The following is a 60305-nucleotide window of genomic DNA, read 5'->3' as shown; positions in this document are numbered from 1 at the left end:
TACATGTTGTCTTATAGAAACGACGAGATTGAATTTGTTTGGATTTTGTGCGGTTCCTATTATAACACGTGCTCTACTAAATACATTCAATTAATCGTTTCCACGAAATCGTCTTTACGATTTCGGTAATTGTAAAATAAAAAATCTGGAGTCGTTTTGCCCGGCGGTGGTAGGTTTAGCGTTGATATTCGGTACGCTTTAAAAATAAGTACAATTAATACAAGCACAGTAAATGGGGGTCCCTTAGCCCACCCATTTCCCAACAAAATCGTCGCCTTAACATTGAACCCCCTGGTCCCCGGGGAGAGGGGTGTCCCTCGGGCTCGCCGGCTGGCAAGGGTGGCCATTAGCATAAATGTATGCAAAAAACATTCAGGTGAAACCGCTGGTAAAGTCCTGCGGAATGGGTTTCGCTGCGCATGTGTGTCTCTATGACGACAATTGACTCTTGCCACGACCTCTAGTTCGCTTCTATCACTCCGTTACAACGTTATCACGCCGCGGCGAGGAAACTGTCCGCGAAACTCGCGATCCGGGACCAGCGTGCCTTCTGCGACGTTACCGAAATTCCTCTACGCTCTCTACTGAAACGAGAGCACCTCAAGGATTACTCTCCTCCTTCCTCAAGGATTCACCGAGTAAGTTCGCGTACTCGCGATCATCAGTGCGCGACAACGTTCGCGAAATCGCGTTTCAACTGGTTCTCCACAAAAAGAGAAAAAATAAACCGAGGAAACTGCGAACGATTCTTCCTTCTCGAGCAAATTGTTCAAACAATTCGCATCGAAATGATTTGCCCACCGAGTCCCGTCAGCCGTTACCGGAAGATCGCTCGATCGATTTCGCGACCGCGTACGACGCGTTTCCGCGATCTCTCGTGTTCCATGAATGAATTCGGATCTACGAGGAGGGTTTCTGCGAGTATTTCACGCTGACCGGATCGTTCCCCGGCGAGTCACGCGGTGAAAATCAATTAGGCGCATCAAGTATTCATGCCGCTCGGGGGCTGATTTTGTTGTCGTTGTTGTCAACGGTGCTGCGTCGCAATCCGCGAAATTGCGTTGACTCGCCGCGCCGGGCGACAAGAACGGGGTAAAGGCTCTGTTGGTTTTTTAATGAACACTGTTGCTGCCGAGCGACTGTTTCCCGAGGCGCTAGAGCCGAGCGGCGGAAATCAATCGAGCGAGCACGGTGTTTACGCCATCGGAACACCCGAGACCGTTTCAACGGTTCCGATCAAAACGAAACCGGACTCTCTGTTTCCTTGCGAACACTCAAACGACTTGGATCGTGCTCCGACGATGCAGACGAAGCTCGCGTTGGATATCGAAACGGACCCCGGGACCGGAAACCGTCGCGAGGACCCGGAGAAAATGATTTCCAACCACTAAGCTTTCCATCTGACACGAGGAAACCGACAGAGTCCGATTTCCTTTCGATCGCGACAAAAATTGCCACCGGGTCGCGGAAATTGCTCGAGGTGTATTGCTACGGGAGAGAATTTTCGAACCGAATCGTTCGACTCGCAGATTTCTCGTTGTTTATCGTCGAAAGTGTTAAAGGTGAACGTGCTACGCCTCGTGGTCTGCTGTACCGTATATGAATCATCGACTGTGTCGCCCCGATTTCGAAGATTTTCACTGAAAAATAAAACAGAAGAAATTGCGAACGGTATCGCTGGAGAGAAACACTGTCGCTCGGTCGAGGAATACAGTTGAATCGATTGAAATCGGTCTATAAAATAAATTGCTGCGTGGTGAAGATAATTCACGAAGTTAAAATCGTGACGGGACTTTGGAAATTTTGTTGGAGAGGGGTGTCGACCGTTATCGTGGCTCAAAGGGTTTCTAATGTGAGAAAGAAGTTGCTGGTTCGAACTTCGATGAGACTTTGAGGAACGTGTGAACAGAAAATGCATCGTCTGGTTGGAAGCATGTGAGTAAATGGCCGTGACGGGTTCCCGCCATCCTCTCAACGACCTACTATGGGCACCTGCCTGGACACTGGTAAGTACCTGTTGAAAATTATTATTTTCCGCCGGAAAAATGTTCAATTGGGAACTGCTTAAATTAGGTACTTGAAATATACCACTGCGGATAATAATATCTCGATATACGGGAAAATCTATAGCGAGTAACGACGAAACTATACTAATTCAGTGATATAACTCTCTCGTTTCTAATAATACCTCTACGAAACTTCCGCTAACGTATTCCTGACGTTTTTCTGATTAAAATGAGTCCAAACACGGCACGGTTGGAATCGTTTTTACTCGTTTAATCCGCGATATAGTAAAACCTCTATTATCCGAACGGGTCAGTGATATAAATGAGTCACGAAGATTTTAAACGGAATTGAACAGGTTAGATTGAGTTTTGAGAGTTATGTTGTGGGTACTGTACGATACAAGTATTCAGATCGTGTATGTAAAATTTAACATGAATTGAATAATATAAACTTTTACCAACACGTTTGTAACATTTCTCTGACGAACACGACACAGTTTGGATTGTACTTATTTGTTCGATGCACGGTATAGTAAAACTTCGATATAGGAATAAAATTGTACGTATTGACAGTCGCTCGAGCCTATCCCCACGGGTCACGAATGACCCCGACGAAGCGAACATGATCGAAACTGTATCGTGTGTGGACTCATTTTAACCGCAAACATGTGACCAACACTTAGGTCGGTACAAGTTCCACGAAGAAACAATTGCAAAACAATAAAGTTTATTATTGGAAAAACCGTGATCGAGTCCACCTAAATGATTTATACTGCTTATGGTCAAGGAACTGTGACTGATCACTTATTCGCACGACATGGCGCCATCTGATTACAATTTGTTTACTCTTGTTATTACTTTTAGTAAAATTTTTAGTCAACCGAACGTACGGAGAAGAATTTAAATAATTCTCTTGTCCCACGAATTTAAAATAACATGGTTTAGGAAGTGAAAAATAATTGTACTTTTACGAACTTTATTTTTGGTTAACACGGCATAAGTGACGCTTACTTTTAAAATTTTATTTTAATTATTTGATGCAAATTTAATTATTTGCATACAAAATTTGATGATTAAATACAAACTTTTATTATTCTGCTTGAATATTATTTTATATTAATAAAAATATCTTTATTTCTCTTTTGGGTAATGGCTAGTATAGTTATTGATCCGATAATGTGTGTAATGTCAAGTACAAGGTGTATGTGGGTCACACGTGTGTTTCGACCACATTGTTGCTGAATAGAGAAATAAAATGAAGCGTGTTTCGGCGCCATTAATAAAATTAATGTCGCTTAACCACTTAGCAAATTGTTACTGTTATTTAGGTTTGAAAATTACTGGTATTTAGGTTTCAAACTTACTGTTATTTACATTTGAAAATTACTGCTATTTAAGTTTGAAAATGACTTTCTAGGAATTACTGCTATTTAAGTTGGAAAATTTATTTCATTCTTTGAAAATTACTACTATTACATTTTTACATTTATTTTACTCTTTGGAAATTACTTGTTACAAATCATTATTAATTAATTTTGGAAATCGATTTTATTCTTTTGAATTTTGAAAAATTCTCATTGGAATATTGGAATATTACTTTAAGGAAATTGCAATTAATTTTTATGCAACTTCACGTTTTATCAATTAGGTGTTAAGTGTACAGATAAATTCTGGTTCGGGTTTACAGATGAAAATTTTATTAAAATGTGAAATTGATTCAAATATTAAAAACTAATAACATCTCAATTATCGGAGTATTCACCATTACTATGAAAGAGTGTACTGTCATCTTTCTAGCAAATTGTTTCTATCATCACGATAAAAACCTGATGGCTTTATACTAATAAATTTGATGAGGCATATTTAGATACCATCAATTAATTTCGAGCATGTGTCTATTAGCTGATAATGTAGCGACCTAAACGAATGGTAATCTGATGAAGCGTGTCAGGCGAATAAGTTATCAGTCACAGTTCCTTGACCATAAGCAGCATAAAAAATAATCATTAAAGTGGTTGCTGGTCACGGTTTTTCCAAAAATAAATACCAAATAACTTTACTCACTCATGTTCCTTCATTTTCATTTCGATCGCCTATTAATTCTAAATTATGAACAGTTGCGTTATTCTCAGCATTATTATTTCAGTATAAAAGTGTGCTTGATAAAATATCAATTTTTTTCATTAAAAAGTAGATTTTATTGTTCAAGAATATTTGAAATAACAGTGTAGTAATATAATAATATTATTAGGAAATAATTTGCTATCTTTTTGTATTTTCTACTAGGGTAAGGGACCCAATTACATTGAGCGTAGCAATTACTGTGCCTATATTAATTATACTTATTTTTAAAGCATAATAAATGTTAAAAAAGAGATATTAAATTTTCTCATTAAAATCATTTAATGTATATATGCTATATGTTTCTTTTTTAATATTCGTTATGCTTTAAAAATAAGTATAATTATCACACAGGCACAGTAATTGGTACCTCCACAGTAATTTGGTAATTCTTTACAAATTTCAACTAATTTTTCTGAGAAATGCACAAAATCCACGCTCTATAGACAATAATTAAATAAATTTAATCGATCACTATCTCCCAACCGCGAGTTTGCGCGCATAATTACAATAAACGAATAACACCGCGTTACCTGTAAATGTTTACAAGCATAAACATGTGTCAAAATAATCAATAGGAGTCAAACACGCGAGCAGCAATGTCGCTCAAGTGCAACACGTACGCAAAGAATTGTCATCAACATCGATTTAATCGAAAGCGAAACTGCTTACGCAAAAATTCCATTCTAGAAGTAGGATTTTTAACATAATCTCCCGCACATTGTTACGCGCGTGTTCATAATCTTTATTAAAATCTCGCAGGATTGACGTATTTTTCTATGAATTTTCTCCGCAACTGATAACAATCTTGAAATAGAGCTTTGTCTTGTGTACTCAGGTTTTTTTTAGATCATAAAGAACCTCGTATATTTAGATTTGTTTTTATAATGTTTATTTTATTTTATCTATGCTTCGCAATCACGTTTATCCCTGTAACAACACCCTGGGTGTTAACGAATATATTTATAATGATCGCAACAGTTGCAGATAATAAAATCAACTTTGGTTTGTTTATACAGAAATTAACAACAGAAATTTCAATCGACAATTAATAAATAAAAAATACTGACTTAATTTTAGTTGATTCTCAACAATTGAGCCTTAACTAGTGTTTTAAATAATAATTGAGGTGTATTGTCGAGTTAATCAACACAGTATCATAAGCTTTTATTCATTGTAGAGTAATATTTGTTATTTTGTACTCTGTTAGTTTATTTAGCTTAGTTTAATATCGTAGCCTTTCGGTTTATAGTGTGTAGCAGCTACTGAGCTGAAATAATTTTTTAAAACATTATGTTTTCATTCATGTTTTTCAATTTTAAAGTGCCTGGTGTTTTTTAGAGACATGTTTCTATCACCCCGGGGATCCCTCTTCGAAAAAATATTTTTCATTTCGAAACCAATAATTTCCTTCCAGAAACAAAAATCGTACACATTACTCCTATAGTTCCAGAAGATGGCCAGATAATTTCAAAAGAATACCTTGCGCAGTTTTTGAAAAAAAAATTCCCAAAGACTGCTCAATTTTTCTCGTTTTGCCCGAGGCTCACTTTTCGAATAAATATTCTTCATTCGCAAAATAACAATTTTTTTGTAAAAATAAAAATCGTTTACATTACTCTGATGGTACCACATGATGCTTAAAAAATTTCAGAAAAATACCTCGCACAGTTTCTGAAAAAAAAAAATGTCTAAAATTGTTCTAATGCTGACTGAAGTGCACATGCTATAGCGCACAAAGCACATGTATTGTGTCAACAACTAATCAATCTCCTTCATTGCATCAACAATTACGTTGTGCACTTTGGCTGAACGTCGAAGTTCTGTTTTACTACATCGCAGCTAACTGCTGGCCTACAGCTAATTAAATGATATTCGATTTCATTAATGATTCACGTTGGTACTATACTATTTACGTTAGAACACGTGATCGGGTCGTCCTTCTCCGAGGCTGTTATTAAACTCCGAGGAAATGAAAAGTTTATGTTGAAGAAGAAATAGTCAGTGACTCCGAGTTGACAACGAGAGAACTTTTTTAATGGCCACGAAGAATGTTACTGCCGGTATGAGTCACGTTACGAATAAATCAATATTGCATGTAACTTGACGATGCTTCTCGTCGGTGTGGCAATAATTTTTCTTCTGAGAAACTATTTCGCAATTGTTACACCTTCTTACGAAATTTCGCTGCATTAAGATGCTTATCATTCGCCGATTTATAATTAATCGCCTCTCTTCACTTTTTATTGACTAAGTCCGAAAGAAACTTAACCATTTCCTTGTACATAATGATAAAACATCCTCGTAAATTATACTACTTAAGGCAATTTTTTGGTTCACGAATGAAATTGAACGATTCATCAAGAAATCCACAATTTTTTATTTTATATATCTTAAAAAATACTAATTGTATGTAACGATTGTAAGCGAGGTAACTAATTGTTAATTTTGGAAAAAGGTGAAGTCTTTAGCTCGAAAAATTTTGTACGATTTTATAGTGAAAGTAGTGGAAATATTTCGTGTATAAAATTGCGTAATTTTCTTGCATGGAATTCACAATTTGAATAATAGATTATTTGAAGTTAACAATACAACAGACTCTGATGCGCGGATAGTTTAATCGATGTCGTAATGTTTCTATGCGATATGTTGTACTACATAATGTATAGTTCTGTCGTTATTATGTCAATCTGCCTAACGATTATACAAGTTTAAACAGTTTCAACACATGATTGAATTTCTGAAAATATTCTCGCTACATTTTAGGTTAGGAATGAACAAGTTTCCGATGTTTCAATTTTTGTCAAAAGCTGGGAATAACTCCGCCATTTTTAAAAATATTTCGTTCTCAAAAAATTGAGAATTTTCACTTACTAATTGTCCTTGAAAACATTGTCAATTAGTCAATGCGGTCCCTTAACGAAAAATGGAATTAATGTCACTCGCATTACGACTGCTCTAAGTGGCTCAATTTTCATGATTGAACTTTACTTGCAGATCAACAAGATGGATCCCAAGTGTTCGACGAGGCCGATGCTCGAAATACAGGAAAATGGCGGGGGGAGGCAGGCCTTTTGGCGACCCCTCCGAATGGCTACTTTCCGCAACAGAATGTTGGTCCGATCAAATTCGAAGTACCAAAAGTGCCGGTCATATTCGTGCTTGGTCCGTATAATTTTTAACGCTTTAAACCTTGAAAATCAATTTTCCATATACCAGGTGCATTGTTGGTAACGATTTATACCGATTTCGTGGCGTGCCTCAGGTGGTCCCGGAAGCGGAAAGGTGACACATTGTGACAACCTAATGCAAGAAAAGAAGGGCATCACGCACATTAATATGATGGACCTTCTTCATCAGTACGCTTTAGGAAATGGTACGTGTATGATGTGTTATGTGATACGTATACAGAGTGTACCAAAAATGTTGTACTTGTTATACGCGTAATTTGTACTATAACGAGAGGACAAAGTGGATAAAGTTTGTACGCAATGTTGAGGACACCATACTTATTCAAGAAATGAACAACTTCTGCAGATTATTAGTCATTAGAACTGAATTATAAAAGAAGTTCAAACGTATTTTGTAACCGCACTGTTTCTTTGAAAAGACTAATTGCTCGACGACGTAGCTTGTGACGAACAAAGCAAACCTGCTGAATGCAATTTTTTTATGCTCAATAGAAACAGAGTTGTAGGTCAGTTAAGTGATTAGATCTCGCTTTTTGGAAAAGGAAAGCAATTCTCCTGTGGGACTCGGCGGTAACGTGTATAGGAAAAAATTGCTCAGAGTGACGACCTTGGTAACATATTTCAAGGTCATTAAAATCGCATTGTTAGGTCGTGTTGTAGGTTAGAAAACGAACTCTCTGCAGCAGCGACAGTTTTTTGTAGAGGAAAAAGTTGTTCAGAATTATGCCCCCAACGACATATTTCTATAATAAATAATTACCAAGGAAAGCAACTTCCTTGTGGACTGAACGCTTTTTAGGTGTCTCATTTAACCCTTTCTACAGCTTAATGTCAAGTGTTTTTTAATCATCTTACAGATATGCAAGATTTCGGGCAGCTTAGTAGTAAAACAGTCGCGGAGGTCCTCATGCTCGAAATCAAGATGTCGCCAGGGGCCAAAGTTTTTCTTGTCAGCGGATATCCGCGAAACATGCGAGACGTAGTCGAGTATGCTGAAAAAGTGAGTCAATCTTTCGCAGAAAACTGTAAAAATAAACACGCAACTCGAATCAATGACAACTTTCCTCGCAGAAAGTGTTCGAACGCTTTTTTTTATTATTTTCTCCTTATTTTCAGATAAAAATTGTAAACGGTGTGATCCTCGTTTCGTGGCGGCAAGAAATCCTCGAAAGGCAGATCGACTTCGGCGCGCAACTCGGACAAGTGGTGATCGAGCTCGCCAGAATGGAGCTTTATAATTTTTATAGAAACGTTATGCCGGTTGCCGAGTACTTTGATCAAAGCGAAATGTTGCTAGAGGTAATTGCAATTGAAAAGAACGAAAATAATCAGTCGCATCACATTTTTAATGTGCTCGCCAGATAATAAATGGTTGCGTTGCTCCAGAACAAAGAAATTGTTGATACACGTTGAATTATACTAGATCATTCGTTAAAGTTCAAAGAAATTATGATTGTTTGCGATCAGCAGCCAGGGAGATACAATCTAAAATAATTAACACTAGGTTTACGGAGCACTAGAAGTGGCTATTTTACATTAGTTTATAAAAATAACACGAATATTCCTATTTCCTATTTTAATTCCTCGTGGATGTATTCGTACAATTTCGATATTAAAAAGAAAATAAAAAATATTAAAACCCGTAATTTTAGCGGGTCTCGTAAACCTAGTGTTAAATAGGTATATTACATTATGACTATTACAATCGTTATGTGTTAGGTCAACGGAGAAAGGAATCCATCCGACGTGTACGTCGATTTTCGCGAGGCAGTTTTCAAAATTCTCGGCCTATCGACTGACGCAGAAAAGGACAAAAATGCTCCTCCATCTTTAAAGGCGGAGGTACGTTCTTCAAAATAATAAATCGATCGTTTATAATATGTCATCGTTCATATTTTATAATTTATCACAAGTTGTTCCACATTTTATTTCACCTGTGAAATTCACTTAATTTTTGCTTCACATTAAACAATTTATTAAATGTACCAATAAGTTATCGATTTAATAATTCCACTGTACAAGGAAAGAAAATATTAACTTTTTTTTTTTATTTACGTTCGGTTTTATTTTATTGTGTTGGGCTTGCTAGATGCGCACTTTTTGCAAAAAGGCTTTGATAAAGTACCAGCAGAGCTTAAATGAAAAATATTTTGTTAAAATATTTTTGTTTGCATGGCGTTGGAATAATAAATATGGTTTGAGTGTCACAGATTTTGGATGAGCATCGAATTGAACTGTGTAAAATTTGCGTGTGCGCTTTATGGTATTCTAGAGGACCGCTTACCTATTGGTACAGTTAATGCACGTATAATAATTCGCAAACTATATGGGTACAATTCCAGGTAGAAGTAGAAAGGAGAAAAAAATCTATTTCGAAATCGCCGCCACCGAAAAAAGAAGAACCGGTGGCGGAAGCACCACTGCCGGCCGTGATAAACGAAGAAGAACCTGCGAAAACAACGAGTAAACCTCGAAAAGGATTGCCTTCGTTTATCTGGGTTATAGGTAAACACACAAAAAAACACCCTTCATTTCTAACAATCTTATTCAATTTACCCCTTCAAATTTATTTTATGCTAAAGGAAATCGAATCACAGTAAAGTCTTGATCCAAGCCGAACGGAGCTACACGATCTTAGTCAGTTAATCGTAGCTTGATTAATGGTTTCGTTTTTATTGAATTAGGTGGTCCAGGAAGCAACAAAGACAATTTATGCACCCAAGCAGTCCGCAATATGCCAGGTTGGGTGCACGTTAGCGTAGGATCTCTGCTGAGGACAATGACGTCCTCGAACACTATAGTTGAGGACGCGATCGTGTCCGGCGAGCTGGTCCCGCAAGACATAGTGATGCAAGTCCTCGAGCAACAAATTATTTTAAATCGCGACACGGACGGCGTGATTATAGATGGTTATCCGAGAGACTTGTCTCAGGTCGAAGAATTCCAGAACAAGGTAACAAATAATAGGAAACGCTTATTACTACATAATCGTCTTACTGTACGTACATACAGAACTATAATCTAATAACAGCTTTATTGTTTTTGATTATTCAAATTATTTGATTATTACTTTCTAGAGCTTAATTGTAAATATGATTGTATTTCTATTTTAGTTTGGCCAACAACCACCCCTGGTGCTTCTTGACTGCTCCAAATTGCAACTTGGCAGAGGGCGGCTTGACGACAGCGTTTCAGCGTTTAAGAAAAGGCTGGACCTCTTCCGGGAAATGTCGTTGCCCATGCTGAAGACGTTGGACAACGAGAATCGTCTGACAATTGTAAGTCCAAACTCAATTTTGACCTAGAGCATCAGAATCGTCATTCACACACTCAATTTTTATAGATTAATCTATATTAGATTAATCTTAATTATATAGATTAAAGGTGTAAACAAATAATTGAATTGTTGCAGCAACAAACGACTTTTATATACCTGTATATTTGATTACAGTATATACATTTTTGATTAAACTTTGTATATGAATTTTCATCGTTGAATATGCGACATTGTACGCTTATAAGACGCCATTGTATGTCCTAAAAGTATCGATAAAAGCAGCATAGCCACTTTTAGTCATTTACAGCGTTTACCGTCTTCTTTTTATATCTCTAGCTGTAATTATAGACGTCACAGTTGTCCCAATGTACAATCCGTTACAGTGCAACGAAAGTTCAAGGTCATCGTACATTATAGCAGATCGGAGTTGCTTTCGCCACAATCATGGCTTGACGAATATTATCCGACTAAATGTTTCGCTATTACTGTTGTACCCTAAATCTCGAACGTAAAATCCGCCTAAAACAAAAATCTGCGGTCTAAACAATGAGATGTAATGATTGATAAAATTATTATGGATTTGTTTCGATTGAAATCGACGTTTTGCAATGTAGATCGATGGCGACACAGACGTGCCAAGCGTGCAACAAGAATTTGCGGCCGCGCTCTACCAAATGATGACGCAGTCGCGACGCAAAGGGGAAGAAAACACTCGTGCTCCTTGGTCGCCGAGTGGGGACGGTAACGAGGGGAACACGGACCCGGTGATTTCCAACAACACGAACCAAACGATCATCCCCAACGGTGTCCTCAAAGAAGCGGTCAACGGAATTCCTGCAATCGAGAACGTGATCAACGCTAAGAAGAGTATTAACGGTATCTCGCTAGGGGGTAAGTAATTTCCTAATTGCAAAGAGACTCTTACGATCGTTCTTTTCAGAGTAAAATTTTCGAGTTCCATTATAACATTAAACACACAGTCGGCCAGATCGTGTTGAATAAACAAAAGAAACAATTCTGTTAAATATTCTTTTTTACCACTAAACATACTGATACTAGATTCTGCAATGTTATAAAATTGCGAAGCAATGCAGAGAGAATTGTAGCATCCACTGCGATTTGTTTCTTGTAATAAATTATTACTAATACATAACAATCCCTCTGGTTTTTCTTAGATATTATTGTACAGCGTGAGATGACGGATCGAACGAGTACAATGACCATATCCTTTCGATCATTCGATCTCGAGATATTTGTGTCTGAAAGCATCAAACATGCCACCTTTCAGACACGAATGTCTCGAGATTGAATGCTCGAAACGGTATGGTTATTATACTCAATCGATTCGCCGTTTCATGCTCTATCGAAATATCAAAGAAAAAAATATAAGATTTCATTTTTTGAAATTACTTTGCCCGATTCAGGAGCAATGCAGATTGCCAACGGGTTGAAGAAGAACCTGCGCGAGGTTCAGAAAAACGGGGTTGCGCGCGCGCAAAACGGAATTGCAAATGGCGCCGCACACATGCTGCAAAACGGGGTGGCGCATTTGGCGAACGGTATTGTGCCAGGCAACAACAAAGTCGCTCCAGCTGTTCAGAACTATTTACCGAACGAGACGAAGGACGCCGTGAGGAAAATGTACAACGAGGTCGAGGGCTACCAGCAGAATTTGCACATGTAAACCTTTTCGAGGCCCGTAGATAAGCGAAGAGACTTAACTATACATTACTATAACAGCATAGACGAGCCACAGAATAGACCTGACAGTCGACGGGAGGACAGAGTTTAGAAACTTTTCCGGTCATCTTTCTGTTGTAATACGTACGATTCGTAAGTGTAAACAGTGGCGGATTTAGAGTAGGTTATAGCGGCTATAGCCCAGAGCAGTAAAATCCAGGGGCGGAAAATTTTGGGAAAATACTAGGGTACTAGGATACTAGGGTAGTCTCTAGGCGGCAAAAGTATAAATCCGCAACGAAATTTTATGAACACATTATCGGCAAGATGCTTTAAAAAATACTAAAATGTGGCCTTCTTTCTTGAAAATGGTATTTTAAGATAGTTCTGTCCCTTACGTCGTCTATGCTAAAATAGAGGGAGTAGAATTTATTTTTAATATCGTCCTATCTTTTTATAATGTTAATCACTCGAATAGCTGCAGGTACAAACAACCGTTTAAGGTTCCCTAATTATTATAGTACCGTAACGTGTATACGTTCTTACCGTGCCTTAAGACATCTACGACTTAAATAGGATTAATGCAGGATTCAAGGAAAGCCAAACACGATGATATAGTTTTGCAGACGTAGGATAAGTATCGTGCAGAATTGGGCACTGTTTCGAACATTCTAAATGACCTATTTTTATTGCAAATAATTTTAAAGGACTCAATTGAATTTTTCCAAATAATTTTAAAGGACTCGATTTAATTTCCAAATCATTTTAATCGACTTGGTTTTATCATCTTAACGAACTCAGTTTCACTCGAAATCAAAAATATTAGATTGAAGAAGAAACATTAGAACAATCGTTAAATGGAAATTTACCATGAAAACAAATTATGCCTCGAGACTAATTATAAGCAAGACATATGTACAAAAAAAAACAAGATATATTGTATATATCTAAAAAAAAAAACACATGACCGCTTATTTCCGAAACTACCTCTGAGAAGTATACTAACAATAAGTTTTATAATGATTGAGAATTGTTAATAGCATAGTGTCTTATACCGACGTAACTCTAAAAGAGAAAAACAAATGTTATTTATGAACTAATGTAAGATACATATCGTTAGGTAACTTTCATAAACACATACGTATAAACGACAGAGTAACTGGTAATGTACAATCAGTCGCAAAAATATTTGAACAAGTTACAGAAGTAAAAATAATGAATTTACCATTAAGATACGCAACTACTTGTAAATAAAATTTCATAATTACGTTAAGTAAATTTCATCACGCTGTGTATAAAATAGAATAATTACAAAATCATCCTTATTTATTCACTGGTCTTGTTCGACAATTTTTGCAAGAGACTGTACGTTTAATTTACACTTAAAAGATTAGTATAATATATTTTTAAGGAACTGTAGGTACCTCGATAGATCTATTCTTAGACTCTTCTTACATGCTAAAAGAGAAAGTTCTATTTATTAAACTCTTTTAAGCAACATCAAGGATTAACATATTATTGTTAACGATAAGAATAAAAAAGAAAATAAAAAACACGCGCACCAATAATTCCAATTTATTCATATTTCGTTTCGTGTAATTAGCAAAAAGTAAATTTTCATTGTTAATTCGTATGTATAATTCTACGTACGTTTGAGTCTAGTTGAAAGCATTTTTTATATATTAGCATTATTATCGTATAAATCACTGTTTCCCTCTTTTTTCTGGATCTTACTTACATATATATATATATAATATATGACTTTTTGGAAATATTTTATTCAACTAATAACTCTTACGTATTAGTGTCTGTTTTTTTTTTAATAAAAATGTAATAAATTGATGCACTGATACATTACATGCAACGTTTAAAAGTTCTTAATCCGACCTTTCCTTTAACATTGAAAGTATGGAAAACTCAAGTCATAAAACGAGTATTCATTTCTTTTTTCACTTCGATTGTAATAAGTATTATTATTTTACAAATACACATCAGAAATTTCATAATATTTTAGTAATGATAAATAAAAAAAAAGCAAGTTAAAATCGCAAACATTTATATTTTCGTTTAACAGATGTATGTTATGTTAAATGTAATTTTAACATGGAGTCGAATAAATAATCCGTATAAAATTTACTCCTTTCTTCACCATAGGATAAAAATCTACGAGGAGAAATATAGATTTTTATTTGAAAGAACGAAGTTGACCTTCAAGTAACCTTGAGAACGCCCCTTAGCTCAAACTATATACTCTAAAAGTATCTTATTTCATTTAAATTTAAATGGAATTTAACTAAAAACATTTGAAAGCAATTTAAAAATATTGTCCATCCTCCGGTAAAATTGTTTATTTAAACCTATAATTCAACTTGCCACTTGTTAGCACGCGTCTTTTTATAAATAATATATAGAAGTAAAGAGATATGACCAAAAAGTTTGAAAGTCAATTGGAACTAAATAAATATCATAAACGATATTAAATCAATATTGTACACTTATTGAAACTTTATTTTTAACATATCATTAAAGAATCGTCCGTGTGTAATTTTTGTAATTTAACTTATTTATTGACAATTTCACTATACATATATGTAACGAATGGTCAAGCACATCAACATGTTACTTCAATTGCTAATCGTAATACATACATAACAATGTATCTCAAACTTCTGTTTAATAAACTCCTATTCAGAGAATAGAACACATTTGACCCTTTCCTTCAAATCCTTTTTTTTTTTACATAGAACTATGTATATGTTCCTCATATGAATACTCGAAGCTGCGAGTGATAAATCACAATAAAGTAGTAGTAAGCAGTACATGAGTGATAAATATTAGTCTGATATTGTATGCAATGGAAGCTTAATATCTACACGTACTGTATGTCAGTACAGTTTAAAGAAACTATCTGCCTCTTTAAAATTTATACATGATTTTTATTCGATCTATGGTAAGCTATGTACACACTTCCATTACGGAGTATGCCCAGACTCTTCCCATTAATACTTGGTGAAAAGTACACATGTGCAACTATAAACCATTGGACTTTTGAACACATTTTTCGTGACAGGAAAATATATATAATTATAATATTCTTCTTTATTTCTACTTATGATATTCGATTAAAGTGCCGCAGATGTAGTTTATTGTATAGTCTATACATCCCTTAGTCTTTAACGAACTCTTTTAAACGTTTCATTTCCTTTGTTCGCCGTGGATCTGCACGAATATGTTTTGTGTGTATGGTAAAATATACAGGTTTCCTTCGTTCTTCGAATCATTTAAACCAAATGAGATCATGAAAACGCTCGATGCTTGTTTTCAATCTAATCCTCGATTTATACCGTACACTATACAATTTCTCTTTCCACTTAACATTACGTATGATTCGACTCGGACAGACATTACATTCAAAATAAAGAGCATATGTATTCTTTTCTCGTGTTTAGTAACACGTAAGGTTTCAAAATGAATATCTTGTAATTTCAAATAATATTTGGAACAAAATATGGAAGTTATACAAACGTCTGATGTGTGTGTGTGTGCTGATACGTGAACTACATGCATTGTGTAAACGTGTTGTACTGCACACTTTCTCTTTTTTTTTTTATGCACATCGAATCACTCTCTATGCTATCTTTTACTCTACATTAACACAAGATACTTGAAACCTTAGTCGTAAACAATCACAATGAAATATGCTAGTCACAGTAAACATTAGCTTTATAATATAAATTATAACAAACAGTCGTCTACTTGCCCCTAGAAAAAAATGGCATTTAAATTAAACTCATTTGGCTGATTTGATATGAAAATCAATATCATAGGGCTAGAAACACTACTTCATTGTGGAATACTATTATATAATACAGACTATTCTAGACTTACATATTTAAGAAATAAATTATACTTGAAAATAGGAATGTAGGGAAAGAAAATGATCGAGTAGTTCGACGATTCAGAGTAGGAAATAAATGCTTATTTGGTCAAACATACATGATGAAGAGAAAAATGAATTAAAAATATTACTGATAATGAGCAAAAGTTGTTGGTGTATTATTTACCATTAGAGGAAAAAAAACAGTCGAGAATAAAACAGTACGTAATACCTAATTATTATAAAGGGCTAAACATAATGTATTCACATATTAATTTTATAAAAACTGGATCACATACGATAAAATGTATATCAGCAGCACAAACTAAATTATTCCTTCTCTTTGCCACATCGCATAAAAAGGAGTAGTTTTAATTATTTCGAAAAATTTTAAAACTATATTTGGCCACGAAAATGAAGTATAACCTACGAGAAATTCAGTTTGGAAGTCAAGATTCTAAAAAATGTCATACAAAAATACATGTAACAGAAATTTACATATGTACCGGACCAAACAACCGCTGATAAATTCGAGTACATGCATGTAGGAATCATCGTGTATTATGTATATACAATTAATTTGGCAGAGAGAAGAACATTTAAAAACGTATATATAAGAAAAGAATTATACAACTAACAAATCATGACTCGTCCATCTTCGCGACCTTATTGAGTAGTCTGTCTTAAAGTCTTAAAATGCTTGGATTTTGGAAGTGTCACTTTTTGCTTTTCTTTTTTTAAACAACGTACATGCTTGAAAATAGAAGAATGTAACATTAGAGCACGTCCAAAATCGGCTAGTGTACGATAATTTATTCATCATCACGAATTTCATTCTTCGATCATGCTAGTATGACACGCGTTACAAGTAATAGGACCACATGGAAACCAAGCCCATGAATACGTGTTTAGAATATGATTTGTGTAGCAGTCTTTGACTTTGGCATTATTTGAAACGGGAGATCGAAATCGGATTTTTTTTCTCACTATATGTTCTTGAATGGATGCTTCGTGTGAGCAAACGATATGTAATTTGTAGACGTGTGCGAGAACCCGAAAATATCGGTACCCGGAAATTTTCGAGATTCCTAAAAATATCTGAGAACAATAATATTCTCGGAAATCCCAAAATTTTCGAGAACCCGTCTCGACTCGACATTTTCGGGTTCTCGCACACCTCTGGTAATTTGTAACGGTACAATGTATTGTTGTTATTAACACCAAAGTTCTGAACTGGAAGTAAATCGGACGATATGCACGATGAAACGAAATAACATAATTAACAGAATTATGCGACTAATGTTTCACTAACATAACGAAAAAAAAAAACAAAACAGTTAACTCACGTTTCATTCAAACCTTGACACAAATAATACAAACAACTTACATAGTTGATCGTACTGTTACCAATTCTATGCAATAAAGTTCTTTGACAGTATTATGTGAAAATAAATAAGTAATTTTTATTGCGATAATGAATGTTCATGGGCCTGGCTGATCATTGCTCGACCAAGTACACCATTCATCATCATTCATACACAACGATAAATTTTTTACCAATTAATCCGTAAAAGTCAAACATTACTATCAGGTTTACTGGAAAAACCGATTGGTTGAGCATTTTCAACAAGAGTGGCCTGCATACTCGATGAAGGAACCTCAATGGTCGCCGTTGATGATCTCATTTCATGAAGCGGTGCCCTACAAATTTATATATCATTAAAATTCGACTAATTTGTCATGTTATATAACGTACACCTAATTATAAACAAAATATTTTTAGAAAAATATATATATATTACATATATGTACACAGTCGGAGACAAAGTTAATGGGACACCCTTTAATAACTTTTTCAAAATTGGACCAAATGATTTGAATTTTTTAAAGATGTTAGAAGGATTAGTTTACTAGGTAATGTATGAAAAATTTTTTATAATTGCTATTGCTCGGAATTTCGAAGGATAAAGTGAAAGTCATGGTCTTTAACTTTTTTATCCGGGCCTGTAATGAAAATTTAAAATATGCCTTTTAAGATCTAAGTAAGTTAAACATATACATGCAAAGCCACAGCATAGCCTATGTAATATAGATGTAACGCAAAATAATCTTGTACTGTTGAATGTATAAAGTGTAGTGAAATTATAATATGTATCGTAGAGATTTAAAAGACATCTACAGAAGCTACAAATGTAAGAATAAATTTTAAACTTTATATATTATTGCCTGGTTAGTGAAGTGGTGCAATGAATGTTTGATGATTTATGAACGCCTCCAGTCACCAGGATCCTCCACGACAGTTGTAGGTTGGGTGTAAGTAGGATGATCTGTAGTAGGAGGAGGTACAGTACCCTGTGGGGAACCCATACCCGACGTCATTCCTGCTTGGTCGGGCCTGGATCCTCTGTTATTATTAGTGTATTAGTACAAACACTGGGAATTACACATAATGAATGTATTATTGTTATTCTGTATTATAATTTAATGGCACGTATTATATAATCTATTTTAAGAAATTTAAAAGATGAAATCACAATTCACAGTATTTCAACTTCTAATAAACAAACTTGTAGAAGATCTATAGATCTTGATATTCGTATAAACTTAGTTTTATGACTCTATAAAAAGACTATCATGTGAGAATTTTTCAAATTAGCGATTATATAATTAACTTCTAATTGTATATATAATTAATTATAAATATAATAACCATTACATAATTTACTTTTCTATTTGAATCTCTGAGTCTTATTTCATCTAATTTCTTAAAAAGTATATACTTTTTTATTTAGGATGTAGCATATGCTTTTGCGATCGCAATTTGCGATTCAAACTTAGAACACCATGTACACAATACAAGGTACCCAAAACCCATAGCAACAAATTCAAACACAAATGCAAACAAACACAAAGTAATATGAACAATTACTCTTCCACCCAGAAGCAAATGTGTGCACACATTATTGCAGAACACACCACATGGTTTGTATAGTGTAATCATACACAAGAAATTATTACGATTATAATAATGTTAGAAATTAGGTACTCACTTCCGACCAAGCGACATCATTCCGTATATTACACCTGTCGCAAATATTAGGCCACTGCCGAATAAACTACTCATTCCGAAACAGAGGAAGACTGGTGGAACCGCCGCCCTGAAATAATAAAAAAATACTGCATGTCTATTCTATAAGTGAAACAGCGTAGCACTCTAATTGAAACAAGTTACAGTATAGAAAGCACTAAAATATCAACAATAGGTGAAAAATGCACTTACAAACAATATACCGCTGCTCTATTCCAGTATGGTCTCTTTTCCACCCAATCACTTAAGTTTTGTACAAAATCAATGAATAGACAGCAACACGGTGCTTCTATCATTACTACTACAAAACCTGCCACCATCTGCCACATGCCGCTAATCAGACAACTTATGTCGCCCAAGAGTATTGATACACAATTCCATGCTCCAAGAAAAATTGCAACTGCAACAAATTCATCGAAATTATAATCTCAAACGAACATAGATCTTTAGAAGCAGCAGAATCCTATTCGCTATGCACTTTCCTCGCACCTATCACAAGTAATTCTGATAAAAATAGTGCATTCTGCAAAAATGTAATTGTAACGTTAGATCAATTAAAAAACCTGAGTATCGACATTTTTCTTAGAAAGGCAAGTAACTTACAAGCATTGAATGCGCATTACATGTAAATATCGTGAATCTGAGTGTAAAATTTCGAACAATATATATATTTTGTTGCTATATGATTCCAGATAAATATGACAATGGGTCGATGCTGTGATGGTGTAATATGTGACATGTTATGGGATATATCATTTTCGAAAACGTACTAAAACTTCCTGCAGTACCGAGCCCTCGGCCAGCATATTTCATCCACCAAGGTACATCGTCCTTGGCAACAGGGTCTTCTCCTGGCCTCTGCATGATCGTCATTATTTTTTCAGACCACTAAAAAAAGTAAAGGAGCCATTGTTTTGAGTATTACAACCATGTGCCGAGGCAGTCGTGTCCTCAGAAAATTTGACGAGATTTACCATTTTGATCGTTCCACGCTCCACTTCTTCACCAGCTGACAGGACCAAATGGAACTGACAGCACACTAAGGATCTGTTGTTGTACGAAAAATCGATCCGCGAGTTTCTTAATTATGTGGGCAGAGGCGCTTCTATCTGTCAACGATTTTAGCTGTTCTCACGTGAAACTCTCGATGGTTAGACGGTTACGGTTAGGTTACTGTTTCTGCTGCCAACCTAAATACCTACGTAGACAAACATAACCTTTTTGCCTCTATCAATCACTACCAATCGCTACCAGAGAGGATACGAGAGTGCTCACACTTGGGATTTTTGTGACTCCGGTATAGTGCTGCAAGACACAATTGGCTCTCGATAACATAAACATTTACATTATATTTTAAACAGTACAATTGTATAAAATATTTTATACAATCATTTTATGTAAAAATCGACAATAAATAAATACTTGTCATTGACTTGTACTATTGAATGGTCCGACTTGCTATTGATTAAACTACTGAATTTCGTGCCACCTCCTTTGATATCATATTCTCCTAATACAGAGTTCAATTTTCGGAATTTTCGGAAATTTAAGCATTTTTCGGATTTCTACTATGAGAACATGATAGCAAAAGAGGTGGCATAAAATTTCGTGCCAGGGTGCGAAAAGAAAAACACTAACTGTTGTAACTAATATTCTTTATTTCTAACCAAATAAAATACAATGTTGAACGTGTACATATACAAAATAGAACAAAATGAAACTAAAATATTACACGGTATGGGCCATTTCTCATACAGATCGAGTGGTAGTCTAGAGCCCCGCGGGCGTGAGACAAAAAAATACAATGGGTGATTGGTCTACTCCTTTTCCTCGTCTGTGGTAACAGTTCTACTTTCCTAAATAACTATTAGCAGAGTGGAACACAACTCTTCCTCTCTGATATAACTATTGAGTTTCAGGACTTCACCGGTCTTCCACTGCGACAAACCGGAAAGTCTCTAGAAATAACTAGCAGCAGATTTGAATTTAGTAAAATTAAAGTCAACTCTAATTTTATAAATTGCAAAATGTATAATCATCATCTTCTAATTTTTCCTATCCTTTTCTTAAACCAATAAGAAAAAGGTTCAGCCTGCAAAATCTACGTTACCGTTCAAAGCGATGTCGCATGAAAACGGAAGTGTATAAAAATACGGAAGCCCGCCAAAATCCAGTTCGCATAATTGCAACGCGCCTAAATTCGCATGATTGCGCAGTACTGCAAGCGTTCCAAATCTGTTCTGCAGAAATTACTAGTGAATTCCTACATTTTTATTGCAAGCAATTGTTCTTTTCTCTCTAACATAATGGCGAGGCTCGCAGCAGTAAAAGATTCTTTGGAAAGAGCTCTACATGACGAGAGCAAAGTTTGGACAAAATATTTTACGAAAATTGAAAAACAAACTGGTGTCAACAGGACCTACGTGTTTTTAGGTGAGTCTGTTAGGTTAACCGTGAGCAATCGAACCCGTTTTTTTTCGTTTCCTCTACGGTAAATAACAGGATAAGTTCTCTGTTTCTTGCTTTACGTAACGACATGTTCAAACGAATTATCTAAATACGCGAGCATGATAAGTCAATTTTTTACTATTGATCGAACGGCAAGTAACCCTTGAACAATACGATGATTCATACAGTATGAAACTAGTATCACAGGAACAACTATGAAAAATATAAATTTAGTCAAAAGTGGTATTTTTATTTGAATATCTAGATTGTGATTTTCATAAATTTTAAATCTATTGTTTCTCCTTTTCAGGCTCTGCCGTGATTTTAGGTATTTATCTAGTATTCGGTATTGGACAGCAATTAATTTGCAATGTTTTTGGATTTATCTATCCTGCTTACTGCTCTATGAAGGCTCTAGAGAGCCCAAAGAAAGAGGATGATACAAAATGGTTAACATATTGGGTAGTGTTCGCAGTGTTCACAATCGTAGAATTTTTCTCAGACTATATTTTATGTTGGTTCCCAGTCTATTGGCTGTTCAAGGTACAGTACATTTGATATTGATTAAATTTAAAATGAATACTGTACGCTCAATTTTTGTTGCAGTGCCTATTTTATATGTGGTTGATGGTGCCCATGGAAAATAATGGTTCAATGGTTTTATATCGTACCATTATCAGACCCTCATATTTACGATACCATCACAAAGTTGATAAACTTATTTCAGAAGCTCAGAATGCTGGTACATTCCTAATAATTAATTAAATAAAGAGTTATTTAAGTCAATTATTAATAAACACATTGTTGTTTCAGCTGTTAAAGTTGCCTCGAATGCTCTGTTGACAGAGAAGCAGGATTAATGGATTTTCTTGTAAAATTGTAATTATACATAAGTATTGTTTGTCAAAATCCTGGTGAAACACTATTATTTGAATAAAAATATTTCTATTACACTTTCTGACTTCTGTTGAATTCTTAGAGCCATTGCGGTCATTGGCTGACACAAATATTTGTGTAACTAGCTACACAGGCGCATAAGGGTTAGATTAAACAGAGTAAACCAATTCTGTTGGCAGAATACATATATATACATGTGCCAATGCGCATGCGTAAATATAAATAAGTAAATTTAAATTTTCTAGCATGTCATCGTAATTATTTTTAAATCACCATCTACCTATCATATAATGCACTGTTTTACACCTGAAAAATTGAAAAATCTCAGCGGGAAAGCATTGAAATATTTTTTATTCACGTGCGAATGATTTTTACCGTTTTTGCTATATCATAATGTAAATTCTAGTAAGAATCATTTGCTCCGTTCAAATATTTGTATAGCGCCATTTTGCGCAGTGGAAAAACACTCAAACTGGTGGCCAAACTATACCGTTTTTTCGGGGTCCAAACAAATTTGAAAAAGTGCGTTGAACTAAAGATTTTTATATCAAGTATAGATTAAAAAAATGTTAAAAATAATAAAATGATTTCTGCCGCAATATACGCGGCATTTCATCTAATAAGTAAGAGTGCCATGCCGTGTGTACTGCGGCACTGAACCGATAAGTGTTGATTATTTGAATTAATTGATATCAAAAATATTCAGGGCATTTAAAACACAGAAATATCAACTAAGAGAAGCGGCAACACTGTCTGCATGTAGGTTTAAAATTTCAAAATCACAAACAACAGATTCTAACTAGAGTTTTAATTCTGATATACACCGTGGTTGTCCCTGGTATAGCGCTGTTTGTCAATAATGCACGTTGTTTTGACAGTGCAAAAATATTTCCTTAAAACATATTAAAAATATATTAATCATAGTGAAACTATAGTTGAAAATTTATACAAAATGGAATCGAGCAAATCGGAATCAACGCCGAAACAGGCCATGGTGTATATTTGCGGAGGTATTGCAAAAAATAAAATTAACCTCACTTTTATACGTTCACACAAGTAAAGAAATAATTAATTTTATTTTAAAAGTAATTTTTAGTTTACTTTAACGTCAATTATTAGGTGCATTTATGAACAGTATAAGTCTTTTTTTATTGAGTTAATCATTTGTTATCGAAGATGTTGAAATTTCTCTATGTAATATTATTTTTAACCACCCGCTGCCATTCTTGAAAGAGAAAAGCGCGCGAAAATGTTTGAAATTTAAATGTAATTAAACACTTATTTGTTTTCATTTTTTAACAACAAAAACATAGGAAAAAATTTGAAATTCTAATAAAATCACCGAACTATTTGTTGACTTAATTAATAAGAATTGTTTATACCGTTCGTAAGGATCGCTCTCAATTTGAAACAGGTAAAACGCGCGAAAAAGTTCGAAATTTAAATATGGTCATTAAAGAATTAAAACGAAAATTGAATTATTTGCAGATCTAATTAATAATTTTTTATAGAATGCCATCACGACAATGAAATACGTCCCAGAGATCCAATCAGATGCAGAGAGTGTGGTTATAGAATTATGTACAAAAAACGCACCAAAAGACGTATCCTTTTTTATAATATTTTGCATTTACCCTAAAAGATATATCACATATTTATATAACGTAATAATTAACTGTTTTCCTTAATAATCTATTAGTTGTTGTATTCGATGCACGATGAATCTACTGGACATAATTTATAATAAATATACATTGTAGATTTAAACTATAACAAATATAAATTAAGAATACTGGACTATAATTTAAGAAAATTTTAGAGTTTAGTACATTAATTAATCTTGATGAATAAAGGTAATAAACAATACACAATGTTATTGTAAATTAAATATTTATTCCCATCCCATATTATTCATAAAGTTGTACTTTTATGCTTGCAATACTACCTTAGAAAATTATAACAATTTTAATCGAAATATATCTCATAGCTCATTATAATCTTTAAATCTTTTTTCACAATCTTCACCAAAAACTCCATTGATTACGTACTAATGCAGATCATATAATATAAAACATTTTAAGCAATATATGTTTTTTATTTACAATAAATAAATTACATTTTCATCAGTAGTTCAACAGAGTCACAGAATTAGGAAGAAAGAGTGACAGTGACACTAGCAAAGTATTGGCATCCTCACAGTTTCTCGTAAAAGCCATTGTTCTTGATGGTTTTCTGCATATGTTTTTAATAATCCTACTCCGGTCCCATCATCTGATATTTATCGTTAATTTTGTAACCTTTAAATGTAGCGTTAATTGAGACAATCCATTACAAAAGCACAAGATTCACCATCCGTTGTATAAACATAACTCTAACGTGTCTGGAAATACTTTTATAAAATTTTAATCACATTCATTGTTGTAGATGGTGCCGATTGTTTACGGTGCCATTGATATTTGTTGTAAACCTTGGAACAGTAAAAATATATGGACCGTTTCAGAAATCCTTTTTAAAAATGACAATTAATTTTGGAAGCATTTTGTCGAAGAACACAGTCCCATAAAAAATAATTCGTATATTGTGTATTCTCGGTTATTCTTCAAATTTTTTAATACTGAGTTTGGAAAGAGCCAAGCCAACTTCTTAAGTCATTTTTAATTATGATAATATGCAAGGTGAAGCATTTTAACATTGACAATAACTCATTCTCTTATTTCTCTATTCTAACAAAAATATTACTTGAACGAGGATAATACTTTTCACGAAGAAAAATAACATTTTTCCTGAACAATAATATTTTTAAATAACTTATAAATAACACTCTGATGGTCTCTTAAGTCACAGAAATAATTTATACCAATCCGGTATGTAATACAATATATGTACAGTTTTATTTTTTGTATCACGATTTATAAAATAGATTTTTATTATTAAATAATAACATAATATATTATCATAATTCTTATGATAACTTTTCAATTGTATAATTAACATATAATTTTTGAACGAATTATATTTAATTGGAAAACTATGAATCTCACTTTCAAGTTTAATGGAAGACAATTCTACTCGTATGTTGCATAAAAATTCTCGTTAAAGGAATTTAATAAAAAATATTGATTCATTTAATTTGAACTAAACTTTTTAAATACACATATTAATTATTATGTGTTTAGAATACGATAAGAGCATGAGTTACTAGATGAAAAATGCTTTGTACATGTTAAACAGAGTGTAGCATATGTACCTTCAAATTCGTTCTACACTTTACACTCTTTTCGAATAATCTAAATAGTCTTTTCACAGGTTTCAACTGAAAATATTTTCACACAAACCTGTGGCGAGCCATCTAAAAATATATCCAATTGAATAAATGTGAAAAGTGCTTGTGACACCTTGCGTAGAAGTTGATATAAATTTTCTATCGAATCGATCTAGCATAGAATAACAAAAAAAGGTTCACACTTATCAGCCCTAGACCTAATAGATTTGATATGTAAATTATGCTTTATGCACTGATGAAAGTATGCAATGCTCCTGGAAAGATCAATTGTTTTTCGAAAATATATCCAGAATGATAATCTGAAAGGACTATCTTAGTAATTATATCATTAGACAGTAAAAGAGACACGTACACACACCACCATATGAAATTTGGCTTCAGCTGTGCTCCAAAATATTTCTTTCTGCTCTAGTTGTACCTTACATGCTGCTTCGCTTCAATGGAAAACTTAGTTTTTCCCCTTCGTTGGCTTGGCCATTCTGGACATACACACGTGCACACTCTGGAAGTTTATACGTGGTCTTCGTGGACCGGTGTTAATAGCATTTTGAATGGATATACACAGAATGCTAGGTCAACTATGCTACGCTGATAATGTTTGGCAACAACCACCTTGACTGGACCTCAATGTGTATGATTGTGCGGTCTTACTATTTCTCTACTGGCTCCTCTCAAGCACTAGGTACAAATTATGATAATTGAAACCTGATTACACTGTAGAAAAGACGAATCGTGCTCGAGCGAGATGCTGGGAACTGGGTGTTGATAAATGACACTGTCCATCATCATTTTTGTGTTTCGATAACCCATCTACAATTCCAAAATAGATTTTCAAAAAACCTTTTTTCTGCATCATCTTCAGTTTTTAACAAATTTAAAAGAAACCTGAAAGTTATATGTAACGCATTTTCGCATAAAATTCTATGGTCCCTTCCGAAAATGACAGTATTCTTTTTTAAAAATAATTATTTTTAAATTTGAGAGAAAAGAAAGAAATATTTGTATAGCTTTTACGGTTAATGCAGAATAAATTCTAAAAATTAAAAATTGGAATTTTCTGTATACTGCTTATCGAGATACAAAAAGAAAACTGTAAAAATTTGTTGGACAGTGTAATTAACAATAAGATACGTTAGCTGTCTGTCTTGGAAGGTGTGTTCCTCCTTAAACGTTTCAGGGGAGATCAGAGAATCGGTTATCCAGTGCGATTTTTGTAAATTCAATAAAACTCGCCAAAAAGTATCCGAATAAATACTTAATTTTATACTCTCATTTCATGTCTCAAAATTCTTCGTCCAGTTTCGCTATGTATATACAAATTTCTATATTATGTACAAATTCATGCTATTTGTGGCACTGTTCTCATTACAAAGATCCATTACAACTTCCTGTACACAGAGCAACATTGTGAGAAGTTAACAAAACTTTGGCACAGATATACAACGTTATAAAATATAGTTTTGCGGTAAAAAAGCTAGAACCATCGTTTGTAGTCTCTATCAACTGTGATATCAATCAATCTTGCTCTGAAGTATCAGTTTTAATTCTGATATGAAATATTTCGTTCATCTTGTAACAACTATCGCACTTACAACCTAAAGCTGTGATTTAATGAATCGAAAAAATCTGATCGAAATTGACGAAACCGAATAACCGATTCTGCTCTCGTTACGGACCTCTTAAAATTATTATAAAGACTAACATGATCTCGTTATATCATACATAAATATGTACAAACACATCTTCTCTTATCTCAACAATAATTCGTGTAATTACTCTTGCTAATGTCATTCATCCATACAAAATAATTCACTCCAGAATGATTTTACAAATGTCCATTATTTATTACAAAATTATTTACTAATCTTTTTTAATTCAAAAGTCATTACTAAAATTTTCTTTTTTTCTTTTCAAATTGCCATAATTTTTCTTTTGGAGATACCTCGATTTAACAAAAGTTATATTTATTTTAATATAAACACAAAAAGATAAATATTCAAAATTTTTTAAATTCTGTTTGTAATATTGTTGCCAGAAGAAAAATAATGTTTCAGGACATTTGTAGATTCAGCCATAAGTGCTTTCTTTTATCCGTACACTCATCCTCGCGTTATGTGTATGTGTGTATGCTTGATGTACCAATAATAGTGATATAATATTATATTTGTAATATTAGAATACTCTTTTAATATTGAACGCAACAGTTGCACTTTAAATACAGAATCACATGCCAGTCCATTGCACCTCGTGTTGATACAAGACTATTGTATATAAATATCGTATTTTCCATTAGGTATGAGAACTATGCTCTTATCAGTTACGTTCTATCACTTTTCGAAGGAAAACTAATTTTGTTTTCAGAATACAATTTGCATTAATCAGAACAAAAATCTTTTAATATATTACTCTTTCGAATAATATTATTTAAAAAAAAAATTATTCATAACATTCTGGTGGTTTTCCAAGTCACAGAAATAATTGACACCACGATTTTATACGATACAATGTGTATCATGAAACTATTATTGTGTTTAATATTTAACTACTTTTTATACATAAAGATCCATTTAAATTGATTCACTCGAATATATTCAAAACTGTTGATGAAACTAAAAAGTGTGTCAGAAGAAAGTAGGAAATTATATTTTTCTGAGCACTAAAATAATATAAAATTTAATCCAGTAATTTTTATATAATAAAATATTGTTTTTGTCGAATCTATTTCGGTATTTTTTTTTTTTAAATTACGGATCAGGGTACCTATTCGACTTTCGTTTGCTCTTGGGTAGGCCATGAGTTTATGGGTCCAATAAATTTTTTCGGCAGATTATAAAGTTGCCGGCCGAGCAGCGATATCTTTTATTAGAAAAGGACAGAATATGACATACCCTCTCGTTATGGCACTAAGCTGTGTCAAAAGAAAAACTTCCAAAAATGAAGGAGGGTAGAAACTTCAAAACAAACATTGGTGCCGGTCATCGAGACAGAACTGTATTTACTTTAAACTAAATACTTTTTAACGAAAAGCTAAAATAAAATCATTTGGTATAAAAAATTAACTTTTTTTTTTTAAATACCAAATCGAATTGGTCTAGGCAATTGCCAGACTACATTGTTTATAGTGGTATCAAATATATACGAATCCATTTTGTCAAAGACACGAGCGACAAGTAATAACACGAAAATAGTTATATTTACATATGCTTTCCGGAACCAAAAAAAATATTTCACAATTTGACTACTAAAAAAATAAGGTGACCCATAATCAAAATTAATTTTCAGGAAACTGCATAAGCAATTTGCTAATTAAATTGCACAGAAAAAAGGGAACTCTTACATAGTTTTAAAATTCTTTAGAATTTCTTAACTCTGACCAAAAATTGGAAAATTTAAAATATCGTTTAAAAATTAGCTCTGCTACTCTTTCTCGTAATAAAGTTAAAGAAATTGTTTAAAAAAAAGGAATTAAAACCTCAACAATTGTTTCTCTATTAGAATGTTTAAACTCAAAGTTGTATCATGTTTTCGCTTTGACGATGTTAATTTTTTCCCCAATTTGGCTAAAATCAGTGGTGGAAATAATATTTTGCATATATTACCATGACAGCTATTTTCCGATGAAAACAGACCACAAACTTACACCAAAATTTCCTTCGAAACGTGACGGAAGAATTCTCTCGCAATTTATTCTATTTTACTGGTACGGCAATAAATTCATTCGAACAACATCCGTATGATTTTGGCACTACGTGTCGTCTGTTTTTTGTCTACTGTGATCCTCCTTGCCTGTAGGCTCCTGCTGAGTATTCTCCTTCTCCGTGCACTTGTCCCTGTGTATATTTGTACTAGAGTCCGATTCGATATTGTGTTCAACGAAACAGTGTACTTGGAACTCGTTCATGCTACGCATGGACACTGTGCAGATTTGGCACTTGAACGGTTGCGTGTTCTCGTCCGGCCTGGTGTCTTCCATAGGGAACACAGGCTCCATGGGCCTCTCCTTTGCGTTGTACTCGCAACCCAGCTGAGTGAACTGGGGATTCCCCAAATGGACATCAGACTTTGGATCCTCGTTAGCGATTGGCACATGATATGGTCGAGACATGTCTGCGTCTGTGGTCGCTTTCGCAGGGCATGGATGCAATGCGTGCTGTGGTATGGGTTCACCCTCGTCCGATGAGGTCTCTCCTCCACTTATGGCTTGGCTGGGAAGCGCCTCTGAGTCCCATTGCCCGATTTTGCTGGGATCTTTTTCACAGAGTCTTTGAGCCAGCATCTGTTCAAACGATCAACTTATTATACGTTAATATTCAATGCTAGATAGCTGTAACACTGCTCGTGTAGCTGTAACTCTAGTAAATTATTATTAGGTTGTTGCATATGAAATGTCCGATTTTAGAATGCAAATGTTATTAAAGTGTTTTGATCGAGAAATACTACTATTACAGTTCTCAGGTTTATTATCGGACATTTCATGTGCAACAATCTAATACTATTTAAGTACACACCTGAAGACTAGTAAGACTATTATCACAGTCAGTAGTATCAATGTCGTTCAAATTGACGCCAGACCTCTCCATCTCGGCATACGTTCCAAACGGTAATTTCCCTAAACACTCTAATTTCATAATATGCATCTTGCTTCGGAGGTGCTTCGCCAAGTGGCCGTGTATCCTGAATGCAATCTTGCAATCGGTGCACTTGAACGGCCTAGGATTGCTGGTGGTCGCTGCTCCGAAGGTTGAAGTCATACTGACCTATAATTGATCATGAAAAATTAATCGAAAGAATTTTTTGAATGCGCTCCTATGCAGAAAATAATTTCTCAATGTTCACTCCACGTATTAAGTATGAGATTTCAGAGAAAATAAAGGGTTGAAATTTGTTAAAATATTACATGTAAAACAGTTTCACCTTGTTGTGATGAGAAACAGATCGTTCGTGCTTCGTCAAGTGACCTTTGGTTCGGAATGAAACCGCGCAGCTCTCGCACCTAAACGGTCTCTCGAAATAGTGAATGTTGATATGCAACCGTAACTGACTAGGTTTGCTGAACACCTTGTTGCAAATGCCGCAGACGCTCCTTCCATCCTCGGTCACACTGTAACCACACCAGGTAGACTCAGTTCTTCCAAATAATAGGATTTCGACATTTTACATTAAAAGATTCATCAATTTTGAATTATCTACAATTAAAACTGTCCGTACAAATTCCCTATTTTACTTCATGTTTTACTTCAACGCTCTACTTAATACGAGCACTTATTAACATATTCTTTAGTACAGATAGTTCAATAGTTCAACAGTGAAATAGTTTTGCATTAAAATTCTGTAACTTATCAATGACAACGAAGAATAAACAACCAACCTGACATAGTTCGAAGCGGGTCCGCTAGAAGGCTGCAAGAACTCGGCCTGTGGTTTCGAATTTCCCGCAGTAGGCGATGGCGACCTGAATCCCGGCCCTCCAACCACCATTTTCCTCGCTACAGTATGCTTAATGCTGTCGGCTATACTCTGCTTTGTCATCTCATTATGCTTCAACTCGACCCGCTCCATGTTTCTCATATCGATATTAGCCCTAGGGGCTTCTTGCAATTTAGGTACTTCGTGCATAGCCAGAGGCACGGTTTCGAAGCTGACCCTGATCCCCCCTGATTCCTGTGTCTGAGGGTGTCTATAATCCGACAATAAAATCATATCTCTGCTAGGAGGCCTGTTATCCTGTCTCGAGTCTATTGTAGCCAACGGTGTCCCTAACGGAGTGATCTCCTGATTCAAGGGCTTAAACTCTCGATTAGGAGATCTTAACTCTTGTCTGCACATCTTGTAGTCTTGACTTGGAGGTCTCAGCTCCTGCAACTGACCTCTGTAGTCCTGCAACCTTAACTCTCTGCTTGGAGGCCTCATATCTAGGTTCCTAGGACTCTGGCTCTGCATCCTCAAATCTGAAGACGGTGTCCTGACCTCGTGACCACCTGGTCTGATCTCCTGATTAACATTTATCGTCTTTAGGACCGAACTTCTATCCGTTTCATTGTTCATATGAGGAATTGGCAGCAATCTATTGTTAGCCTCCAAGCCAAAGGCTTTAGGCGAGCTCCTGTTAGTGGACTCACCTAACCTCTCGCAGCTGTTAACCACAGGTATGACATACTCTCCGCCAGGCTTCGAGCTAGCAGAATTCATCAGCTCGATACTCCCCTGTTCCTTATTCTGGTAAATCTTCTCCCTGATCTCCATCTTGACGTCGTCCACATGCTTCACTATTTTCACTCTGGAGTCCATAATTGTCTGCTGCATCTTGCTAGGGTCGGTGTAGGTCACAGTGAGGACATTGCCGGACTCCATGGCTTTCGACTTCGGCGACAGCTGCCTGAAGTAATCTCTAGACTGCTTCTCGACCTTAGTGCTGCCAACCCGGTATTGCTGCTTGATTTTACTGTCCATCACATGTCGCTCTGTCAGGTAGGCTTGCAACATGTGGCCCTCTGCATCCTGTTTCCACTCTCTGCCCTGTATCGGCAGCCTCTCCATGGTTTGAACTATGGTCTGTAATAAAACGGGTTCGGAAACTGGGGTCAAAATGTCCGCCGGATTAGCTCTTTGAGGAATAGGCGACGGTAGAGGTTGCAAAGCTGGTTTTGTGGTGAGATCCATAGGCTGGGTCAAACTGTTCCTTGAATCAACGTCAACCTCCTCCACTTCCTCATTGCTCTCTTTTTTCGAGGATTGAATTACGGTTGTCCTGGACTCCTCAGAAGCCCTGCTCGAGGGGAAATAATAACGATACGGAAGCTCGTTCATGACCACAGTGGTGCCCTGGCTACTAACACTTGGTCCGCTGAGAGCAGTGGTGCTAACTGTGACTGATACGGTGGTGGACGTAGAGGTCGTTGGGAAGGTTAAGGTATATGGGTAGGTCGTCGGTCTGCCCGAAGGCAAGAGGCCCGGCAGTCTGTTCGCGTTTCGTTGGGAGAGACTCAACAGACTCTGAGCAGCCTCCTGTTCCTCGCTGCCAGATTCTTCACTTTCTTCTCCATCGGTTTCTTCTTCTTCTTCCGAGGACTCTTCGGTGTTGCCACCCGCTGCTAGCCTAGCGATAGCTTCCTTGTCAATGTTGTCGTCGCAGACTGTCGTTGGAACTGGAACAACGCCCAGCTCCACGCACTTCTTGTAGTGGGCCTTGGACTTCATGTGTTTGGTCAGGTTGCCTTTGGTTTTGAAACTTAAGAACGAAGGTTTTGGTAGGTTAATAAACAGATGTCGGACAAATACGAGGAATAAGAGACAGCAGATGGATAGTATGATGAATGACAAACAATAACGTGTGTCTGTAGGACGCAACTCACCTGAAAGCGCAGTGCTTGCACGTGTACGGCCGCACGTCCGTGTGCGTTCTGATATGTTTCTTCAACATGGAAGGCTTCTTGCAACGGATGCCGCATTCCTCGCAAACGTACCGACCTCGACCTTATGGAACGAGGAGAGGAGTGTAAAAGAAGCGTATAAACTGACAAGAAGAATGCATGACCTTCTTGTCACCGATTCAGACCTGGTGAAGGAAAGAATGACTCGGAGGTCATGCACTGTTCTTGTAAGCGTAAATTTCTCATGAGTATAATCAGTAAAAAATACTACGGTCTGTGACCAAATCAGCTCAATCGCTACGAAATACTGCGGTCATTGACCTAGTAAATCCAGTCGGTAAGGAATGCTGTGGTCAGTGACCGTCAAGCCCCGCCGATAAAGAAAACTATGGTCAGTGACCCACTGTACTTAGTCGATAAAAAGCATCATGGTCAGTGACCCAGTATGTTCAGCCGGTAAAGAACATTACGGTCCTTGACCTGCGGACCTGTTCGATTTTAAGAGATTCTTAAAATCCTCACCTCTGCCCCTGACATAAGTATAATCCTCATTGCTCTCGAATCCTCCGTCAAATATCTTCACCCTCTTCGTTTTCTCTTGCGAATCACCATCCGACCCACTATCCTGATTCGTTGGTGTAGTAGGTCTCTGCGAAGAATGGGTCAAAATATCCTCCTCCTTCTTCCAGGCGGTAGTAAAATTGGGGGGTCGGTGCCTAGAGTCATATTGCGCCATGTCGACGTCGGGTGGCGCCTCCTTGCATATTTTCCAGTTAGAGTACATAGACAAACCGTGCTGCTGGGTGACGTACATAGGCTGAGGCCTATTCAGCGTACAATAAAACACCCTGGTCGAGCACTTCAAGCCTAGATATGTATAAGCATGTCCGTTCAAATAAAGCTGTCCGTAGGACTTCTTGGGTCTGGGAGTTTCGGGGCTGATGAGAGGCAACGTGTTCGCTGTGGGGGTGATGCCATGGTGTTTCTTAGGTGTGAAGGTACCTGGCTTCAGGGGCAACGAGGTGGGCCTCAAAAACTTGTTCGAATTGATCTCTTCTGGCGTAGCATCCCCATTTTTCGGAGACTTGGCCTCAGGCTTGTCTTTCGGTTCAAGTCTACCCGACCCTTCTGTCTTCGAAGTATCCACGTTCAGGACCACCATAGGCGCTATAGAGTCAGGCTTCACCTCTGCTCCATTCAGTGCATTATAGTTGTCTATAGTTTTCGTTTTGCTATCGTTAAAGTTTACTTTGAGGCGACCATTCTCAAGAGGTGAAGCCGGAGGCGTGGCCTGTGGAGGGGGCGTGGTCTTACTGTTCTCCGGCTCGGTCCACGTCGAAATCCTCTTCCTGCTCTCCAACTCCCTAGGCGAGTATCTTAACTTACTATACGAATTTGAGGCAGCGACATCGACTCCGTTCGCATACCCGAACACCTTCCCATCAGCCTTGGGACTTCTGTCGTAGAACTCTCTCTTAGAAGCCTCCTTGTACTTCATCGCAGCGCTGTTCTTGATATGACGGTCGAGCTCCATCTTCACCACGTCTCCCGATGCCCTCCTATACTTATCTGTCGCGGGATCGACCTTGCTAGGAACTTTCGGGCTCGTGAACCCGGTCTTCGAGGTTTGCTGATCACCTCCAGGCGCTTTGCACCCCAGTTTCGCTTCTTTAGCCGGACTGGCCAGGTCCAGAGGCTGTCCCATGGGACCAGGAATCCCAGGAACGCTTGGCGTCTGCATTTTGACTGGACTCGCAAGGTCCAGAGGCTGCGGGAGCATGTGGAGACCTGGTATACCTGGGATCACCTTGTACCCTGGGTTCCCTGTCGCGATGCTTGAGGATATGTCTATGGCAGGGGCGAGGGTGTGCGGGCCGGGCATGCCGGGCACGTAAGGGATCACTTTACCGGCGTGCATGATGCTGGAGATACCAGGCTGCGGCAGGGTCAACGGGTTGTAGGCAGTGATACTGGTCAAAGGATTGAGATGCGGCTCCAGGTAGCTGTAGCAGGACATGCTGGGCGCTATGCTGGGGGCTGATATGTTCGGTATGATCGGCGCCAGCATCTGCGGCGGGCTGGCCAACGACATGCCGCTGGGTGCACTCGTGGGCGTGCCCGGAGGCTTGTGCACCATGGTCCCGCCGGAATGGAGTCCCGACCTGACTACAATCGAGGCTGTCTCCGAGGTGGCGCACTTGCTGCTAACTATGTGCTCGCTCGTCGGCGAGTTGGTCTGTCTGGGCTCGATCCGCATTGTCTTTGTTTCCCCGGTGTTATCCAGAATCCGGACCTCCCCACCGAACATCTGCAGTGAATTCGGTCTAGGGTATTTACTGAGTTCCTCCAAGGATCGTAGGGTTGTGGGTACTGACTCTGATCTCTGTTTCTTGGCGGGTGGTGCGTAGGCGTCGACTAGCCTAGTATTCCCTAATAAAGGGCCTGGCGAGGGTAGAGGTTGCAGGGTGTTGTAGTAGTCGGAAGACTTTGTTTCGAAATCGGACTTCTCGTCCAGTTGGCACTCCTTCAGAGGACTGCTGCCTTTACAGTAGTACCTGCGGTGAGTCTCCAGGTTGTCGATGCTGGAGTAAGAGATATTGCACGACGGGCAAAGGTAGTTTTCACCGTCGAATCCCTCTTGGTTCGAGGTTTTCAACAGAAGATCTTTCATCAACGAACTGTCGGAACCATCTTTGCCATCTTTGACGAAGCTCTCGCTGTAGCAACGTTTTCTGGAAGATTCTTCGACAGAGGACAGGTTCAACGGCTGGTCCACGAGGCTCTGCTGCCTCTGCATCAGCTTGTGCAGCCTCGGATCGACCGCGTCAACGATCGCCTGGTTGTCGGTGATGATCTTGTCGATGTGCTCCTGCATCTGTTCAGGATTGGGTTTCGTGCTGGTGGAGGAAGAACTGTTACTGGAAGAGGTGGACGATAGGGAAGACGTTTCGGCGTCGTTGTTCACGCACTGTAGCGCGGTGTGGAATTTTGGCTTGTAGATCTTCCCGGTGCGGATTGTCTTTATGTTGGTTACGGTGGTCGTTGGCGTCGACGAGGGCGGCGGCGGCGGTGTGCCTGTGCCGTTGCTTGCGCTGTCCGACAGGCTGATGTCCGAGTCTTCTGAGACCTGAAAAAATTGGTAAGCTACAGACGTCGTATCGTGCCACTCCAATCATTCATCTGGCTCTAACAGTTCCCAAGGATGTTCGACAAAACATCCCCCCCCCCCAACTTTGAGGGCTGTTATTTTTGACCCCCAACTTTCAGGGCTGTTTTCACCCCGTTCGAAGTGAACGATGTCCGATAAAAAGAACATGCGTCGAATATTTTTCTAGGAACTAGTTCCCATCGGATTTTTACCTTGCTGGCATCGCCACCCTCCATCTTCAAGGCGTGAGCCCTGGACCTGCAGTGTTTGTAGAGGTTCGACTTCGTTTTGAAAGCGAAGCCGCAGGGCACGCAGGGGTACGGTCTCTCGTTCGTGTGCGCCCTGATGTGTTTCTGCAGGACGCTCGGCTTGGCGCACGAGAGCCTGCAATAAGGACACACGTAGCCGCTCTTCCTCGACTCCGTCGGCTCTCCGTCTGCCGGCTCCGGGGAGGTCTCGACCTTGATCGGCTCCTTGAGCGACTCCTTCGCAGAGTCCTTCTTCTTGGGCGGCTGCGTGGAGCCGTCGTTGTCGGCCGCGTCCTTCTTTGGCTCCAGCTTCGGCGCGACCTCGGTCGTCGCCATCTTCTTGAACTTCTTGTGCAGGTACTTCGGCTCGCCATCGTTGTTGTTGTTGTTGTTGTTGTTCGACAACTGCGGATCTGTCATCGCCACAGTGTGAGTCTCTGAAACGATCAGTTGAAGCCAAGTTCAAACACGTGCCGTCTCTACTATCCGAACTTTCCGGTGCTACTTTTCGTCGCGAGGGCAGTGCAGTGATTTCTCTGTGTATGTCGCCACAGTCTGGGCGATAAACGTCGCGGAATTATCCTTGCTACCGGATATACCTGAGGAGCGTAAACATAACACGGCTCGGGCATGTCTCTTGGACGATACAAGACGCTGGCAGGACCCATGTTGTTGACATATATCGAGAATTCACTGTAGATCAAGTTTTGAGGAGTCTTTGCGAACAGGAGGACTTCAATTATGGAGCACAAGGCTATTATCACAGTGCGTAGGCGTGGGTATAAAAATGCGACGTTTAAAATAGAGAATAAGCTTAAGCACGTTGCCCTACGACTTCCTTTGTCGCGCAGTTCTGATCGATCGAAGACGAACTGCGGATGTTCTAAGAAATCTCCTGACCCATTCGTGTCGATCAACTGATCCGCAATTAATTCTTTGCTTAATGCCAATCAAATCGGAACTAATTGGGATTACACAAACAAATCGAACGTAGATAATGACTGGTGAATGACGACGTACGAGGAAACGATGATATCGAGCCGCAACAGAGCAGGAAAGAAACAAACGTAACAAGTTCGTCGAAAAGCATGAATCACGCGGCGCGGCATCAAACGGTTTCCTGATATTGCACACAAATTAGCCAGATCGTTCCGGGAATTTTAATCGCCGTGGAACACTGCAATGATTCACGTGCGACGGTGTCGTTAAACAAAACAGGCGAATCGTCGAATCAAAATCGTCGAACGTCCGAAGACACACCGCGCGCCGCAACTTTACATAATGAAACAATTTCTTCCGTAATTTCCTTGAAAGTTACGCGCGCGGGCGCATCCGTTTTCCTGTTTGCTTGGACGAAAAGAAGAAGCCCGACGAAACTGTGACGATTTCAATGTTTAATGGACATTTGCAATGTAGATAGCGAGGACCGGCCTACCGAGTCGTTGATTTAGCGAGAACTGTTAAACGCAATGGATCGAAATAGTTTTGAGGATCGTTTAGGATCTCGGGGATGATACGAGCGCGAGGAAAAAGCACCGCGTGCGAAGAAAATGACAAGCAGGAACGAAGCGCGATTCTTCGCTGCTTCTTCGTAAAGCCCTCATTAAAATATGTCGCAAATATGTCGACGAAGTAAACAAGTCTACGACGTCGTAGACTGGCCTGCACAGCTCGACGAGAATATTCATTCCATCATTAACACTGCAACCGATGCACGCGCATGGGACAGAATCGGTTGATCGATGCAACCACCGAACCCGAAAGCTGCTGACAAATCCAAATATTTTAACACAAAATTATTTCCTAAAAATGTCGAGAACGGTCTGATACAAAATCCAAGTATACTAAGTGGCCGGGCAGGGAGTACGTAAGTAAGAGAAAAAGCTAAGTTTTCTCCCGAGTCGAGAAAATAAAATATCTTCGAGGGATCCGATTAATTGTAGATCGTTCTCAATTGGTATTCTAATTGCCGCGTGCAATCGAAGAGCCGCGCGAGTACTCCAGAAGCGCGAGTTTATCGGCTCGCTTAATATTCAAGGCCTAGAACGTTATTCTTACGGATTTATGCGGGAATTGTATTACGAAAGCGGAAGGAGCCAAGTTCAACAGTTCAGATCGGTCGGTCGTGGCTTGCGAGCGAACACGATTTTCCTTTTGTCAGATTTCCGTTTTGAATACTTCAATAAATCGATTCTTCATTGCGGCAGGAGATCGTCTATTTTCGGCTTTGCGCGTGGGGAGTCCTGCGGAGACGTCAGTTCGCTGCTCAATTTATGTAACGTGCCCTAAGGGACGTAGTTTCACTGTTTTCTTGATGCACAGTGCCCTTGGAGGCGTGGTTTCGTTGATGTATCCGCAGAAAGTACTCTAACGGGCGTGGTTTAGCAGCTAAATGTATAGGGCCAAGCTAAGGAGTAAGGTTTCGTCACTGAATTTACATAGACTGCTCCAGAAGTCAAAGTTCCAGTGCTTCTTCTGCATGGAGTGCCCTTGGAGGCGTGGCTTGACTGTTATATCTACAGAAAGTGCTCTAATGGGCGTGGTTTAGCAGCTAAATGTATAAGAACCACTCTAAGGAGTAAGGCTTCGTTACTAAATTTACACAGACTGCTCTAGAAGTCAAAGTTCCAGTGCTTCTAGAATTCCAGTGTCTATATAGAGTGCTCTAGGAGGCGTGGCTTGACTGGTGTATCTGCAGAAAGTGCTCTAATGGGCGTGGTTCTGCAGCTAAATTTATAGAAACCATTGTGAGGAGTATGGTTTCTACAATTCATAGTCCCACTGCTTGTTCTATGTAAAGTGCCCTAAGAGAGGCGTGGTTTCATTGATGTTTCTGTTGGAAGTGCTCTAATGGGCGTGGTTTCGTTACCGAATTTGTACAGACTGCTCTAAAGATCATACTCTCGTTACATATTTTATACAGACTACTATAACTATCATAGTTCTCTTGCACAATTCGTACAAAATGTCTTAAGGAGCATGGCTTTACTGCCCTGTCCGCATAGCCCTGTCCCCAAGGGGCGTGGTTTTTCTGCTCCGTCTATATAATGGTCTATTGGGAGTGTAAAAATTGTAATTTCGTCACTGAATTTATGCAATCTCTGCTGCTAGTCACAGTTTTGTGACTGAACCTATCGATATCGCCCCAAGGGGCGTGGTTGCGTGGCTCACTCCGTCCGTACAACCCGGAGGGGCGTGGCTATGGTGCGTAAAAGATGAATACGACTATAAATGAATAAATGAGTGCATCAAAGCACAATTCCAGATCTAAATTAACTGTTTTATTGGCCTCCAAGTAGAAAATTTCTACAATTCTCTAAGTCATTGCATTCTTTACGTGAGACAGTTGGGGTTGCCTGATTTCACAGATTGGAATATCGGCGCCCAGCACTATTTGCGACGCCGAGTCACGGTTGTTTGCAAACATCTTACGCTGTAACCTAATTTAACTTCGCTTAGCTTCGCCCGACGAACTACAGGCTGTCTAACACTGCACTCACTTCTTTGTGTACCTTTCGAACACCTTCAACATTTTCATAATCCCGTAACGATTAACCAACTCCTTACAACCTCGTCTATATCATCCCTATTTTTAACTGTTGCATCTGGTCTAACAGCCATTTGTTGCCTGCGTGATACTACCGTATACTAAAAGACAAACTATCCTTAACAATCTATCTTTATCTAAATCGAATTTGTTAACAATCTAAGCAGGGCTGCAGCAGTATTTCGGCAAAAATTGCGCTTTAATGAAGATAATTAATTTTTATATTGAACAAGGAGAAAGGGAAAGTTTTTTTTACCCGTGAAAGTCTTGCGAGCGGGATATTGCGGAGAGGGATTTCTGATTGGAGCGAGATTTCAGAGGGTTTCCCTCGTATTTCTCGAAGAAGCATTCGGTGGCAGAACTTTTCTTCGGTGACGTCTTCTGCAACGCTGTTCGCCGGACTGCTCGGTAATTTTGGATCGTGCTATTTATACACCGAAAGAGAGATACCGGGAAAACGGGGGACCAGGGAGAGAGAGAGAGAGAGAGAACTCTGTGCACCACGAGAATCAACCTGCTTTGTCTATGGAAGCATTCCCCGGTGATTCGCCACCGTACGAACGTATCGTACTCTTGCTACAAATATTAATAAACAATCATCAACCGAGTGACTTTTATAGATTTCTCTACGCTGAGGATAACTCTGCAAATCGTTTTTTTTTTCTGGCACACTCAGGTTTTGAGAAATTTCATTCTGAAGATACAGGTTGCAGAACAATTTAATTGAAAGAAATCTAAAAAGAAATCTAAATCTAACAATTTAAACAAAAAAGGAGTTGGTTGAGAACGTTTGCGAAATCTGTACAAGGTGGAGGTCAATCATCGAACGTGTCAACGATTGGGACAATATGGTTGCCTTTTATCCAAGACCTTGGGCGACCTTAACTTAACCATAACCAAAAAGATTCGACTGAATTCAGATCAAGTTTAGACAGTGATCAACGACATTAAAAAATATTTGCCAGGTTCTTCTAGAAAAGGAGAAGCGCAACAAAAAGAATATTATGATTACTAATAAATGTTATTATTTTACCAACAAACGTTTTTGTAAGTAAATGTAAATAAATGTTTCGTAATCAATTTACTATTCAATTTTTTTACGTGATTATACATTAAACGGGTTTTCCCAGAAATTAGGTTGAATCAAATTTAAACTAAATCGAATTAGATGACATTAAACGAAACGAAATGAAATATAATAAAACTGCCTAAAACGCCATTGCATTAAATGAAATGAAATCAAATCAAATTCAGTGATATAACATGAAATTGGATTAAGGGAAATCAAATACAATTAAATGCAAATGAAATAGAATACAATTATATAAAATTAAAAATACACTAAAAATAAAATGACATACGATTAAATTAAACACACTAAAAATGAAATGACATACGATTAAATTAAACACACTAAAAAAGAAATGACATACGATTAAATTCACTACAATAAAAATCAAATGGCATACGATTAAATTCAATACAATAAAAATCAAATGGCATACGATTAAATTAAGTACGCTAAAAACAAAATGATACGCGTCTAAATTAAATACAATAAAAATGAGATTCGATCGAATTAAATACATTTAACTTTGATCGAATAAAATTAAATTAAAATGATATAGAACTGTGTAAGATAGAAATAAAATTACAAATGATTCAATTAAATCGAATTGAACTCGATTAAAGTAATTAGAATGGGAGGAAAACGACGACTCCGTGGATACCGTGCGGATTCAGCACGGAATCCGAGCGTTAGAGTCAAAATAAAAGAACAGCGGATATTAGAAATACGTAATGAGGCGGTTGGAAACGCGGTTAACTTGAGGGTCGATGCAATTTCGTGATGTTTCGCATAACAGATTCATTGAACGCGAAGCAGCTCCCTTGTAAACCAACCGCCGAAGTTACGTGGAACAAACGGCGCTTCATGACTTTATTGGATCCTCGAACAGGAAATCCTCAGAGCTGACAACGAAACGACAGTGACGGCCTCCTGGAAGTTCTATGAACTCGTGATACTCCATAAAGAGAGTCGTCGCGTTATTCCAATCTATCACCATAATCTAGAATGTTTAGATTAAAAATGTTTCTGCTAGCCATCGATTCCTCGGACGGAGACAATCGGCTGTTTATCCTAAGCCCGATCATGCCATCCGTAATTATTCAACAGAAATTGCACTTGACTATACAAAAAATGACTCAACAAGCCTCGTTTGACCTTGCAAATTATTATTTTTTTTTTTTTATCAAAACAATTACCACGTCAAATATAATTTAACATTGCATGTTACTTTTGAGTTTTGTTGACAGGATTTTCGTACGAAATCAAAATTTTCGAAGTAATTGTGGTCAATACAATTGCCGAAAGTTATTCGATTGTTTTATAAAATGATAATACTGTACTATATAAATACGCTGGAATATATTCGACACGAGGTCTATTCTATTGATTTATTAATAGGATCTCGAAATTATTCCGTGCAATAATGGGATGCGTCATTATACTAATGTATGAAAATGTATCGTTGTCCGAGCCACGGTGGTATTGTTTGTAAATCGCATTACATTTCTGACGTTCGAAATAGAAAGCAGGAAGAACCTATTGAACGAACTTGAACGCAAGTTCAAAATATTATTTCGTGCGTTTCTTTTTCATCGATTTTGCTCGACGCAGAATTCAATGTTTAAAATCGCTTAAACATTTCCAATCTTAACGCTAGGTTCACGGATCGCTAAAAGTGACTATTTAACATTACTTTATAAAAATAACGAGAATGTGCTGCCAAAATTTTTAGCCATTTTTTTTAATAACATATGCCCAACGAAATAAACATCTTTAACCTTTGTACGGACTTGAACTTTTGTAACCTTTTGCCCAGGACTTGGCAATGAACCTTGTACGTTCTCAGTTGTTATTAAATTTATTGTTACATACTTTCCAGAGCGTTTCACTACAAACCGGCGCCATTGGTTCGGGAATTTGAAGATCTTTAAATATTTATAATGTTATAAGAATGAGCAGGGTGTCCCAAAAATGTTGTACTCGAAAGGGGAGGTTCCTGGGGTCATTTCGAGTAACTTTTTCCTTTGCGAAAATGTTCTCCGCAGCTTCGTTAAGGAGTTATTACCGAAAAAACACGAACCAATCACAGCGCGGCTATAGCGGACGGATTCCGGCTCGGCCAATGCCAACGTCGCGCTCAGTGGGATTCGTCGTCGAGCGGGAATCCCCTCGCCGTAGCTGCTTTCTGATTGGTCCACGTTTTTCGTTAATAACTCCTAAACAAAGCTGCGGAGAACATTTTTGCAAAGGAAAAAGTTACTTCAAACGAGCTCAAGAATCGACCCTTTAAAGTACAACATTTTTTAGACCTGTATATTTCTGTATCGTAGAGAGCAACTTTCACCGTTAAAGGAAAAAATTCTCAGTCAGAAATTCGATTTCTCGTTCCTTTTTCATTCGAATATAGACAGGTTTAAAAATGCGCATTTTATGCAAAACAAATACCGTTGTACTCGGAAGAGTCTGCAAAATCATCCTACACAAGAGTCATTTGCATAGCCGTTAGGGTGGGAGCAGAAAAAAATGTATTAAATCGGCGTTTTTCGGTGTCCAAGTCATTCAACCTGCCATCATTCTAGCCCAATAATACTGACGGCGGCCGCGGAATCGTGGCGAGCCAAAATTAGCATGCGAACGATAAGAAAACGAAAAGTGAACGTCATCGAGCACCGAGCACCGCCAGTGACACACGAAGGCTGCAGCCAAGATAAGGCTAGAGTCCAAGAAACGAAGCGTAACTCGCACCAATCGCGGACGATCAATTACGAGCCATGAATAGTCCGTTCAGACTATTGTGCGCCGCTAGTTAGGCCTCGCCGTTTGTTAACCGGTCCGTGCCGGACGTGTTAGGCTCGTGCAAACCTGTCCCAACGGTCCTCGAACCTTTCTCTAAACCAACCATCGAACTCGAAACTGCGAAACTGAATTACAAAAATCCAATTATCAAAGAAAAAAAAATTATACCGATCGACCATTTGCGAAACATGATTCGTAGACGAGTGCGTGGAGGGAGGGGGTCTAGACTGACGCTAACATTAATTAAACTCGATGAAAATTCGATTCGTTATTAGACAATAATCGATTTCTCTCGAGCTCCAACCTTCTACCTTGAGTTGTTGTGTGGTCACTTCCCCCTCCATTTCTCTACAAAATCACGTGTTAAAATTATTTTAAAAATCAGACATCTGGTAGCGACCGAGACACGCGTCTCCGAATTTTTTCCGATTTTTCACTCAAAATTTGCAATTGCAAAAAATCAAAAAAGATTCCAGAGAACGCTGGTTCTGCAAGATTGAAAAGTATAGTATGTACATCGCGGGCAACCATAAGTCACGTGTCGACTTATGTAACAGTAAACAACGCGTGTGCTCTAGTGTTCGCGATGCTACTCTAAAGACAACCGCAAACAACTATATACACCAGGATAATCAACCGTTTGCTCTTGATTTATCTCTTGAACGTCATCTTGCGACAAGCCGCAGATCGAACAGCGGCTAGCTCGCGTTTTCAGCGTTTTTAACATCCTAATCGATTTGATAAATCATCCGTCTACGTCTTTATGGATATCGCAACAAATAGTGTCAGCGAATACGCGCTGATATCAGTCGCGAACCTAATATACATCGACACGCATATTCGCAAAATTAACGTTTTACACAATCCAATTTTTGTTAGCAACAAAACTTTTTATAATTAACCAGTTAAGCGCGTTCGACGTGTACACACGTCAATCCGAAACTCTATTGCGGTGCGGTTAACGTTAATGAATTGTTAATCTCTTCTCGAATAAAAACGCAATTCTTTCTCATTTTGTTGTACTGTTTTCGTAAAATATATAATAGCGGCATTTGGCCTGCGTTCGATGTACATATTCCTCATTGCTTTTTCAAATTAAACTCCACAGTTAACTGGTTAATCTATGCTCCATGTCGTCATCTTGAAAGAAGCACATTAGTAGTCCTAGGTCGAAAACTGATTAGTGTGGAAGTTATGAACCCTTAGCACTCGAACGGTGACTGTAAGGCACCACTAAAAATTGCTGTATCATTATTCAAAATATGTTTTGCATTATTAACACGTTGAACGCCACGTCAGCCATATGTGGCTGACGGAATTATTTGCGCAGGTTCTAAAACGAATTTCTACGTTGATATATTCATTGCACTAAACTTAATTAGGATCTGTAACACGCAAGAAAGTTGCAGGATTACTCAGCATCGTACATTTAATTTTTTGCAATTTTTATTTCATTAAATAACTTACTTTGATTTCATGGAATTTTTGGGGTTTCTAGTTTGCCGTTCAAAGTGTTAAATGTGTTTGTATTTAACAAATTACTAAACATTTCAGTATTGTACGAGTAAATTCATTTTCGCATGTACAACATGAAAACAAATACATAGAAGGGAAATGTTCTAGGTCGGAAGAAATGTTTCCCTTCTGGAGGTAAAGTAACTACGAGTGCAAAGGGTTAATTTTCCGCCGACTCCCGCAAGAGTCAAAAAAAGCTGTGCGCGGCGCGCGCACGCGTTTGTCTAGTGAGATCTCTCGGCGAATCGGTTTAGCGAGCTCCGGGATGCTAAAACGAAAAGCTCTAAATCGGTTCTATCTCGCGAAAAACGCGACGAGTGCTCCTCCAGCGTGGCGTACAGTGCTGCCCCCACGTCATAGAACCGGGAGATTCCCCGCTGGCAAGTGAGTCACGCGTGCGGCTGGGCAGCTCGTCTGACGAAGCGCCTCTCTCATCCTCTCCGGTCTGACAAAGTGCCAACACCCTCCCCGCGAGCGTCTTCCCCTCGATCGGGATCGCGCGCTGAGACGGTCGCCGTCTCCCCGGCGTGTTTCCCCCACCCCTCCCGCGCGTTCCGTTCCCCTCTCGCCCCTTTCCGCCGCGACCCGCCCAGCCTCTCGGAGCCACGAGGAAACCCCGAGTTCCCCTCCACGCCCCTCCCTCGCTCATCCGACCGCGTCCAGTTGCCCCAGGCTGTCCTCTCCCCTCCACCATGAACCACAAAGAGAGAGAGAGAGAGAGAGAAGCAGTAAACTCGACGCAGATTCGTGTCGTACGACTTGCGCCGCGCCGCTTCGATGGAGCGGTGAACGGGTGATTAGGTCACGCACCCCGTGCGTCTACGTGCCCTAGGCCGTTCACGGCCGTGTTCCACGGAATCCCCCGCTGTTTTTGAGAGCCGCTCTGATCGACACGCTACCTATTATTACCGAGAGAGCCGCGAGCGACGCGACCGTGCGACGCCGAGGCCCGAAGGATTCCTCGCGGACACTCTGGGCATATCTTCCGAGGGAGAGCTTCGCGGATGCTCGAGACTTTTAGCGAACCTCTCTCTATCCTCGGGGAGGCTTCTACTCGCGTATTGGTATTTTCGAAGCACAATTTTAGACCACATGTGAAACACTGGTGCTGTAAGACTATCTACGCTTTCAGCAGCAGTGGAGACTGCGGATCATTCCCAGCGGCTGTGGACGAGATTAATTGTCTTATTTAATTGCGCCTTATGTGCTGGCTTGAATTTTTGGGAAATAATACATTCTGATGAAATAATACACAAATGTGATTGTAACATGACTGGTCTTTAACACTAGAACTAGCGGATCAGTCAAAATGACTTGCTCCTAATTTTTTCATTTGGAAATATTGAAATTAGAAATATGCTTCCGTGAGAACATTTTTTGATAAACTTCTCCGTCGAAGTGGATGTTTAAACAAAACTGGTACAAAATTTAAAGAAATGTAATTTTGTTGCTGTTACAGGGCAATGGGTTCCAGTTGCATTTACTGATTGGTTGTTCTAGTGTTAATTCCTGCACGTTTTGAGCACTGGCCATTACTACGGACAAGGATACAGTGATCATAAACGAACTCTCTCAGAGATTTTGGTGTTAAAAAGTTTCTTTCTAGGTGGAAAATCATATGGATTTTTTACTTGATGAAGAGAATTTTGACGATTTAAATCACTGTTTTGAGCACTGGTAATTATTATAGACCATGGTAGAATAATTACTAACTCTTGATAATTGTAAAAGAGGTTTTGGTTTTAAACAATTTTCTTTTCTAATTGTAGCTTCATAAAATAATTAGCTCGGTAAATGGACTATCGAGTAAACGTTTTATAATATGAGAGTGCAATGGTGGGTTTAAAGATATATCATCGAGACGGAAGTAACGGATGAGAATGTTACCCACGAAAATTTGGTTAGAGCTCTAATTTTACATTTCGCCACGGTGAATGACGGTAATGGAGACCCGGTTTACCAGGAAATTTCCACGACGGAGAAACGACACAGAAGTGTGCTGACAGATTACTGTTCAATGTTAGAGATACTCTCAAGATATAGCGTACAGAAATACTGCTGCGGGCACTGCAACTGTTTCGCGCAAAATTCGCGAAACCGTGATTCCGAAACTTTCAATTTCGAGTTTAAATAAAAGAAATGTAACGGAAAAATTGTTTTCACGGTGGCACTAGACCATTTCAGCATGAAAAAATTCTTTAGCATCTCTATGACATTCTAAAAAAGTATAGAAAAATCATTAGAAGGTTGTTACTCATTTTGCTAGAGTACCAAATTTGACATAAATCTTTCTCTCACGTGTCCCACAGTGAAATAAGAGACTTCTCATCTATCTACACGAAAACAAAATTTTACACAGAATTTGAAAGACATTTAGGGATGCCAAAAGTAGAAGTTTCGAGCTTTAAAATGAGCCCACGCAGAACATCCTCCGACTTTCCTCCGCGAAGTTGTAAGAATTAAAATTCCTCGGTTCGGATAATCGAGGTTCTACTATGTCGTGGATTAAACGAACAAACATGATCGAAACTGCGTCGTGTTTGGTGTCGTTTCAATTGGAAAAATGTTGCGGGTGTGTTGGTAGAAGTTTCGTCCAAAATGATCATTAGAAACAAAAACGTTTTATCATTGGATTAGTATTATCTCAACGATACCGGTGTCGATAGTTTGTTCACTCGTTATCCTTTTCGATACCGGTGACGGGAAACGCGGCAATAACGTCTGTGTTCGGTATAAGTGGCACATTTTGGCCCGAAAGTTATCCCGCGTATCGAGACATCATCGCACCAACATTTCGGCTACATTTAAATGGCCCTGTTTCATATTCAGAGCCGTTTAATACGGAAACAACGTTAAGCCGTTGTTCGAGCAATTCTCGAGGTTTTTTATAATTCATTCCTCCGGCGCAGCGAAGTATACTCGAATCGCGTAGGCAGGTATAGTAAACGGTAAGAGCGGTGCGTTGGTCGTGAGTCACAATCAGGGCACGGGCAACGTGTGCACGGATCAATTGAGTTTAATCCGCCTATACCGGATCGTATGGATAATCATTAATGATTTTCTCGACAAATCTCCGGTTTGTTCGTCGCTTAATAGCATTCAGCGCACAGTAACGACCAAGTACAACTTGTGAATGGGTGATTAGATCACGGGAGCCCCGGCTCGTGTAGAGTATCGCGGGACATTCACCGGCGGGAATCGCTCATTGTTTACTGGTAATTCGAGCGTTATCGTCGCAAATGAAAGCTATCGTTGCATCTTTTCCTTTAACGCGTTCAGAATGTTGCGTGACGGATCGAGGCCGTTTAAGCCGTTGCAATCTTCTGAAAAAATGGGACGACCCCGTCTATCTAGACCCATTTCCAACAGCGAAGCCTGTAATCTCAACGCCCAACAGCTAATGCTATTTTTGGGATGTTTTCTCCGCAATGGAACACCAACGGAGGCTTGAATCTTCAAATTCATTTCAGTTACGCTCCGCGAAATCTTCGAGAAACGATCTCCTCAAAGAGGTGAGATCGCACCCCCCAAGCTCAGGTTCACATTTATGCGATTCGTTTCTGCTAAGATACTTCAATTTCGTAAGAGGCATACAATTTTTGTATTATTCCTGGCACAGAAATGTTCAAGATATGGTAACTTTCAGCTGTTAAAAAGTAGCGTTCTCATTCTTCGAAATGAGCCGTGGCACGTTCTTCTAGGATTCTTTTTTTCGCCAATTTGTAACGATTCCTAAGCGCGAAGACGTTGAAGACAGGATAATTTAAAGGTGTTCGATAAGGAAAAGTGTTCGGCAATTAACGTAGAGGTTTCACGGTTCGAAATGCGCTCGGGCACGCCGTTGTTGGCGAAGTTACGGGCAGGTATAGAGTGTTGTCAGTTTTTCACCGTAAAGATTCGACAGATGATAATCAGCATCGCTGATTATCAGAGAGGCACTGCGCGCCGGATCGCCGCGATAACAGGCCTCGTTAGACCGATAAGACCCGCCGAGGTGATAGACGCAGAACCGTAATTTACCTTTCTACGCAACGCGTGTAGGTATACGCTCGTAATATCGCTTATCGCTCTGGAACTGAGCTACACCAGCAAAATGGGAATTGTGCCGGTCCGTTGAAGCCGCCAAAGTTGCAAGATCGAAAGTAGTTCCGACGAGAAAAGCGAGTGCATTCAATCCTTTTAAGCTTATTACAAGGCCGTAACCACTTTATGGTATCACCGAACGAATGTAATGAAGTTCTTTCGGATTTGCGGCGCGAGACGCTTCCAACAAAACACACGCAATGCGAATTTCGGAACAAAATCTAGAAATTAAATTTCGAGCATCTACACTACACGAACTCTTTCACACAAATTAGGGTAATCCGGTTGACCATGGAAATTGATTCCCCTGGAGACCATAGTTTCCATTTTAAAAAATTATTTTCATAAATTTTTCAAGCGATCTGTCTACTCGGAATTTTTTTGGTAATTTTTCTAGTGTTTGCTCCATTAATTTGATATGTGTCTAGTAAATCGTCTAGTGAGATTTTTGCGTTTAATAACTGCGCCAGTAATTTTTCTAACGATTTTTAATCACTTTTCCGGTAATCTAATAACATATCCAGCGACACGGAAAATTTCCAGTAAGTTTTAAGGATATTTTTACTAATTTTGTAGTCATTTTTCCAATAATATGCCTGGCGATTTTTCTAATAATTCTCTAGAAATGTCAATGTCTTAAAATTGCATTATTTCAGAATTTCTCTACGGTATAAAATATCCATGTTTTTCCCCAGAATGAATGTTAAAAGTTGGTGTCTAGTGATTTCGCGGTGCGGTGTCTCGTTTCGTTTACCGTAAATAGTTTGTAAAAGTGTGTGCGAAACTGGAGAAATTTGAGGAAGTGGATAATTGTTAACGGGAACCCGATGGAAATTCCAAGCAGCGCGGAACAATTATCGTGATAAATTAATGGGATAGTTGCGATAGATCCGCCGACGAAAAAGAACGCGAGGAATTTCGTGCGCGTAATACACGCGTTCCCGGTACTCAATGAATGATCCCGTCAGGCGATTGCGTTCATTCAGAATCATCGAGAACCATGGAATCGCGAGTTTAATCGCCTTTCTCTAATATATTCTTCCTGATGCAACGCATACTCCAAGAGAAACACGCTAACGCAACGAAAACGTTATTAAACAATTTTCTAAACACCGTCGAACCCTTTATTCGCAATATTCGTTCCTAGAAACTTTCTACCCATTCCTCTGTATTCTCAATTATAAACAAATATAAATTCGGAAAATTGTTTTTTCCCGAGTTTATTCGCAAAATTTGTTTACACCATGTGACAGCATCAATCGGGACACCCTGTATAAGAATTAGCGATCGAAGATGTATTTAGCTTCATCGGCGGAGCCCGGGTCAATCTTGACCCAGAATATTGGTTTTTATGAATGCTACATTAGGCAACGAATATCTTCGAAATTATGTTCTGAAGAATTGATAGACGTGAATGATCTTGAACTACGTCAATGTTATAGTTGCGAAAAAATTAGTTTCGAGGGCTAAAAGATTGATTAAGAGGAAATGCAACGGAAACGCAGCAAAAATCCAAACGATCCGAGGAAACCTGTTCCGAATTTACGACTGGTCCGCAGACGCACAGCGTTTTACATAACGCTTGCAGGATGCGAGTGAACGCGATGATGAATCGCTCGTTTTAATCGCAGGAAGTAATAATTTCGTGGAATTCCTCGATAAGAAAAATTCTAGTGAAACCCAATTGGCTGTGCGTTTCATTCAAAATATACTCGTAAACAAACCGTCCATTCAAATAAAAAAACAAAAGTCAAATTTACTCGAAAACACTCTTACTCCGCTGTCCTAAGTACCAATCGATAAAACATGTAAATCAATTCAAAGCTTCAGTGTTTAAAGAACTGCACATCAAATTCGAAAAAGTTACTAGTGCAAGGGTTAACTAGCGAAACATTGGACAATTACACTGAAGCTTTACTGTTTACAGTGTTAACCCATAGAATGTATAAATTCAAATTCTGTTTGGGAAACGTAAGTGGCATGTGAATGTAAGTGAAGCATGAGAAAAGTTGTTGAATGAGAGGTACAAAAGATGGGTAAAGATGGGTACACTTGTTCGTTTCCGTGGGGGCTAAAGCGTTCACTAGAAGTCCCTACATAATATCTATTTTCTATGGTGATTGACGATACGATTTTCGTATCATCTATACATTTACTTTCTATGGTCACAGATATGGAACCAGATAGGCAAATAGAAAACTGACTGGGAGTTTCACATTTCTAGGGGATTCCCGTATCCTAGTGTATTCGTGGAAATCTATGTTCCAATTTCACCGGGAAATAAGAGGGGTTTATAATTTTGCGAGTAAATTCGAGATGTGGTCGCACGGTGCCCAAGAACAGCCATTCGTGTCACCTAGAAGCAGCTCTGAGCTCGGATCCACTCGGCTCGGCGTAGCGCGTCGCTAGGTGTCTTTCTGGTGTAGCATGAAAATAGCCGAGCGTACTTGGAATATTGTGCGGCCTACGCGTTAAGCATGTTACAACGGCGTTCACCGAGCGGCCGCCGAGCGTCACCGAGTGCGAGCGAGCGAGCCAGAGAGATTACACGACTCCTTCGGGACGATGGGGTGGGGAGAGACGCGAGGGAAGACCGTTCAGGAAAACCAGTAACACAAGGGGTGGGGGGAAAGCACAAAGAAAAGGACAAATCACTCGACGGGGAACGAAGGGACTCCTCGTGGCCTTTTCTGTACATTTTATCCTGATCCTACGACGTAACTATACGCGCGCATCCCACAAAACGTGCCGCAACGTCCAATTCGTTAATGAAAAATTCGAATCTGTTGCTGAACTTTCGTTCTACAATTTGTCACCAGCCTCTCGAATCCGAACGTGACACGCTAGACTTTTCGAGGCGAAACAAGCATCTCTGAATTCTAGGCATCATAAAGTATCCCGCGAAGTTACATTTCTTTCGTTAATGAAAAATTCGAATTTGTCACTAGACTTTCGAATTCAAATTTTACACCAGACATCGGAATTCGAATCTGTCGACGGACATTCGAATTTGTCGCTAGACTTCTCTAAGCTAAATAGAAGTAGGTTATGTAAACTGCTAAGTTATGTTGATCCTCCAATATGACTAGACCTCATAGAATACCCCACCAAATTCGCTACAGTGCTCCCTCGAACAGCACGTGTGTTAGGGTCGTCAACTGTGCACGTGAACGGAAATCGGCATAATGATTTCGAATGAAAAATTAGAATGTGTGACCAGTTGGAGATTTTTCTGCAAAACAGAATTGATTGAAAATCGATTATCGTGACTATTGACAACCTATGAGGCTACAAGACTTAGGTATCACAATTCATGACCCGTTTTTCGGAAGAAGAAATCCTGACATACATTGATTATGATTTCACGTGTATTAAGAAAAAAAAAACAGACTTCGTATAATTTTTCTCCAGGCGCAAAAGAAAAATCGGCCAGACCAAACTTTCAAAACTTTACTCGAAATAAAAACTGCATTACACAAGGTTAATTACCTTGAATAAACTTTCAACCTTTCTCTGTCCTAGGAAACGAGTACAATAAAACAAAAACGAAAAAGGAAAATAATCGCAATCGTAAAAGCTAGCGAGTTCGAACGAGCTTTCCGGGTCACGCGTGACCCGGCCGTCGCGGGCAAGGGAAAGACAAACCGGACAGTGTCTCGTAAATATACGAGGTCAGAGAAGAGGAACAATCGGACAGGAAGGGTCCCCGCGCGACCAGAAAGCGAGAGAGAAAGACAAAGATATTTATAGAGAACGAGAGGGGAGACGGGAGATTCCGAGAGAAGAAAGAATTGATACGCAGAAAAGGAGAGAGAAAGAATAAAAACCGAAGGAACGAGGGAGTTCGAGCAGTGAAGGCAAGGATCGGGGAGGGGTGGAGGGTGGGGGGCTTGAAAGGAGGAGAGACGAAAGAGAGGGAAAGAAAAGACCGCTAGAGAGAGAGAGAGGTGGCTCATGGTTCACCTGTCGTCATGGCAACGCCGCTTCGCCGCTCACTTGTTACTCCATCGGCATAGCTCGACCCTCGGTCCTTTCGCAGCCTCCGCAGAAACACGAGTCACGATCCATCGTAGGAGACACTTCGATATCGGGGGAAAACGTGTGTCGGTGTGGCTCTGTCGAATCACGTTCCTCTTATCACAGAAAACAGATTTTCCACTGGTACACACACACTCTCTCTCTCTTTCTCTCTCAGGCACACTATATCTGACGCAACCGGATATAGAAACGTATCACAGAATAAGATGAAGACGAAGACGAAGACGAAAACGAAGATGAAGCACAACAATGATCGCGGCCCGGGAAAAGAAAACACCGTTCGTTCTCTCGGCTGTTGCTCGATCGCGCGCGTTGCCGAAGTCACTCTTCTATTTTAAGCGGGCTTGTACACTTGCTCTCTCGGCCTCTCGGTTCTCGGTCTCTCTTTCGTGTTCTCCTCTCTCTCGCGAGGACGCGCGCGGCTCGGACGCCGTCTTTTTCCCGGCTGGTATGCGGGGCTCCTCTCTCGTTATCCACTTACCAGCGCCGCGTCAATCTGTTTGCCATGCAAATCCCGTCCGACCGGTGCTGACGTAGCCGGGGGCAACACCGACGCAGAAACGGGTCCGTCGACGACACCGTCTCCCACTAACACATCTCAACCGGGCCGCCGGGAGCAGTTAGTCATTGCACACGCACGAAATATAATTGGCTACCGCGCGCAGCTATTCCACATGGGTTCTCTCGTTCGGCCGTCCCCCCACCACCGCCGGCCACCACCACACAACGAATGACAGAGAAAGAGAGAGAGAGAGAGAGACGCACGATGTATACTACGATATTACTATCGTCAGCGGCGCAACACCGTCGGTAAACGCGGCCGAGCGACTTACACGTCCCCGGCTGACGTCATTGGCGCCTAATCGTGAGACGTACTTCGCGGACGTGCACCTCTCTCGCGATCCTTGTTCCCTTTCTTCGTTCTCCTCCTCCTCTTCTTCTTCTTCTTCTTCTTTTTCTTCTCGGTGGAACCCCCAATCCCCCCTTCCGCGGAGACACAGCGGTCGTCGTGACAGCCGATAAACGGAAATCGGGTTTCCTCGGGTCCAGCACACACACCGGCCACCGTACACAGCTGCGCGAGACGCGCCGACACGCGATTCTCTCTCACTCATTCATCCTCGGCTCGATCCTCCCGGACCGTCGCGCCGCGCCGCTCTTCCTGCGTTGTGATCCCTGCTCTCGAGCACACGACGACGACTACTGCACGCACTTTCCATGCTCCTCCGGGCTCCGCGGAAAGAGCACAACGCGCGCACAGACACACTGTCACTTATTTTCTTCGTCGTCGACACTACCGCATACCGGGACAGATGGATTCCGAAACGACACCGTTCTCGCGACGAACGCGACGTCGTCGTCGTCGTCGTCGTCGTCGTCGCTCGATTCGCCTACCGGGTTTTCAACAAGTGATCGGCGACACCAGCGGTAGCAGAAACGACGGATCGGCCCCGCTGCTCGTCGTTCCAGGGTCGTTCGACGGCGTATAGGTGGCACAGCACGCGCATGCTATACACCTCCTGACAGCGTTGTTATTGTTGCGTAACTGGCGGCCCGCTAAGCCGACGACTGTGTGCGAGCCCGAGAGACAGAGAGAGAGAGAGAGAGAGAGGGAGTGAGAGAAAAAGAGAGAGGGAGGTAAGAGTGGGTGAGACGGTGGGCGAGTATCTCCGAAAGAGCAGTGAGTGTGCGAGCAGTGCGCCGTCTGGCGTGGCTGACGACAGTCTACTGCCTTCCGAGAACCACGAGGCGATTCCGTGTATCGAGCGCGCGCTGCCGAGCCACTGAAGGGATGGACGTGGATCGTCGGAGAGGGGTGGGAGGGAACGCCGCGGAGAGGGGAGGACGAACTAGCTTAAGGTCTGTTCATAAGGTGTCTACAGTTTTGAACACCGGAGAGCGGAAGCGGAATTGAATTGCTCCGGTAATTATGATCCCGAACGAATCCGATTATAATCCGTTCGATTGGAGAGTTACAACGTTGCGATTCAATTTACGTTTTCCCTTAATCGCATCGCGTTTCCGTTACATCGTATTTCAATTACATCCTATTTCAAGTTCGTCGTATTTCAAGTACAATGTACTTCGATTACGTCATGTTTCAATTACATCGCACTGCAAGTACAATGTGCTTCGATTACGTCATGTTTCAATTGCATCGCGCTGCAAGTACAATGTACTTCGATTACGTCATGTTTCAATTACATCGCACTGCAAGCACAATGTGCTTCGATTACGTCATGATTCAATTACATCGCGCTGCAAGTACAATGTACTTCGATTACGTCATGTTTCAATTACATCGAACTGCAAGTACAATGTACTTCGATTACGTCATGTTTCAATTACATCGCACTGCAAGTACAATGTACTTCGATTACGTCATGTTTCAATTACATCGCACTGCAAAGTACAATGTACTTCAATTACGTCATATTTCAATTTCATTTCAAGTACAATGAATTTCGATTCTAATTACGCGGTAAGTCGATTACGCTCGTGATAATTAGCAGCTGAATGTATTGAAAAGATTCAGTTACGAACTTCAATTGTAAATCAATTACCCTCGCGATTGCAAGACAAAAATTGTCTACCGGAATTGCAACAAACCGGAGTGAAATAGATTTTGCTTTTCATTGTGTCAAATAGATTGAAAACGATATGACAGTATTTTTAAATTCTTGTAATGTTTTTACTGTTTGCACACCTACTCGTCACAAATACAGAAAATCCGCTGGTTAGCAATGAGTAACGGTATCATTTGGAAACTTTCAATTGTACAATTCGATTACGTCGTAATTGGATTACCGTTTGCTAATTACTGTAATCACGTAGGCATTCTAAATACGATGTAATTGTAATAAGTGGAATTGAATGTCAGAGGGATTCGGATTAGAATGTAATTGAAATACCGTGTGATGGCGGACCCTCGGGCGTACATAATCGGCCACTGAATATAATTTAATATTAAACCTAAACCCTTTCAATTTATGTACCTGGCGGTAAATAGAATGAGAGAGTTGTGAACAAGCTTTAAGGTTGCGCGGCACGAGAAAGTTCATGCGAGCGGAGCGACGAAGTTAGCGATATATCCAGCCAGAATCCTCAGGGACGCACTCTACTACGCTCTTTCTTGTCTATGCCTCATATTCGAAGACGATAATGAGGCTTTTAACCGTGGCCTTGTGCCGCGTTGCAGCATGCTAAATGAAAAATCGAGAGAACACCTCCTCGGCTGCCACCAGTGGTCTCTTACGTCACGCGGATTATCCGATGCGCGTTATTTGATGGATTTTTCTCTGGCGTCATCGCGCGCCCGTATTCTACAACTGTTATCCACTTCTTTTTTCACCCCGTTCTTCGAATCCGTCGTATACAGGAAATTATAAACACCAAATAAAATAAATACCAAATAAAATGAATGCGATTTATTAAAAGAGGATATGTATGATATGGGGCGTTAGGTCACATCGTCGAGGTACGAACGCTGATACAAGTAAGGGAGAGCAGCAGACAGAAAGGAATTCCCGATAATCCCGGCTTATCTATTCCAGATCTGCGGCAACCAAGGGCAGACGCGGGCTTTCTGGGTGTCGCTGGGTCTAACGCGCGTTTCGTCGTCCCTGGCGCGCTGTTGTTATCTGCCAGATACATACAACACACAGCCTTCTTCTCACGCGTCTGCCAGTCCCGGAAGAACGGCCTTCGGGGAATTGACCTCAGCGAAACGGCCGCTCCTTGGGGAAGAAAATACTAATTGCGATAGCGAACTGTCGATCGCACAATTACCATAACATCGACCGCGACGTGAACCTCTCTATTAACAAAAGGTCGCGCGGATAAAAGCGGTAACGCGACGCTACGGAGGAAAAGCAACAGTGCCATTCAAATCGAGAGAATAAGCTCCATAGTGAGCGAGAAAGAGAGAGGGGGGGGGGAGGGGAATAGGCTAACTTGTTGCGTGTGCGGAGTCGTCCTGCACGGTACAGTCGATTGGCCACGGAGAAACTACGTTATAGACGAGTGTGTCCGTTATCAGATCGATAATCCGAGTAACTTGCCCGACTGTGGTCCTTGTGTGGCAAGTCGCGATAACGATGACAATGCGCTGATAATTGCGTGAGTACCGTGTTTCCCGTGATAATTAACAACGCAATCAATCGTCGCGCCAAAATTCCTTATGGTCTCGTGAACACCGAGTGAGCTAACGGGCTGGATAGACGGATTCATTAAAGGATGCAACGTTTCTGACACGTGCAGAGCTCGGGACGCTAGCCGAGGGGAAATCGAACGGCATCCAGGAAACGGGAAGAGGGGAGGGGCGTTTCGTGGAATGTCGCGTCCTCTCGGCCGAACAACAGTCGGAACTCCGATCGAGCACAGTCTTCTGGCCTAACTGGTTGCCTTGGCTAGTCGGTTGTTCGCCTGTACCGGCCTGTGCGCGCTATAATGCGTCGACGATCGACGTTCGGCACCATAAATCCCGCTGTCGTCCTGCTATCTAACATAATTTCTGTGTTTCGAATTTGATTGCTCTATGGGGCTCCGTGGAAGATGAAGTCACGCCCCCTCGGGGGCCAATAGAGAGTAAGAGCTATTGTAAGAATTTCGTTTCCAACTTACGCTGTCCTTATTGTCGTCGCCTTGCCCCTATGATCAACGCTCGAGTCCATATATCCCACCATCTCGTATGTGTCTGTCTCAATTTGGCACTAAGGCTGCGTAATAATCGAGGGCGAATAAGCCACGCCCCCTTGGGGGCCAATGGAGGGAAAAGGATAAATCGATTATATATATTTTTATTTGAGACTTCCCTTTCTCTTAATCTTCATGTTCTAAATTTTATTTGACCCCGTAAAAGTCGGAAGCAAGTCACGCACACCCAGGGATTTTTATATTGAAAGAGGTGAGTTGCAGGAATTTCAATTTGAAGCGGCGTATTTAGGACTCCCTTTGTCTTATCTTTATCATTTCAATTTTACTTGCTCGCCGAACGACTGGGCCAACTCCAGGAAAGTCAGGAGTCACATCCACAGAGAACAATTGAAACAGAAAAATCTCGTTTAATTACAAGAATTTCGATCTAAAGCTCCGTTGGCCTCTTTAGCAGCGCGGGCCGAATACGTAACGTTCTTCCTCCCTTGCAGGACATCCCGGGAGCATGCTTGACAAATTCTGACCCACTATATGGGTGACCCCATGAGCATAAAGGCGACTGGGAATCAAACGGAATGAAGAAATTCCTGTTTCCCAGGAATGTTCTTATGAAGAGGTTAAGTTGGACTCGTGTTATGAACTTTCTATGCGAAAAATTCCCTAGATGTTTCGTATTTGACATTTCCTTTTTATCATCTAACGATCTCCATTGATCTAAATTAATTTTATCGGTACAGAAATATGTATTATTTTTTACGATTTTTAAAATTGAAGGATTGAAAAATCTGGTTAAGTTGTTTAGAACGGTTGATTGTTGTCAATGTTTACCCGGTCAATTCGGGCAACTCACTATATGGTTTTCGAGAACCCTCGCGGAAACCGCAGGTGGAATGGATTTCTGTGCACCTGCTGACCGTTCCTCTTCGGGGAATTCCGTGGCTGAAGTTAGGCTACTTCGAGTGGGTGAGTACACAACGCCTCATCAGTATTTACCTACTCCTTCGAGAGAATTTCATTGTGAAAATAAACGATAGACATTATAACTGAATTTTATTGTAATTGTGGTATTTATAATATCCTGTACACATTTTTCCTGTCATTGTTTATGCGTATTTGTTTTTTTAAATCATTCTTACACCATGCAGCATCCTTCAGACGCCTGAATATCTTTCCTTAAATGGAACGAACGAAATGAATAATTTTAATTTTTTTCGTGCTGATGAATATTTAGATTCACTGGACTTTCCTTGCAGTTTTTTTTTTGTTTCTCTTTTTCGCGTTTGCAATTCCAGTGCCGATTATTTTGCAGCTATCTCCGATGACTCACCGCGCGAAACCGATACTTGTTGAATTTACGAGAACCTCCGATACGATACGGCGAATTACAGGCGAATTTCACGGCTTTATCGTCGAACGAGTTCCACGAAGGGGAACACTTCAACGTCATATACATACATGGCGTCACGTGGTCGGCTTCGTATATGGGTTGTCGAAAGAACCACACGATTTTAATTGCAATTACTAGAATAACACAAATTTTTTTCACGAATTTTTTGATAAATATAAATTTTTCAACAATTATTTTGCAGAGTATTGGATAACGTTACAGACTTTTGGTGTAAAATAAATACTGAATAGTCCTGGAACTATTCCTGATAGAATCTTGTCGCTCTTTTTATAAGGGAATTAAGAATAGATCATAAATATAAAAATAAAATATAATAACATAAAGTACAATGCATATAAGAAAAAATAAAAATTATGAACTCCCCGACGGGGAATCGAACCCCGGTCTCCCGCGTGACAGGCGGGGATACTAACCACTTTTTTTTTTTTTGTAACATACGTTTATTTAGCCAAAAAAAATAACATTTACATAAATATATATAAGCAAACAAACAAACAAAAAAAAGAAAAACAATAGGCTTAACAACGAAACAAAACAAAAATTTCCTTAAACGTACAAA

At 39.4% G+C, this 60305-nt stretch overlaps 5 protein-coding genes and 1 long non-coding RNA gene across 9 annotated transcripts; 4 read left to right on the top strand and 2 right to left on the bottom strand.

Moving 5' to 3' along the window:
• The first annotated feature begins 1715 nt into the window (after positions 1-1715).
• Positions 1716-14132, top strand: LOC143359156 (adenylate kinase isoenzyme 5). The gene is made up of 11 exons (XM_076796895.1): positions 1716-2006; positions 7125-7292; positions 7393-7503; positions 8176-8318; positions 8435-8617; positions 9038-9160; positions 9661-9823; positions 10003-10271; positions 10432-10596; positions 11210-11486; positions 12020-14132. The coding sequence occupies exons 1-11, from the start codon at positions 1985-1987 to the stop codon at positions 12277-12279; spliced, it is 1884 nt and encodes a 627-aa protein (XP_076653010.1). The 5' UTR covers positions 1716-1984; the 3' UTR covers positions 12280-14132.
• A 2234-nt stretch (positions 14133-16366) lies between these two features.
• Fwe (calcium channel flower) lies at positions 16367-20484 on the bottom strand. Of its 2 annotated transcripts, XM_076796896.1 has the most exons (6): positions 20215-20484; positions 20011-20128; positions 19433-19640; positions 19203-19310; positions 18379-18556; positions 16367-17853 (listed from the first exon to the last, which is right to left on the bottom strand). In XM_076796896.1, exons 1-5 carry the CDS (start codon positions 20215-20217, stop codon positions 18415-18417), a joined length of 579 nt encoding a protein of 192 aa, XP_076653011.1. In that variant the 5' UTR covers positions 20218-20484; the 3' UTR covers positions 16367-17853; positions 18379-18414. The 2 variants fall into 2 exon arrangements, with proteins under 2 accessions (XP_076653011.1, XP_076653012.1); XM_076796897.1 differs by lacking the exon at positions 18379-18556 and having other exon boundaries at positions 20215-20469.
• A 958-nt stretch (positions 20485-21442) lies between these two features.
• On the top strand, positions 21443-22641 carry LOC143359192 (receptor expression-enhancing protein 5). Its single transcript, XM_076796952.1, has 4 exons — positions 21443-21673; positions 21999-22231; positions 22295-22430; positions 22502-22641. Exons 1-4 carry the CDS (start codon positions 21445-21447, stop codon positions 22546-22548), a joined length of 645 nt encoding a protein of 214 aa, XP_076653067.1. The 5' UTR covers positions 21443-21444; the 3' UTR covers positions 22549-22641.
• A 764-nt stretch (positions 22642-23405) lies between these two features.
• Positions 23406-24456, top strand: Rpb12 (DNA-directed RNA polymerases I, II, and III subunit Rpb12). Its single transcript, XM_076796565.1, has 3 exons — positions 23406-23595; positions 24097-24189; positions 24285-24456. The coding sequence occupies exons 1-3, from the start codon at positions 23538-23540 to the stop codon at positions 24305-24307; spliced, it is 174 nt and encodes a 57-aa protein (XP_076652680.1). The 5' UTR covers positions 23406-23537; the 3' UTR covers positions 24308-24456.
• Positions 24457-28388: 3932 nt separating this feature from the next.
• On the bottom strand, positions 28389-55287 carry LOC143358988 (uncharacterized). 3 transcript variants are annotated; one of them, XM_076796560.1, is made up of 8 exons: positions 53608-55287; positions 36599-37071; positions 33761-36365; positions 33221-33341; positions 31237-33096; positions 30783-30969; positions 30377-30625; positions 28389-30144 (listed from the first exon to the last, which is right to left on the bottom strand). In XM_076796560.1, exons 1-8 carry the CDS (start codon positions 53615-53617, stop codon positions 29614-29616), a joined length of 6036 nt encoding a protein of 2011 aa, XP_076652675.1. In that variant the 5' UTR covers positions 53618-55287; the 3' UTR covers positions 28389-29613. The 3 variants fall into 3 exon arrangements, with proteins under 3 accessions (XP_076652675.1, XP_076652676.1, XP_076652677.1); XM_076796561.1 differs by having other exon boundaries at positions 54164-55287; XM_076796562.1 differs by lacking the exon at positions 53608-55287 and adding an exon at positions 53134-53488.
• A 154-nt stretch (positions 55288-55441) lies between these two features.
• On the top strand, positions 55442-59383 carry LOC143358990 (uncharacterized). Its single transcript, XR_013083050.1, has 2 exons — positions 55442-55542; positions 57237-59383. It is a non-coding gene; the product is annotated as an uncharacterized LOC143358990 (long non-coding RNA).
• The last annotated feature ends 922 nt before the right edge of the window (positions 59384-60305 follow it).

Source organism: Halictus rubicundus, chromosome 11 (genome assembly GCF_050948215.1).
Source record: "Halictus rubicundus isolate RS-2024b chromosome 11, iyHalRubi1_principal, whole genome shotgun sequence".
Taxonomy (NCBI): domain Eukaryota; kingdom Metazoa; phylum Arthropoda; class Insecta; order Hymenoptera; family Halictidae; genus Halictus; species Halictus rubicundus.
The sequence above is the reverse complement of the archived record's forward strand: the minus strand, read 5'-3'. Positions and strand labels throughout refer to the sequence as shown.

Excerpts from the sequence above, each read along its gene's own strand:
- LOC143359192 (XM_076796952.1), top strand. The coding sequence starts at position 21,445 with ATGATTGCGCAGTACTGCAAGCGTTCCAAATCTGTTCTGCAGAAATTA. Across the intron at positions 21,674-21,998 it reads CAGGACCTACGTGTTTTTAG|GCTCTGCCGTGATTTTAGGT; the intron begins GTGAGTCTGTTA and ends TCTCCTTTTCAG. Across the intron at positions 22,232-22,294 it reads CAGTCTATTGGCTGTTCAAG|TGCCTATTTTATATGTGGTT; the intron begins GTACAGTACATT and ends TTTTTGTTGCAG.
- LOC143358988 (XM_076796560.1), bottom strand. Across the intron at positions 30,970-31,236 it reads CCCGCTTCGAACTATGTCAG|TGTGACCGAGGATGGAAGGA; the intron begins GTTGGTTGTTTA and ends GTGTGGTTACAG. Across the intron at positions 30,145-30,376 it reads ATAGTCTTACTAGTCTTCAG|ATGCTGGCTCAAAGACTCTG; the intron begins GTGTGTACTTAA and ends TCGTTTGAACAG.
- Fwe (XM_076796896.1), bottom strand. Across the intron at positions 19,641-20,010 it reads CGGTACTGCAGGAAGTTTTA|TTGCAATTTTTCTTGGAGCA; the intron begins GTACGTTTTCGA and ends AATTTGTTGCAG. Across the intron at positions 19,311-19,432 it reads AGAGCAGCGGTATATTGTTT|GGCGGCGGTTCCACCAGTCT; the intron begins GTAAGTGCATTT and ends TTATTATTTCAG.
- Rpb12 (XM_076796565.1), top strand. The coding sequence starts at position 23,538 with ATGGAATCGAGCAAATCGGAATCAACGCCGAAACAGGCCATGGTGTAT. Across the intron at positions 23,596-24,096 it reads CATGGTGTATATTTGCGGAG|AATGCCATCACGACAATGAA; the intron begins GTATTGCAAAAA and ends AATTTTTTATAG. Across the intron at positions 24,190-24,284 it reads CAAAAAACGCACCAAAAGAC|TTGTTGTATTCGATGCACGA; the intron begins GTATCCTTTTTT and ends ATAATCTATTAG.
- LOC143359156 (XM_076796895.1), top strand. The coding sequence starts at position 1,985 with ATGGGCACCTGCCTGGACACTG. Across the intron at positions 8,618-9,037 it reads AAAGCGAAATGTTGCTAGAG|GTCAACGGAGAAAGGAATCC; the intron begins GTAATTGCAATT and ends GTTATGTGTTAG. Across the intron at positions 10,272-10,431 it reads TCGAAGAATTCCAGAACAAG|TTTGGCCAACAACCACCCCT; the intron begins GTAACAAATAAT and ends TTTCTATTTTAG.